The 71470-nt window shown below is 35.1% G+C and overlaps 8 protein-coding genes and 1 pseudogene across 13 annotated transcripts; 4 read left to right on the plus strand and 5 right to left on the minus strand.

The window, feature by feature from the left end:
• Positions 1–6965: 6965 nt before the first annotated feature.
• LOC140980956 (ATP-citrate synthase beta chain protein 2) lies at positions 6966–12985 on the minus strand. Its single transcript, XM_073447097.1, has 17 exons — positions 12780–12985; positions 11028–11135; positions 10800–10902; positions 10538–10603; positions 10336–10459; positions 10047–10181; positions 9668–9728; positions 9495–9571; positions 9217–9372; positions 8994–9122; positions 8763–8895; positions 8550–8677; positions 8248–8353; positions 8037–8113; positions 7808–7878; positions 7434–7718; positions 6966–7332 (listed from the first exon to the last, which is right to left on the minus strand). The coding sequence occupies exons 2-17, from the start codon at positions 11125–11127 to the stop codon at positions 7257–7259; spliced, it is 1827 nt and encodes a 608-aa protein (XP_073303198.1). The 5' UTR covers positions 11128–11135; positions 12780–12985; the 3' UTR covers positions 6966–7256.
• Positions 12986–28374: 15389 nt separating this feature from the next.
• Positions 28375–29441, minus strand: LOC140980317 (protein TAPETUM DETERMINANT 1-like). The gene is made up of 2 exons (XM_073446075.1): positions 28797–29441; positions 28375–28715 (listed from the first exon to the last, which is right to left on the minus strand). The coding sequence occupies exons 1-2, from the start codon at positions 28978–28980 to the stop codon at positions 28402–28404; spliced, it is 498 nt and encodes a 165-aa protein (XP_073302176.1). The 5' UTR covers positions 28981–29441; the 3' UTR covers positions 28375–28401.
• Positions 29442–30850: 1409 nt separating this feature from the next.
• On the plus strand, positions 30851–33784 carry LOC140981000 (protein high chlorophyll fluorescent 107). The gene is made up of 8 exons (XM_073447190.1): positions 30851–31492; positions 31709–31852; positions 31939–32244; positions 32329–32388; positions 32481–32726; positions 32848–32958; positions 33045–33221; positions 33305–33784. Exons 1-8 carry the CDS (start codon positions 30896–30898, stop codon positions 33638–33640), a joined length of 1977 nt encoding a protein of 658 aa, XP_073303291.1. The 5' UTR covers positions 30851–30895; the 3' UTR covers positions 33641–33784.
• Positions 33785–34915: 1131 nt separating this feature from the next.
• Positions 34916–39714, plus strand: LOC140980799 (UPF0481 protein At3g47200-like). 6 transcript variants are annotated; one of them, XM_073446851.1, is made up of 4 exons: positions 34917–34952; positions 35110–35141; positions 36337–38078; positions 38161–39714. In XM_073446851.1, the coding sequence occupies exon 4, from the start codon at positions 38218–38220 to the stop codon at positions 39541–39543; it is 1326 nt and encodes a 441-aa protein (XP_073302952.1). In that variant the 5' UTR covers positions 34917–34952; positions 35110–35141; positions 36337–38078; positions 38161–38217; the 3' UTR covers positions 39544–39714. The 6 variants fall into 6 exon arrangements, with proteins under 6 accessions (XP_073302946.1, XP_073302952.1, XP_073302949.1 ...); XM_073446845.1 differs by having other exon boundaries at positions 34916–34952; positions 35110–38078; XM_073446848.1 differs by lacking the exon at positions 34917–34952 and having other exon boundaries at positions 35032–36949; positions 37055–38078.
• A 142-nt stretch (positions 39715–39856) lies between these two features.
• LOC140980800 (universal stress protein PHOS34) lies at positions 39857–41544 on the plus strand. Its single transcript, XM_073446852.1, has 4 exons — positions 39857–40169; positions 40725–40834; positions 40922–41040; positions 41199–41544. The coding sequence occupies exons 1-4, from the start codon at positions 39992–39994 to the stop codon at positions 41275–41277; spliced, it is 486 nt and encodes a 161-aa protein (XP_073302953.1). The 5' UTR covers positions 39857–39991; the 3' UTR covers positions 41278–41544.
• Positions 41545–50183: 8639 nt separating this feature from the next.
• On the minus strand, positions 50184–52313 carry LOC140981676 (F-box/kelch-repeat protein At3g23880-like). Its single transcript, XM_073448094.1, has 3 exons — positions 52148–52313; positions 50735–50979; positions 50184–50678 (listed from the first exon to the last, which is right to left on the minus strand). Exons 1-3 carry the CDS (start codon positions 52311–52313, stop codon positions 50184–50186), a joined length of 906 nt encoding a protein of 301 aa, XP_073304195.1.
• An 805-nt stretch (positions 52314–53118) lies between these two features.
• LOC140980145 (uncharacterized) lies at positions 53119–54624 on the plus strand. The gene is made up of 2 exons (XM_073445839.1): positions 53119–54212; positions 54311–54624. The coding sequence occupies exons 1-2, from the start codon at positions 53390–53392 to the stop codon at positions 54337–54339; spliced, it is 852 nt and encodes a 283-aa protein (XP_073301940.1). The 5' UTR covers positions 53119–53389; the 3' UTR covers positions 54340–54624.
• A 4277-nt stretch (positions 54625–58901) lies between these two features.
• On the minus strand, positions 58902–61045 carry LOC140980144 (F-box/kelch-repeat protein At3g06240-like). Its single transcript, XM_073445838.1, has one exon. The coding sequence runs from the start codon at positions 60984–60986 to the stop codon at positions 59850–59852; it is 1137 nt and encodes a 378-aa protein (XP_073301939.1). The 5' UTR covers positions 60987–61045; the 3' UTR covers positions 58902–59849.
• A 2789-nt stretch (positions 61046–63834) lies between these two features.
• Positions 63835–70846, minus strand: LOC140981677 (uncharacterized; annotated as a pseudogene).
• Between the last annotated feature and the right edge of the window lie 624 nt (positions 70847–71470).

Raw genomic sequence — 71470 nt, forward strand, 5'->3', positions numbered from 1 at the left:
GCCTAAGAAACAGAAAGCATCATCTAATCTATAAAGTCTCCAGAAGGGAAATGGCAATCCCAATGGAACTTACGGGAAATAGAATGGAGATGCAATTAATTCCTTCTGAAGAAATAAAGGAGGAATTACAAAAACTCAAGATCGAAGTAGCAAGGACTATGTCCTGGATTCATATTGGAGCAATCCAAATTATGATAAAAGCTACTTTCAAAGAAGGTATTGATTCACCCATTGATATTGCTATATGCGATAAAAGAATGGGGAACCTTCAAGATTCAGTACTGGGAACTATCTCAGGAAATCTCTGTGCAGGAAAGATTGTAGGAGTTATCTATCCACGGATAGCTTACAACCTGGCAGATCGAGATTTTAGCCGAGCCTTGACATTACATCAAAATTTCAAGGAGAAAAGGCTAATGAAGGAAGGTAATAGACCATATTCTATTACCTATCAAATCTCATATGCTTTATCTAATACACATCATTCAGAGTTGTTTATTAGAAATGAGTTTATTGAGATACCAGAAATATTTGGAAAAGTTGCTCAGGCAATTTATCCAGAACGAGTTGAGTTTCCGGTAATACAGGAAACAGATATCCAAATACAAGACAAACCGATTCTACAAAGGAATCAAAGTCTTAGATTGGAATCAAGAAGACTATCTTTTCAAGGAGATAGGATTACAAGCTACAGATGGGGAAAAACCCCTGTTCAAGAAATCCAACATGAGCTAAAAAGTTTTTCAACAATAGGAAAGCTTAGATGCCCAGAAGGGTGGAAGGAAGTCGAAATAGTATTTGATATTACGAAACAAAGGAATCAATTTCCTTGTAATACCATCTACTATTTAGAACAACCTATGATAGGAACTTACCAAGGAATGATCCAAGTTGGAGAATTGGAAGTTCATATCACAGGAAGTCCAGGAAAAGAATCAGATCAACTGATTCTTGGACTAGAGTTTCTTGAGGAACATAAACCTTGGAAACGTCTAGAGTATGGAATGGAGTTTATGGCAGAAGATAAGATGTGGAAAATCCAATGACCACAAGTCCATTCTCCATATACGTTCCAGTCGGAATGTTATATGAACAATATAAGGCAGAATATTTTGCTGCTTATATTGATTCAGGTGCTGGTATTTGTACAGCAAAACGAGGAGTTTTTCCAACAAGTTTGGAAGAAGAATTACCAAAGATTGCTGGAAGAGATTTTTCCAGAAGAATCTTAATCTTATGTAAAGGGATTAAGATGACTGAAATAATGATTGGCGGTGCTGGGCAAACACCTTGGTATAAGGTGAAGACACCACCAATTTATTTTCATGATACAGGAGCTGACATTTTACTAGGAAACAATTTCCTACAAATGTTCAAATCCTATACTCAAGAAAATGAGACAAGAAAATTAGTGTTTACAACTCCTTGTAACCACAAAATCATAGTCCAGAGACTAAGAGAGGCATTTTACAGAAAATTGCCAATCCAGTTTCGCAGCAAGCGTGGTGATTCAGGACAACTTCTGAACCCAAAAATGAAAGATTCTAGAAGGTTTGGAGAAACAATGCTCCAGTTAAGAGCAGATAAAGAACTCCAACCAGAAGAGATAGAATGCCTTAAGATAGCTCTACATAAAAATGAAGTAGAGTTTGAATCTAAGGTATCCCTGGAAGATGTCAAGAAGAGGATCAAGGAAAATTATAATGAAGATCCCTTGGCATGGTGGGACAGAAATCAACTCAAAGCTTGCCTTAAAATTAAGGAAGGCAAAGAGTATGAATTTGTCCGCTGCAAGCCTATCCCAATGAATATCATTGACCAAAGGGATATGCAGATTATAATCAAGGAACATTTGGACCTTGGATTAATCAAAGCAGGAATGTCACCATATAGTAGTCCAGGTTTTCTGGTAAGGAATCATGGTGAGATAAAACGAGGAAAACCCAGATTAGTTATTAATTATCAAGAAATTAATAAGATTCTGGAGTTTGATGGGTATTTTATACCTAGTAGAGAACATCTAATAAGTTGCATACGCAACGCCAAGATATTCTCTAAGTTCGACTGTAAGTCTGGATTTTACCAGATTAGGATGCAAGAAGAAAGTAAGAAATTCACAGCTTTCTCTACACCTCAGGGACATTATATTTGGGAAGTATTACCAATGGGATTGGCTAATTCACCCCAGATATTTCAAAGAAAAATGGATAATCTTTTTAAAGATTATTTTAAGTTTATGTTTGTTTATATTGATGATGTTTTAATAGCATCTAAAGATATGAATGAACATGTTAAGCATTTGGAGATTTTCTCCAATGTCTGTAAAAAAGAAGGACTGGTCTTATCTGAAAAGAAAGCAGTCATTGCAACAAGGAAGATTGAATTCCTCGGAATTGAAATCGATGAATCAGGAATTATTCTGCAAGAACACATAGTGGAAAAAGTGCAGAATTTTCCAGAAAGACTCAACGACAAGAAGCAACTTCAAAGTTTTTTAGGAGTTGTTAATTTTGCTGGGATGTTTATTAAAAACCTAGCAAAACACAGGAAAGTCTTTAGTCCATTATTGAAAAAAGATGCTAGATTTATATGGACAGATGAACACACAAAAGGACTATGCCAATTAAAGAAGATTTGTAAGAATCTTCCAAAAATGGCTATTCCTCAAGATGAGGATAATCTGGTATTGTATACCGATGCCAGTGATCATTGGTGGGCAGCAGTTCTTACTAAGCTCACACCAGAGGGAGAACAACCATGCAGATATTGTAGCGGTTTATTCTCAGATGCAGAAGCCATAAGATGGCATATCAACGAAAAGGAATTTTATGCAGTAAAAAGAGCTTTTGAAAAATGGCCATTATTTTTACTTGCAAAGAAATTCACTTTGAAAGTTGATAACACACAGGTGAAAGCGTTCTTAAGGAATAGAATTGAATCTAAACCTGAGAAGGCCAGATTATTAAGATGGCAGGCATTATGTCAAAATTATATTTTTGATATTATGATAATTAAATCTCATGAAAATATTCTTGCAGATTTTTTAACAAGAGATGGACAGCATTGACATTGATGCTATTATCAAGATGCAGAGGCATTTGAGGGAACACCTTGAAATGCTTCAAACCGAGTTCAACAAGTTGGCCGTAAACGCAGAAGTTGCGGGAAGGCTACAACAAGCCGATAAGAGAATTGTCTCTGATCGAATTACAGGATGTTTACAGGCATATACTCAGTTATGGTCTGTAATGCAAAGGCCTATCCTCCAAGGCATTGAGAAACCATTGGTTTCCCAAATGGAGAGTTTTCGAGTACAGGACTCTATACCTGTAGCGGGGGATTCAAATACCCCTTGCACAAGTGTTAAGTCGGGATCATCTATAGATGAGTCGGCTAAAACAAAAATTGAGACTCCAGATCCTTATCTCGAGTCCTCAAGTCAACCCTTCACCTCGGGGATTGAAGAGGGAGAGATCAACCTTAGGCCTCGTACTGACAAAGGCAAAACTAAGGTTGGTACTAATGAAAATGTAATTTCTCCATTTCAGGTTTACCAACAGAATTGGGAGAAATTAAACACAAGAATTGGCATCAACCCAGCTATGGTTCGAGTTGATATTGCAGGAAAATATCCTAGGGTATGGATGAAACAAAATTCATATCCAAAGGAGGTCAAAGCCTGGTATGAATTTGGGGCTCTTGCCTCAGTTTATACTACTTCGCCCAGCTTCCCGGAGATATCAGCATTACCAAAATGGATTCAGGAAGCTGTTCATGAGACTTGGGCAAATAATGATCATTTGTCCAGAGGAGATGTTTTGGAGCTATACTTTTTCAGTGCAGCACCAGAACCAGCAGGAAAAGGCTCACACGAAGCCTTTCATTTTATCAAGCTAAGGAGGCCAGACATGAATTCTCAAAAATTTATAAAGGATCCTCCTACAAATGAAACCCCCTTAGTCTCTTCATTTAATGAAGATGATATGTCTACCAGGAGAGCATGGGGTATCTGGGTCTGTCTCACAGAGATGGACAAAGTCAAGTTTCCATTTAAGTTTTACCAAAATTCTTTAAATGGATCATTCCTGTTAAACACTATGACAGGAAAAACTACAAGCTTTGCAGAAGATCTATTCGAAAAGAAAAGAAATCTTCTATGGAACAGCAAGATGCCGGCAAGTAAAGAGACTCGCCGAAAGTTCTGTAATATGGCACACATAGGAAGATGGTCAGAAAACATCTGCCTTGAATGCCAGAATCAGAAAGAACCGGAATTCGGTAAAGGTTTCAAACCGAGATCTGATCGGAAACATTTTACCGAAGCAAGGACAAGTGGGGAAGGACCACATTCACATTTTCCTCGAGGATACAAAAAGCCGAAGATTCCTCGACAAAATTAAAGGGGAGATGTGACTAAACTCACCCACCAAAAAGAAAATCCACCATGTAAGTGGAAGGACAGGACCACCAATAATCGGTGGAAAAATGACAAAGAACATCGGATACCTTATCTTTAAAGATAAAGGAAATCCAATCAAAACAAGAAACTGGACCCAAAAATTTACAATATAAATACGGGTAATTTGGAACCAGTAATACACACCAGAAAAATCAAAACTCAAAGATGTATCGAGTATATCTTAAAGTTTTGAAAAGAAGGATAAACTACAAGCGGAGTGAAGCTGCTGCTCTCAGATCAATAATTAAGATGTACAAAGAAAAGGGTGATGAGATAACAGCAGATCTATTCCAGACTCATCTCTATTGGTATCTCGGAGAATTAAAAGAAGATGAGAAGTTGATTGCTAGATTAATAATCTAGAAAAAGACAAAGTGGAAGGACCATTCAACCACTACATGGTCCCAAGGCAAGCTGTAAAGGCTTATCAAGATTTGAAGTCCGAGTTTCAAATCCGAAGAAGCCTTCTATAAATAAGGCAGAAAGAAGGAAGTGAAGATCATCGAACATTTTCCTCATTTCTTTCAAAACCAATTGTAATATTTTCTATTTCTAGTTTATGTGTTTTCAAGTTTCGGCTACTATAAGTAGCTAAGCAAGTTCCTCCTCCTCTACAGGAGGTTTCAATGTAATAATAAATGTTTGTGTTTGAATAAAGAGATCTTTGCTCTTAGCCCCTCTCATGTATTATTTTCAAAATTTTATCTTTTACTATACACTCTAAGGTAGGAAACGAATTAGAGTTGTGCTAAGTGCTGCTGAAGGAATCTGCGACGGTATCCATCGGTTGCGATCGCGTGGTTGAACTGTGAGGAGCAGTTCGTAAAATACGGTGGATATAACCCGGTGGTACTCTGGTCAAAGAGGTAAAAGATTTAATTTATTTTACGGAATCATGATTGGCCTTAAAATTAAAGAAAAAATCGATTATTTAAAAGGTTGAAGGGTATTTTGGGTAATTGAAAACAGATGGGGAGTAGAAAAAAAGTTTGAAATGATTGGGTACTGAATAGAAAATCTCCCTAAATTAAAACAAGTCAATTTGGCAAGAACACAGGTGGCAGCGGGAAGTGGGTAACAGGTAAGAGGGTTGAGATTTTTGATCGGAACAATGTGTATGTGTAGAGAAATCATGCCACGTTCAAAATGTAAGATCCACAACTTTTTTTATTTTATTTATTTATTGTACTAATTTATTAAATTCTAACCCAAATTTAAGATTAGACATCAAACGAGATATTTATGGCCTTTTCGGATAACCTTTTTCCATGTCTTACGGACCCAGATATTTTTCATTAAATAATAATAATAATAATAAATTAAAGAGTATTTTTGTCTTGTCACCAACTTGGCAAAAGAAAAACTGTTAGTCCTGTGAATCTAGCCAACATCTGGCTGACAATAATATATTTACTCATGATTAAGTCTCTTGTGAGACGGTCTCACGAATCTTTATCTGTAAGACGGATCAATCCTACCGATATTCACAATAAAAAGTGATACTCTTAGCATAAAAAATGACCCAAATAAGATATACGTCTCACAAAATACGACCCGTGAGACCGTCTCACCCAAGTTTTTACCTTTACTCATTGAATAATGAGAAGGTTTTATCGATTTTTTTCGTGAGACGGATGGAAATGTTTTAGCATTTAAAAATAATATTTTTTTTATGAATCAGATCATGTTGAAAATATGTTTCACAAAATTGACATATGAGACAATTTTACCTGAAATTTTGTGTCATTCATAATATCTTGTTTTTGGACTAATACTTCATCAATAGGGTGAAAAAGTAATAAACCCAACTTAATGCAAAAAACTAAGCAAGAATAATTTTTTGGGTTTTGGTTTAATCAAATATGGATGGACATGGAATGAAGTGGAAACTGGAAAGCACAAGCACGAGGCAAGAGCACTCGGTGGGACAAACATAGGGTGCTATATTCCCTTTCAGACCATAGTCTCCCACGTGAAATTTGTACAACAATTGACCCCCAATCAACTTCTTACGTTATCTCAAATTTGTGCCATGATAATTCACCCTCTCTCTGCGCTTTATGATCTTATCTTATGTGCATCATGTTCCTGATGTGGGCTCGCTTAAAATTTGTACCATAATCATCTCCACTTTTGTAATCTCATCTTAGATACATTCTCTCAAAAAGGTACTAACTTGTGATATGGAATCCTTGAGGAGACCATCCTAATGCTTGTGGTTGAGTGCAAAGATGAGCGACAAACAAAATAATTAGAAATCGAGGACGAGGGTCGATGTTTATGGGCAGCAGATGATCGAAAGGTTCGAACTTCTTTCTTGGGTCAAGTGAAATGATACTGGTTTTAGACCTCAAACAACCATAGCACCAGTTAATGGCATATGCTACAGAATATGTGTAACTTGAATACTTGTAGCAGCATCCGACTACAGTACACACACAACATTAACAAAGTGGGACAAAATGCCCAATTCACCACACGAACAGAAAAAGGAAAAAGAAGCAACAAAAAAAAGCCTACAGCTAGAGATGCCGAATTTCTGCAGATAAGAGAATAGACAAAATACTCTTAACTCAGATTCTTCTGAGCAATACACAAACTCTTCGAGATGGAAAATGACCATTGATTCTACACGGCGCTTGCAAAACAATGTCCTCTTAATGACTATGGCTAAAACTTATTAAATGGTACGGATAGAGAATTAACTCAAAATGGGATTAACAACAGAAAAGTTTGAACAAGAATGAGCATTCTTAAGGATGACGCCGAATCTAGTCTGTTTCTGTGTGTAAAAGTTTCACTTGGTGTAGAGTACATCTTCCCATGGATGGCGGTACAGCGGCTGCTTCAGTCTCTTCTGGTCGAATGTATGCCTGAATTTCAAGGGAAAAAAATGGCATATGAATAGTTGGTAGAGATGGAAATATAAGTATATTTGCGCAGCAGAAAGTATTTTCCTGCACTTTTAACTCACCCAATGAGACCAATAGAGCGAGCCAGCACAAAGAGACCATTGAGATAACCGATCTCAACAATCTCGTCGATTTCTTGCTTAGTGAACATGCCACTTCCGGCTAGGAGATCCAAGAACAGAGACCCAATGGCACCATCAACATTGAGTACTAGGTTGTTGGCCTTTGAGAGGGTGTATGTTTCAACTTCAACAGCGTATTCCATATATTTCACAGACGGAAAATTAGAGCGTGCATACTGTTGCAGCAACTCTACCCTCTTATCTCTGTTGTCGCCTCTCTTGATTCTTTTTTAATACAAAAGAAATATCTCCAGATTATGGTTAGAATTGAAACAACTACTTCAAAGAACTGAACAAGTAGAGAATTTCGATACCTGTGCCCGATACCAGGAACACGAATGCCTTTCTTTTTCATGCTCTCGACAAATTCATATGGCGTCAGACCCTGAGAATACAGAACATCAGAATCCGTCAATATATCACAGAGAAGCTAGAGAAGAGAGAAATCTTATAAAGCCACTTTAAATCAAGAAAAGGGCGAAGGAAAAGCTAATAACTAAGGTTGACATGCTTGAGCCATGATCACGAACAATCATAACTCACCTTTTCATATGCATCCTTGAAGTATCGTGCAGCATCATCAATTGCCCCACCAAATCGGGGACCAATAGTCAACAAACCTGTTTTACAATTAAGATCGTACAACTCATTAATAATTTCACAAACTTAACATTACTGTTCTTTTATCAGTTGTTCCAAAAATTAGATATTCAGTTCATATCGCGTAGAAGACATTCATTAACATTCGACCGACCTGAAACAAGACTAGAAACCAGGTCTTTTCCAGCCCTAGCCGTTACTATGGTGTTGTGAGCACCAGAGACACAGGGACCATGATCAGCACACAACATAACACAAATCTGGCATGTCAATATAGGTATTGAAGAAAAGTAGCGTAAGTCCAAACAGAAATTATAAATGGGATAGAAAATTGAAAAGGAACAAAAGGAAACAGTGAACTTAACCCTTTTCTAGGGTCAATTCAAAACGTTGTTGCACGAAGTAATTACAAGTTGAGGCCTGAGGAACGAACACAAAGATAAGATATAAAATCACCTCAATAAAACGTGTGCAATAGCGAGGAAGACTTCGTTTGAACCACAATAAAGAAAGGACGTCGCCCACACCTAATCCCTGTTCAACAATGGAGGACATTGCGACACCAGCATAGGTTGGTTCTTCACCTGCCAATGAGTAAAAGTTTACGTTCAAGCATTGATCCATTGCAGAGGGTGCCAATAATAGAGAATAAGAATGCAGACTCCGTACCCCTATCATCAGAGATTGTGGAGATGATGTGTGTCGGAGCCCGAACTTTGCCGCTCTTGATGGCTACGTTAAGGTCCTCGGGTATTTGAGGTGGTATCACCTCCTTTACTGGAGCTGTTTTACCCTCTTCAACCTAACCAACAGGAACCAAATATTTAAGCAATCAGCTGTGGAGAAAAAATTTACCACGTGAGAAACATAAGAATGCTATTGAAGACATGTAAAGCTTACCAATTTTTCAAACGCTTCTTTGATTGTACTTTCAAATGCTTCATAAGAAGTGGGAACAACAGCCCCAGCTTCTCTGAGTGCTTCATTCTTTGCCTGAGCAGACTCCATCTCACCACCACTCTTAGCCCCCTGATAATTAAAACAGAGTTGGGATAAAAATTACAATGAGAGATTTTTGTAAATCAGAGAAAATGTTACAATGAGGGCAGATGAATTAGCTTACAGCATGACCAAATTGTACTTCCGACTTGAAGAGCCTCGCACAAGTTCCACTAACCCATGCAACCACGGGCTTGTTGATTTTCCCCTGTTTAAGTGCCTCAACTAAGGAATATTCATCACGTCCACCAAGTTCCCCAAGAACGACCATCATTTTAACCTGGTTTCAATCAAAAAATGAAGATCAAAAACAAAATGTCCGGTTATTCATGTCCTAGTCTTTGGAGGAAAAATTAATAAAAAAACATCCAGAAAACAACAGCTATGGAATATCACATATACCTGAGGGATGTTGTTAAACCGCAGTACATGATCAGAAAGTGTCGACCCAGGAAACACATCCCCTCCAATAGCAATTCCTACATACTCACATTTAAATTGAAAATTATGATCTGATCCCAAAAAGGAGAATATAACAAGACCAGACTGGGGTCCAGTGGTTAAATGCGTCCAACCTTCATAAATTCCGTCTGTGACACGAGCAATTGTGTTGTATAACTCGTTGGACATACCACCCTGAAATTCAAGACCTTATCTTCAGAAATTGAGCCGGTCTGATGATGCATAATTGAATAAACCTTGATAAAATTTAACCACAGCTACAGAGCTTCATCAGACGCAGCAGAAAATAAAGTACGGCAATTAACTTTGCAAAGCAGTTTCTCAATTCCCAACTATGATTAACTAATTGAAATCAACCCATTAATCAATAGGTACAAGGTCCATTTGTTGACTTAAGAATTTAACTTGTCAGCAATATTAAGAATATCAGATCTTTTAGGCTTAATCGCAAGCTACACACATAAGGAAGGAGGCTTTGTAATGATTACGCACAGATTTTGAGACAAAACCAACAGATCCAGGCCTGTACAGTTTGCACTGAATTATATTATCAATTGTTCCAGCAGTATCACCAATCTTGAAAGCTCCAGCTTGAATACCTCCAACTGTAGCTGGGCCAATGACAACCTGGCACACGCATCTTTGTCATTAACATTTTTTCCATAACATTCACAAATCTGAAGCAAACGAAGTAATATGCAAAACAAGCACGTAATAGAGAATACTGCTCTTGCATGTATATTAAAACGATACATCGAAAAGAGTTGACAAAATTAGTTACCTTATTGTTTGCTTTAGCATAAGCAATCAACTGTTTGGTGTCTGACTCAGGGACACCTTCAGCTATTATGGCAACAACTCTAATGGTTGGCTGTTTGAGAGCAGCCATAGATGAAGCAGCAGCACTACAACAATGGAAGTACAGTTATCAGGCCATAAAAGAAGCAACATATCTCACACATTTGTAAGTCTTAAAGAACAACCTTCTGAATGATGCAAAGTTAATAAATACATCAGCAGTGGGATGTGCTGCACAAGCGGCTTCAATACTACAAAGAAAGAATATAATTTACATTAGATTATCTAACGGTAAAAGGTTCAAAAGAAAAATATGAGTGTGATACAGATGTCACAAGGGTGATTGAATTTTGATGTCTAATGTTGATCTTAAAGGTTTTTCCCTAGGAAACTCACATATCAAGTGAATAATGATAAAAAAAAATGAGAAAGTAAAACTAAACGCACGCTGAGTGTACTGGAATTGCAATTTCCTCTTGACCAAAAAATAGTTTCTGAAAACCCTCAGAACCAGGATTTATAATTCCAGCAACAGAAGGTGTTTCTCTGCCTGTATAAGCAAAAATAGCAGATAACTTTATTGATGAGATAACTTGAAATCCATACTTCATTGAATAGGTGATACTTGATAGCTTGTTAAAAATAGACTAGCCAAGATGAATAACTTATACTTACCACAAAGAAAATCAAAATCAAGCATCCGCTGAATTGGGAGTTGCTTGAAGTTGTAAAATAGAGCTTGTGTTGTTTTCGAGAAAAGTTGTCCGGTTGCCATAATGTTACCTGGAAAGCCCATTCATGCAAATAAATCAGCATATAAGCATTCCCATAACAAAACTTACATCCGAATGTAATTAAAGCTGAAGGAACAAGCAAGACAAGAAACAAATTAAGAAAACTATTCATGCTCATAAGACATGAGGAACAGCAAAATTGTTTTATAGGCTTGTGTATACAATAACTAGTTTCCAGTTTCAAGCCTTGAGCTCTATGTGGAAAATCGGGTGATCTAGCAGCCTTATTATTTATTACCATTTTGTTAAAAGTAAAATTATCGTTGACAATGTATTTTGCACGTGATTCTTAATGCTATTACATGATCAGAACATTCAGCTGTCTCTCTCAATTAGCATCATGGAAATTGCTGCAAAACAACCAAATCTGTGGCATACAGGTTCTTCTTTAGGACTTTGATGGAAATGACAGTGAAATTGAGAGACCGATTGTAACAACTAACGTAACCAAAGAACTTATATCCCTTTAACATTTTATTCCATTTTGGTGAAATACATTGGAGAAAAAAGTTAAACTTAAATTGATTATGAACAAACCAAATTTCTTGCAAAAAGGCTCCTACAAATAGGTTGGTCTTAGGATTTTTGTGACAGAAAAAATGGACCATGCCCAATTCAAATTCAAAAATTTTAGGAACCAATTGTACTAATTACTATACGTTGGGGCTTTATCTCATCAAATTTCTAGGAAAAGGATTGAGATTTGGAAGAAGTTGGTAGCAAGGATCATGTGTTCAAATTTGTAAAGTTGAGGAGCCACATCTGAAAATTGTAAACACGAGGGACCAAATTTATTCTTAAGCTAAAGATGAGCCAATTAAAATGCAATTATCCCGAAGAAAAGTAAAAACTAGCAGATCTTTCATCATCGGATGAGGCGCAGGGGTCGATATAAGCCACAAAAAGCATAACTACAGAGCTTTGGTGGACGCTAATTCCAGCAAATCATAAACATTAGATTCTACACTTGAATAAAGTGGAAGAGCTCAGCAACCATTTTTCAAGATCATCTTTAGTTTTCAACAGAGACGATCACTTCCAATAACAGAAAAGACAAGATCTAGTTCAATGCATCGTATATAGTTTTCAATTCCTAGAAAGAAGAAAACGAACGACATCCTCACTCCATGGTTCAAAAAACTAAAATGCAACAGCAAAAGCTATGACAGTGATGAAGTTGAAAAAAAACAACACTTCATGATTATGATTATGTAAATGATCAACTGCATACTCAACTTAACATTTCAATCGAGTAATGGATCTTACTTTACACATCTAAAGGCCGCAAGCACAGGGATCAGTATACCAAAAATCAATTTAAAAAAAGGGCACTTGTTAAGAAAGCAGAAAGATCTGTTTTTGGGTCGAAATTTAAGAGCTTGGAGTCAGACAAAAAGGAAACCAATCAAGGAATGTTCCCTCGAAAACATCGAACAAAACAGTAACAGAGATCTGGCACATCAAATCACTTTCCCTATAACAGACTCTACTGGGAATCAAGGATCAACGCTTAAAATGACTAAAAAACAGATCTTTCAATCCCAAACTTAGAAACAATCCACAATGAAACAAGGGTTGATTAGAAAAGGCAAAACTTGAACAAAGAACACGAAATCCAAGAAAATGCAGATACCTTCCTTGTAAAGAAAACAATTCAGCTCTCTACCAGTGAACGAAACACGAACGATGATTTATGTTGCAGGACAAGAATATGGAGGAATAAAAGCGAATTTGTGTGGGGAGTGGATGTACTATATATAGGAAGAGTTGTTTATTGGTGAGTGTTTGGCATTTGTTGTTAAAGAGAAGGTGTGCTCGCAAGTCGCAATACATTTATTTATTTATTTATTGTTGGGATTGAAAATGGATTCGCTCCAACTGATAATTCATGACGTGGCATGGGGCCATTGGCAGGTAGCTAGTGTACTTAACACACGCAGTGAGGGTGTTTGTGCGTGTTATCATTTATACGTTGTGTGCGGGTAGCTGTCGAGGTTTTTTAATGGACTGATGGAGAAAGAAAGCTTGAAAGAGTGGTAAAGAGTGATGAGTGGGTGGAGTGGTGGGAAAGCCCCATGGGGACCGGTTTGGTGTATTTACATTTCCTCAACTAATTCCTGCTGCCATCCGATTTTGAATAGGATATGTTTATTATACTTTTCTTAATATCAATATTTGCATAAATTTCACGTTTCCCACAGGGGCGGTCTCCTTTGCTCGACCGTATACAATGAACGTCACTGTTAGATATTTTTGCATTTGTTCTTGCTTCATAAAACCTTTTCAAATTCTACTTGTTCTGTGTTAATAAACTAACTCATCAAAGTTGTGGAGACGACTATAGATGGTTTCATTCATGTAGTAACTTTGCCATATGTAACTAGGACTCATATGTTGTGGAGATGACTATGATAGATGGTTTTCATTCATTTGACAATTTCGTCATGTAACTAAGACTTATGATAGATGATTTTCATTCATTTGACAATTTCGTCATGTAACTAAGACTTATATATTATCATGTTATTCACTGAAAAATATTTTTTCATGTAATTGGGAATATATACGATTAATTATGTGACAAATTTCAGATAAATATTATTTCATTCTTTAGAAGTTTTCAAGATTTGTGTTCCTTGAAAAACTCTAACTCAAGAATCAATTGATATGATTCTTTTCTTCAGATTCATTTGATATGAACTTCCAATTCAACGATTTTGATAATTCTTTGGTAAATTCTCATCATAGGTTGTTCAGAATATTATATAGTATTACAAGAAAAACGATTTCTTTTTCTTGTAATATTAAACATTATTTCGATTTCTCTCCAACCTTCTGGAAATCTAAGTTTTCTTGTTGTCGAAAAACTTTTCACTACCTGTTGAGCTTTCTGGACAGGTGTTTTTCCCCACATTTGACTTGTTATTCTATCTCTTTGAAAAGATATTCTTCTTGATTTCAGTCTATGACTTTGATTCTTTTGTAGAATTGATTTGTCTTGGATCTGGATATTTGTTTCTTATATTAAAGGAAACTCGATTCTTTTTGGATAAATTATTTGAGCAATTTTTCCATATATTTCTGGTATTCAATAAACTCGTTTGTAATAAAAAAATTCTAAGTGATGTGTATTAGATAAAATATATGAAATTTGATTGATATCTTTCATCAGCCTATTTTCTTTGAAATTTTGATGTAATGTGTGAAGCTCGGCTGAAATCTCGATCTAACATGTGGTAGGTAATTCTTGGGTAAATTACTCTTACAATTTTTCCCTACATTGATTCCATGAGATTTTTCCAAGTATTGAATCTTGAAGATTATCCATTCGTTTTTCGCATATAGCAATGTCAACGGATGAATCTACTCGTTCTTTAAAAGTAGTTTTCATCATAATCTGGGTTGCTTTTATATGAACCAAGGACATGGTTCGTGCAACTTCTATCTTGAGTTTTTCAATTCCTCTTTAATTTTTTCAGAAAGAATTAATTGCATCTCCATCATGTCTCCCATAAGTTCTATTAGATTTCCATTTCCATTATGAAAACCTTATAGATTAAATGATACTTTCTATTTCTTATGCAAGATTTTCTATGATTTTTTCTATCTATCCTACAGAGAATCCTCAATATCTCTGTAGGCTAGGATTTTTCCTTATGATTTTTCCGATCATGTTATGAGATATTGTTGTCTGGCTAAACAAAACAGGAAATTCTTCATCTATTTCGTGCTGAAACACCTCATCTTCAGTTAGATTCTGATTATGTTATATCATATTCTTCCTGACTCAATATTTCTTCTTCTTCATATATACTCTCATCTGAATGAATATCTTCAAACCGGTATACTTGAATTAGATCTTAGTAATAAACCACTTCTTCAATATCTGGAGTTGGTTCGAAGCGTTTTTTCCCTTTCTGTCATTTTCTGGACAATTAATCGAAATATGACATCTTACTCCATATTTATAGCAATTACAATATTTAAAACTTTCAATAGCTCGGGTTTGATATCTTTTTGAAAGTTTTTTTGTTGGTGTTCATCTGGTGCTTCGAGATGAGTCTGATGCTTGGGATGACATCCTAATTCTTGATGGTCCACTTTTTTGCCCAAACTTGTAAGATTTGGCTTTTTCTCTAAACCATATTGTTCTTGATTTCCAAGAAATACTTCAATTTCTTCCACTTTTGGCATAAAGATGAGATCTGAAGCTCTTCTTTTTCTGTCTTTGTGGCATATTTCCGATGATTGTTGGAATATCATTTTCGTTACAACATAAAGGAGTACGTTTATTAATATCTCTCAATTGTTTGTAATCATTTTGTAATGATACCATTCTTCCAATTTTTATTTGATAAAAGAGGCCCTTCGTGCCGTGGTATCTGGATTGCCAGATATATATTCTCTGACGAACATTTCTCTCCAGGGACTTGACATTTTGGCGAATAAGAGCCGCATTAATAAATATTTTTTCTATCCCTGAATTCCATCTATATTTAGTGAATAATATAATATATTCATCCACTAAACATATGTAGTGTAATTAAAGACTATACAGAGCTTGAGTATATTTTTTTTTCTTCTTTATATCTTGACTGTTAAAACAGTCTACCCGTATAAATTGTGCTTTAAATAGGGTAGTCATTCATCCAGCTATCTCACTAAGAGATTTTCCGACAATGACTGACTCTTTGGTCTCTGCCGAAGTCATGTCCCATGCGATTTTGACCGATCCCATCAGGCTCATTTCTAAAAGTTTAATGAATCATTCTTAATTTGTCGAGATCAAATGTTCCAACTGCGGTTCTCATAGACGATGTCCAGTCATCAATGAGATCTTCTATGTTCTTGAAGTCCTGTACATCGAGGTTAATCACAACCCCATAATGATGTATTGGTTCTAAAACAATCTTCTTATAGGGTGTTTGGTGCAAGTGAATTTGATGTCTCTTTGATCTTGTTCCTGTTGGGGGTGCTTCTCCACCTACTTGAAAATCTGTTTGGAATCCTCTTATATTTGTATTATAAGATCTCACAATTTCGTTTGGTGGTTCATGGGAAGATGACCAAGTTATTGAGGGAGATTCACCCCCTATTATGTTCATCTTCAGATCTACGACTTTGAGATTTACAAAAGACTCTGTAAGGTCTTCAAGATCTTCTAGACCAATCTTTTCTATAATTATCATCAGCTTAATTTCTTTTCTGAGGCAGTTTTAATTAGATTGATCACTTTTCTTCGTATATTAAAGATTTTGGCATTACTTTGATTGTCCCTATTTGGTGTAATAAGGGTTCAGTACCAAAAGATGTTGGTAACCTTCCTTCCGAGATCTTTTTACTAAAACTTGGTTGACTGTCTAGAGTTTTGATTCTTGTTTGAATATATTTTAATCTTGCAAGAATTTCTTCTTGTTTCTCAAGGATTTCCTCAATTTTACGCCTTAAATAGTATAACTGATTGTCAAAGTTATGTATCATCTTTTGGATATCTCTAAGATCTCCGGAAAGTTTAGAAGAATTTGTGACTATTTCTAAAAACAATTTAACTTAGAATTCTTATATGTTTCTCTTTGTTTCAGATGTCTAACCTTGCTTAGATCTTTTTGTAAATATTCCAAAGTATTGAAATAAGTCCTGTAAATAATTAATTTCGAACATATGTTCGAATCCATGATTGACTATGAAGACACATTTTATTGCGTGAAATTCATAATATTATGTATTACAATATTGGAATTGTGGTTCTTGAACATATCACATGAGTTTCTCGACAAGAAGACAAATTATATTGAGTGAAATTCATAATATTGGAATTCAGAATATAAAAGCAGCAATCCATGATTGACTATGAAAATTTAGTTGTTTTTTTTTTTGGGCAAATTTTCAATAACTCCCTACATCCCTTCTCATCTTTATCTTAACTCCCTATCCCTTCAATTCTTTGTTTTAGCTCCCCAATATTTTATAATTTCCAAGAATACCCTTATCCTTTTATTTTAGTAATTGATTTTTCTTTTAAACATAAAGGCCCATCATGTTTTCGTAAAATAAATTAAATCTTTTACCTCTTTGACCGGAGTACCACCGTGTTATATCCACCGTATTTTACGAACTGCTCCTCTCTGTCCAACCACATGATCGCAACCGATGGTTACAGACGCAGATTCCTTCAGCAGTACTTAGCACAACCCTAATTCGTTTCCTACCTTAGGGTGTATAATAAAAGATAAAATTTTGAAAATAATACATGAGAGGGGCTAAAGCCAAAATCTCTTTATTCAAACACAAACATTTATTATTACATTGAAACCTCCTGTAGAGGAGGAGAAACTTGTTTAGCTACTTCTAGTAGCCGAACTTGAAAAATACGTAAACTAGAAAGAGAAAATATTACAATTGATTTTGAAAGAAATGAGGAAAATATTCGATGATCTTCACTTCCTTTTTCCTGCCTTATTTATAGAAGGCTTCTTCGGATTTGAAACTCGGACTTCAAATCTTAATAAGCCTTTACAGCTTGCATATGGACCCTTTAGTGGTTGAGCGGTCCTACTTTCTTGAAATGTCATTTTCTAGATTATTAGTCTAGAAATTAACTTTTCGTCTTCTTTTATCTCTCCCAAGTACCAGTAGAGATGAGTCTGGAGGATATCAGCTGTGATCTCATCTTCTTTTTCTTTGTACATTCTGATGATGGATCTGAGAGCTGCAGCCTCACTTCTCTTATACTTGATTCTTCTTTTTAAAACTTTCAGATATACACGGTACATCTTTAAGTTTTATTCTGATGTGTTTAACTGGTTCCATTTACCCTTCTTTATAGTATTAGGTTTGGGTCCAATTTTCTTGTTTTCTTTATTGGATTCTTTTTTTAGATAAAGTATCCAATGTTCTTTCATCTTTTACCACTCATTATTAGTGGTTCTTGTGTCTTTTTCCACCGATTATTGGTGGTCCTGTTTTCTCCACTCACATGGTGGTCCTCTTTTTGTTAGTGGGTTTGGTCACCTATCCCTTTTAATTTTGTCGAGGAATTTTTGGCTTTTTGTTTCCTCGAGAAAAATGTGATTGTGGTCCTTCCCCCCTTGTCTTTGTCTCGGTAAAATGTTTCCGATCAGATCTCGGTTTGAAACCTTTACTGAACTCCTGTTCTTTCTGATTTTGGCATTCAGGACAGATGTTTTCTGACCATCTTCCTATATGTGCCATATTACAGAATTTTCGGCGAGTCTCTTTACTGGCCGGCAGCTTGCTGTTCCATAGAAGATTTCTTTTCTTCTCGAATAAATCTTCTGCAAAAATTATTGTTTCTCCTGTCATTGTGTTTAACAGGAATGATCCATTTAAAGAATTTTGGTAAAACTTAAATGGAAACTTGACTTTGTCCATCTCCGTGAGACAGACCCAGATACCTCATGCTCTCCTGGTAGATATGTCATCTTCATTGAATGAAGAGACTAAGGGGTTTTCATTTGTAGGAGGATCCTTTATAAATTTTTGAGAATTCATGTCTGGCATCCTTAGCTTGATAAAATGAAAGGCTTCGTGTGAGCCTTTCCCTGCTGGTTCTAGTGCTGCACTAAAAAAATACAGCTCCAAAATATCTCCTCTGGACAAATGATCATTGTTTGTCCAAGTTTCATGTACCGCTTCCTGTATCCATTTTGGTAGTGCTGATATCTCCGGGAAGCTGGGTGAAGTAGTATAAACTGAGGAAAGAGCCCCAAATTCATACAAGGCTTTGACCTCCTTTGGATATGAATTTTGTTTCATCCATACCCTATGATATTTTCCTGCAACATCAACTCGAACCATGGCTGGGTTGATGCCAATTCTTGTGTTTAATTTCTCCCAATTCTGTTGGTAAACCTGAAATGGAGAAATTTTAGTTTCATTAGTACCAACCTTAGTTTTGCCTTTGTCAGTACGAGGCCTAAGGTTGATCTCTCCCTCTTCAATCCCCGAGGTGAAAGGTTGACTTGAGGACTCGAGATAAGGATCTGGAGTCTCAATTTTTTTTCAGTCGACTCATCTGGAGATGATCTCGACTTAACACTTGTGCTAGGGGCACTTGAATCTCCTGCTCCATGTATAGAGTCCTGTACTCGAAAACTTTCTATTTGGGAAACCAATGGTTTCTCAATGCCTTGGAGGATAGGCCCTTGCATTACAGACCATAACTGAGTATATGCCTGTAACATCCTGTGATTCGATCAGAGACAATTCTCTTATCAGCTTGTTGAGGCCTTCCCGCAACTTCTGCGTTCAGTGCTAACTTGTTATACTCGGTTTGCAGCATTTCAAGGTGTTCCCTCAAATGTCTCTGCATCTTGATAATAGCATCAATGTCAATGCTGTCCATCTCTTGTTAAAAAATCTGCAAGAATATTCTCATGAGATTTAATAATCACAATATCAAAAATATAATTTTGACATAATGCTTGTCATCTTAATAATCTGGCCTTCTCAGGTTTAGACTCAATTATATTCTTTAAGAAAGCTTTCACCTATGTATTATCAACTTTCAAAGTGAATTTCTTTGCAAGTAAAAATAATGGTCATTTCTCAAAAGCTTTTTTTACTGCATAAAATTCTTTTTCGTTGATATGTCATCTGATGACTTCTGCATCTGAGAATAAACCACTACAATACCTGCACGGTTTTTCTCCATCTGGTGCCCAGAAATGATCACTGGCATTTGTGTATAATACCAGATCATCCTCATCTTGAGGAATAGCCATTTTTGGAAGATTCTTACAAATCTCCTTTAATTGAACTAATCCCTTTGTGTGTTTGTCTGTCCATATAAATCTAGCATCTTTCTTCAATAATGGACTAAACACTTTCCTATGTTTTGCTAGGTTTTTAATAAACATACCAGCAAAATTAATAACTCCTAAAAAACTTTGAAGTTGCTTCTTGTCTTTGAGACTTTCTGGAAAATTCTGCACTTTTTCCACTATGTGTTCTTGAAGAATAATTCTGACTCATCGATTTCAATTCCGAGTAATTCAATCTTTCTTGTTGCAATGACTGCTTTCTTTTCAGATACAACCAGTCCTTTTTTACAAACATTGGAGAAAATCTCCAAATGGTTAACATGTTCATTCATATCTTTAGATGCTATTAAAACATCGTCAATATAAACAAACATAAATTTAAAATAATCTTTAAAAAGATTATCCATTTTTCTTTGAAATATCTGAGGTGAATTAGCCAATCCCATTGGTAATACTTCTCAAATATAATGTCCTTGTGGTGTAGAGAAAGCTATGAATTTCTTGCTTTCTTCTTGCATCTTAATCTGGTAAAATCCAGACTTACAGTCGAACTTAGAGAATATCTTAGCATTGCGTATGCAACTTATAAGATGTTCTCTACTAGGCATAAAATACCCATCAAACTCCAGAATCTTATTAATTTCTTGATAATTAATAACTAATCTGGGTTTTTCTCGTTTTATCTCACCATGATTTCTTACCAGAAAACTTGGACTACTATATGGTGACATTCCTGCTTTGATTAAACCAAGGTCCAAATGTTCCTTGATTATAATCTGCATATCCCTTTGATCAATGATATTTATTGAGATAGACTTGCAACGGACAAATTCATACTCTTTGCCTTCCTTAATTTTAAGGCAAACTTTGAGTTGATTTCTGTCCACCATGCCAAAGGATCTTCATTGTAATTTTCTTTGATCATTTTCTTGACATCTTCTAAGGATACCTTAGATTCAAACTCTACTTCATTATGATGTAGAGTTATCTTCAGGTATTCCATATCTTCTGGTTGAAGCGTTTTATCTGCTCTCAACTGGAGCATTGTTTCTCCAAACCTTCTAGAATCTTTCATTTTTGGGTTCAGAAGTTGTCCTGAATCACCACGCTTGCTGCGAAACTGGATTGGCAGTTTTCTGTAAAATGCCTCTCTTAGTCTCTGGACTATAATTTTGTGATTACAAGGAGTTGTAAACACTAATCTTCTAGTCTCATTTTCTTTGAGTATATGATTTGAACATTTGTAGGAAATTGTTTCCTAACAAAATATCAGCTCTTGTATCATGAAAATAAATTGGTGGTGTTTTCACCTTATACCAAGGTGTTTGCCCAGCACCGCCAACCATGATTTCAGTCATCTTAATCCCTTTACATAAGATTAAGATTCTTCTGGAAAAAATATCTTCCAGCAATCTTTGGTAATTCTTCTTCCAAATTATTTGGAAAAACTCTTCGTTTCTCTGTACAGATTCCAGCCCTTGAATCAATATAAGCAGCAAAATATTCTGCCTTATATTGTTCATATAACATTCCTACTGGAATGTATATGGATAATGGACTTGTGGTCATTGGATTTTCCACATCCTATCTTCTGCCATAAACTCCATTCCATACTCTAGACGTTTCCAAGGTTTATGTTCATCGAGAAACTCTAGTCTAAGAACCAATTGATCTGGTTCTTTTCCTGGAATCCCTGTGATATGAACTTCTAATTCTCCAACTTGGATCATTCCTTGGTAAGTTCCTATCATAGGTTGTTCTAAATAGTAGATGATATTACAAGGAAATTGATTCTTTTGTTTCGTAATATCAAATACTATTTCGACCTCCTTCCACCCTTCTGAGCATCTAAGCTTTCCTATTATTGGAAAACTTTTTAGCTCTTGTTGGGTTTCTTGGACAGGGGTTTTTCCCCATCTGTAGCTTGTAATTCTATCTCCTTGAAAAGATAGTCTTTTTGATCCAATCTAAGACTCTGATTCCTTTGTAAAATCAGTTTGTCTTGTATTTGGATATCTGTTTCCTGTATTACAGGAAACTCAACTTGTTCTGGATAAATTGTCTGAGCAACTTTTCCGAATATTTCTGGTATCTCAATAAACTTATTTCTGATAAACAATTCTGAATTATGTGTATTAGATAGAGCATATGAAATTTGATAGGTAATAGAATATGGTCTATTACCTTCCTTCATCAGCCTTTTTTCTTTGAAATTTTGATGCAATGTCAAGGCTCGACTAAAATCTCGATCTGCCAGGTTGTAGGCTATCCTTAAATAGATAACTCCTGCAATCTTGCTTGCACAGAGATTTCCTAAGATAGTTCCCAGCACTGAATCTTGAAGGTTCCCCTTTCTTTTATCGCATATAGCAATATCAATGGGTGAATCTATACCTTCTTTGAAAGTAGCTTTTATCATAATTTGGATTGCTCCAATATGAATCCAGGACATAGTCCTTGCTACTTCGATATTGAGTTTTTGTTATTCCTCCTTAATTTCTTCAGAAGGAATTAACTGCATCTCCATTCTATTTCCAGTAAGTTCCATTGGGATTGCCATTTCCCTTCTAGAAACTTTATAGATCAGATGATGCTTTCTGTTTCTTAGGCCAAGATTTCCAAAGAACTTTTCTACCTGTCCTGCGGAGAATCCTTGATATATCTGTAGACTAGGATTTTCTTTCATGATCCTTTGAACCATGTTATGAGATATTGTTGTCTGGCTAAAGAAACCAGACAAATCCTCATGTGTTTCGTGTCGAAACACCTCGCCTTCAGTCAGATTCCGATTCAGCTCTATCTGATTCTCGCTGACTTAGGACTTCTTCTTCTTCATATATACTCTCATCTGAGGCAATGTCCTCAAATCGGTATACTTGAATAAGATCTTGGTAATAAACTGCTTCTTAAATATCCGGAGTTGGATCGAAACGTTTAATACCTCTTTTTTCATTTTCTGGACAGTTAGTCGAGATATGTCATCTTGCTCCACATGTCCATCAATTACAATCCTTAAAACTTTCATTAGCTCGTGTATGAGCTCTTCTGAAAGTTTTCTTTGTAGGTGTTCTTCCTGTGCTTCGAGATGTACTCGATGCTTGGGATGATGTCCTAATCCTCGATGGTCCGCTTCTTTGTCCAGATTTATAAGATCTGGCTTTTTGTCTAGACCATACTGTTCTTGGTTTCCAAGAACTTCTTCCACTTCTAGCATAAGGATGAGTCCTGAAATTTTTCCTTTTATGCTTTTGTGGTTTACTTCCAATAATTGTAGGAAGATCATTTTCCTTACAACACAAAGGAGTACGTTTGTTAATACCCCTTAATCGTTTGTAATTCTTTTGTAATGCTGCCAAATGGTACCATTCCGCCAATTTTCTTTTAAGGAAAGAAGCTCTTCGTGCTAATGTATCTGGATTTCCAGGTACGTATTCCCTTATGAGCATTTCTCTCCAGGGACTTGGCAAAGAATAGTTGCATTGCTATGTCTTCTTCGACCCCTGAATTCCATCTATATTCAGTGAATAACATAATAAATTCATCCACCAAACATATGTCATGTAATTCAAGACTATACAGAGCTTGAGTATATTTCTTCATATTCTCTGTATCTTGACTGTTAAAATAATCTACCCCTATAAATTGAGCTTTAAAAAGGGTAGCCATTCTTCCGGCTATCTCGCTTAGAGATTCTCCGGCTAGGACTGATTCTTTGGTTTCCACCGAAGTCATGTCCCAAGCAATTTTCACTGATCCCATAAGACTCATTTTTAGAAATTTAATGAATCCTTCTCTGTTGAGATCAAGTGTTCCTACTGCAATCCTCATAGCAGATGTCCAATCGTCTATGAGTTCTTCTCTGTTTCTGAAATCTAATACATCAATTAAAATAAAATATGGAATAAGGGGTATTTCTGTCTTTTTTAAACTTTAAGGGAGTTTAAGAAAATATTTTTAGGTGTAGGGAGTTAGAATAAATTTGAGTTGGGTGGTAGGGATTTATTTACAATTTACCCTTTTTTTTTTCTTAATAATATGAGGATTATTTTTTTTTTGCATATTATTTGAAGAGACGGTCTCTTGTGAGACGGTCTCACGAATCTTTATATGTGAGACGGGTCAACCTTATCAATATTCACAATAAAAAGTAATACTTTTATGGTGTGTTTGGTTGATGTGATTAAATAAAGATAGATGAATAATCATATACTTATCTAATGTTTGGTTAAAATTTTAAGATATATTAATATTCATTTTGACCCGATTTAAGACCTAATTTTATGATTAATTATTTGATTATTAATCTAACAAATTAAGTGGGATAAGTTATCAACACACCGCAAATTACATTTTTATCCTCTTATCTCTTATGAAAATAAATATTTATTAAATTCTAATTTATTATGTTTAATGATTACCGTAATATTTCAAATATATTTCTAATAAATATATTTAAATTAATTTTAATAAATGTAAATTATAATTATATATATTTAATTATCTATCCAATTATTTTAAGAATATATATTTAATTAGCATTTGGGGCATTTTGGTCATTACAATAAATTTACAAAATTAATCCATCATTTTAAAATCATACCAAACACCATGTTATTTATCACATCATACTATTAATCTATATATCTCATTTTTTAATCACTCTAATTATTAATCATTTACTTATCATATCACACGTACCAAACGGAGCCTTAGCATAAAAAGTAATACTTTTTCATGGATGACCCAAATAAGATATATGTCTCACAAAATATGATTCGTGAGACCATCTCACACAAATTTTTACCTTATTTGAATCTCTCGTATAAAAATCGGATCATCTCTATACCTATAAAAGTGAGAATAAAAGATAAATATTTTTTAAATCATGAATTGACCAAACCAACCAACATTATATCGATATTTTTGTAAATATATTTCTGTGATAGGAATACGTATGATAAAACATCATTGCCCCTTTAAATGAAATTATGTTTTTTTTTATTTGTTGACCATGTCAAACCTATAAAAGTATGGATAGAAGACAATGTTTTTCAATTGTGAATTGGCTAAACTAGCCCTCCATATGTTTAAAACGTCAGACATTACATTGATATTTTTGTAAATATGTTTATAACGTTGTCATCAATAAATTGGAAGTTTTGATGTTGTAATAAGAATAACCAGTTATGCAATTAATATATACAAATTAAAATTTAAGTGAAAGGGGAAAATAGTTTAAAATTAATTTTCTATATATCTTTTTTTACATTAAAATTCTAAATGTCTATCCTTGTGATACCTTTAAATTTGCATAGAGAGTAAATAAATTTAACTATTTACAATTGTAAAACAATTTAATTATGACAATTATATCACTTAAATTAATATGATATAATAAATTATAAAATACGAAAAAAATTAGACCATTGAAAATATGTCATTACCATCATTCATATGGCATATCTCAAATATTTTCTCATGATCATGAATAACAATTTGACCATCTCGATTAATAATTAATAAGAATTAATAATCCATTGTTATTGCTATCTCATTATTTCTTATTAGCTCATACCTAACCACTTTGTCATATTAAATTTTATTTTTTAATTAGCAACAAAGGAAAAAGTTGAATAAGTTGGGTACAGTATCGATCTAAATTGATAACCTTATAATAATAATTTATTGACTTGAAAAATTTCTTTACACTTCAGTAATTGTTTGAACATTTTTAGTTTTTTTGATTTAATAAAGCTGCTGATCCAACGGATAATTACAGAGCTTAACCTAACTAAATTAAAAAAAATGAATATTCATAAGAAGAAGTTTTTTAAGGAGTCAAACTGAATACAGAGCCTGACTGATAAAGCACAAGAACAATACTGATAGTCAAAACAATTTAAGCCCAACTGACAGTCTATCTAAGTCGACCAGTCAGTCCAAATTCAAACATTCCCCGAAGAATCAGTATAATCAGTTAAAAAGGATTAGAGCCAAGCTGAAATAGCAGATAAATTTTTCTGTATCAACAGTCACTGAACCTTAACAGAATGTCAGGTTCTTGTACACTACCAGGACATGTCAGAAAGGACGATGACATGGCAACAACGACATCTGTATTTGAAAACAGATATATTATTTTGAAAAGATTATCGTTGCAGATTAAGCTATAAATTGATCAGTTGAATTAGCTCCGAAGGTTATACAGTTACAATATCTATCTCTGAATTTTTGAAAATGAACTAATTTTCTCAGAAGAAGCTCTCTACGAGCCAAACTGAAAAGCCAGCACACGTTGATAAGTTATTATTTGATCATTTGAGGATCAAATTCGTGCTTAAATTTTTTGTGTGAAATCTGTGTAGTTGAGAGTAAGAAATATTACTGCTCAAATCATTTTAGATTGAAGTTTATTAAGAGTTTCAGTTAGGCAGTATTAAGTCCCAAATGAAATGGGTGATTTTAAATTGCTTGTAATTATCAAAGTCTTTTAGTGCAATCTTTCCCGAGGAAGAAGAAGTGATGTAGGAGTATTGAAACTCCGAACATCCAAAAACAACTTTGTGTCTATTTACTTTTCAGTTTACCTACCTTAAATACTACTCAGAAGAACCAAACTGATTTCCTTGATAAGCCATCTCTTCAAATAGTCTCAGTCGTCTACTTCCACTAAGTTCAAACTTAAGAAAGCAAAGCCATGTGAGCTGACTCTAAGCTGAATCATCTGAGTCAAACTGATCCACCAGTGAAAGTGATGAAGAGGTGGTATAGTACCTCATGGCTGTTACTTAGCTGGAATCTACCTATGATGAGGTATTTGACTTTACCTCAAATGATTTTATACGAGAAAATCTCATCACTACACTAAAAAACATGGCAATAGAGTAAAAGAAACTTTCTCAATCATTCGAGGAAGTGAAAGTAAAGCAAGCAAGTAAGCAAGCCTAACTAACAATGATGTTGAACCTAACTTTGAACTGTCAAGAGAAGTACTAGGTCTTAAGGAAAAAATTTCGAAGTTGAAAACTGAGAATGAAATACTATTGAATGAGCATCAATTACTTATTTATGAGAATAACAAACTAGTCGAATTAATATTAATTAATTAAAATACATTCATATCATTCTATTTACACTCTTATATTGTTTAATAAATTCAAATTCATTTTCATATCATTCTATTTACACTCTTATATTGTTTAATCAATTCAAATTCATTCATATTATTGTATTTGCATTGTTCTGTTAGTTCAATTTAGTACTTAATCAGATAAATCATTATTTTTAATTCTTATCATTTTTTTGGATCTACCTTTTTCTGAACAAAATGTTGTTTGATAGATTAGATCACGTAATGCAATGAGTAAAAAATATTTTTATTGTTAATTTAATTTATTGATATACAAATGCACTTGCTTTCATGGTAGTACTATAAAAAATGTGAATCAATACCAGAATCTTTATGCCAAGACTTAGTTAAGAAAGACTACACTATTAATAAGCTTCCAAAACAAGAGTACTACCGCTAGAGCTGTTAAAATGGGTTAGAGTTGTCTGGTCGGTTTGTCCCACCATATAAAATAAATGAGTTAGGTTGGAAATATCTTGACCCACCAAAATGCAGACTGACCTTGCAACACCAGCTTAATTCCACATAAAATTGTCTAGGCCCCACTCCACTGACTTATTTTGACATTGATACTAAGTTTTCCTAAAATAATTAGGGGATATCAAAATCAAAACTACTAAAATATTAGGCTCACCTAAGGGAGTGTTTGCAGGGAGGAGTGTTTGCAGGGAGGGACCATTAACAACATTCAATCTGGAAATTATAATTTACCAAAAAAATAGGAGGATTATGAAAATCTGAAATTGAGAAGTCTATTAATATACAATATATTTTCGAGTTCAGTTCGAGTTTCAAATATTAGACTTTCAATCTTTTCGAGTACAAGTCAAGTTCGAGTTTGAAATAGATTATTCGATCAAGTTCGAACTCGAGTAATATGGTATTTGAGCTCGAGTCGGTTCATATGCGTCCTATGTGATCTGCGTATGTTAATTTTTGCTGATTTGAACGAACAAATACTCATTTTACAGTAAGGATTAATTGCAGAGGAATTATATTGGTTGGTCCCCAATCCATCCTTCTCCTCATAATTGATGGACAAATTATTTAGTAATATCTTAGCCACATTGTGTTGTAAACATCAAAACTCACAACTCGAGAGATCAGAAAAATCAACAAAGAGACAAAAAAGAGAATTTCTTCACGTCTCCCAAGTTTCATTCTTTTGTCACTTTCTTTGGGCACTCCGTACCCACTCTGTCCGCATTGCATTGACACCACTTATATACACATTAATGAAAACATATTGAGATTAATAGCAAACACTACATATTTACAACATTGCTATAAGACAGGAAAAGGCAGAAATTAAATCTTCCTCCTTGTCAATTAGGCTCAACTAGCTAGCAAAAGGTGGCATACTTGAGTTCAAGTGGATACATGAATGAGTTAGCATACGTGAATCTGACTATCTGACTATTCTTCAATGGCTTTCCTCCATTAACAACACAGTCATCGAAAGAAACCCTTTTGAAGGTTCTTGGGTTCACTAGTCTTGCGGAGGCGAACCAGCCACAGCTGATGTGGATGTTGGAAGGAACACAGCCGGAAACGCAAGTGTTCACGATCTGAACTGTGAACTGTGGGATCCCACTTGTTGAATATCTGCTCTGTGAAATGCTTATATCTCTATTCCTGCAGGTCCCTTCAGTGTATTCTGTGTACATGCATAAAACACAGAATATTAAAACAAAATTTCATTTTAGTGTGTAGAGAAAGTTCGGAGATAGTAACTTACCATGTAACATGAGCTTTCTGTGTTTATAGTGTACATCTTCTGGTTTCATACTTGAGGTTCTGTTGATATCTTCACTGCCAAAATGCGTAAAATTTGCTAACGAGAATGGAAGCCCGACATCGATTTCGCGCAGTAGCAGAACTAAGAGCACGAAGAAGTAAAAGAAGAGACAAAAAGTATTCATCGATCAAGACTCTTGATTCACCATGCATGGAAGAATATTATCAAGCAAACAAGCTTGGTATCATGCATGAACTACAAGAAAGTTGAGACCAAATTTTGGGTCTTTTCCTTTAGTTTCTCCGTCTGCAGAGATTTATAATTCGTTGGTTTCTTGAAATTTTGCTTCTTTAGAATTATAATACACAAGGTAGCTAGGATATGTTTGTAAGCAACGTTTTTATACGACATCAAACAGGAGGTGGATAGGAAGATGGTCATTAAATGTGCGACTCAAAAGGTTATTTTGCTGTGTCTGTGGGTTTTTCAACTGCTTTTTGCAGCATAAGTCGCTTCATTCAAGGTAGCCTAGGAAGAAGAACAGAAGGAAGGTTAGACATAATGCAGCTAATTGTCTCAATAAAGTTGTCTTGGAAGGAGAAAAGAAGATTAAAAAAACTACTACAAAAACATTAATTAATCAACGAGGCGTTTTGTTTCTATATTCCTTGAATTTATGTAAGACCTTTGGAATAGCTTCTCAAGTAAGTCGCTTTGCTGGTTCAACTTTTAAGTAGGGGTCTGAAATTTCATATTGTTCTTTCCTTGAGTACTTAGGTTATAGCTAGGGACCTTAAATGTCAATTTCACGTGGACGCTGTATTGTAACATCAAATCTTATGTTTGTACTTGCTGTATCTATTATAAATCCAAAAGGGTCTTCTGCAATTTGTACCCAAAGGCCAAAGCAAGTGAAATATAGCAATTCTGCAAATGGTTTTAACTTTTAACAATGAAAAAAGTAGATCTTAGTGTCCCCATAAATCCCTCCAAGAAAAAGTGGTATCTTCCGAGAGGACAGAGTGTAGGTGGGACTTTTTCATCGGAAGTAACAAGATCGAGGACCCTTCGGGGCCTTTTTTTTGGCTTCGATAAGCATACCATAAATTGCAATAAAAAAGAGTAACATCATCACATCAAAAGCATGCTTCTTTATATAGAAATGGCTCACCAAAATCAAAATGGGTAAACATTTCCAAAAATGGAAAAACCGAAATTAACTTAATTATAGATTCTATCTTGCATAACAAATAAGAAAATCATCGATGATATGTTGCTTTTAAAATAATTTATATGAATAAAACAAATCAGCATTCACAAATGACATTTTTACATCACAATATTATATCCAAGCTTTTCAAACTTAAACGAGATTAGAACAGACTTAAACATGAAAAAAGTTTTTTTATCTTTAGTGTAATTGTAATTATCTCAAAACAATAAATAGATAAAATAATACATAAATATGATAAATTTAAGTCCGATGGATTAATTCTCATATTCATTTAAAGCATAAAAATCTCAAAATTACAATCTTTATTTGTTTTTGCAACCCCATGACGATTGAACTTGATTCCTCTTGATTATATCAAACAACTGTAAATTAAATTTCTATCCGATTAATGGAACTCATCCAATATGATCTTATATTCACAAGTTAAAATGTCATTAGCATATGCATGAATCTAATTGAAGTGAATGTTTATCATTTTAGCAAAAGTTATAGTCGGTTATAACGTGAATTTTTTTCAAGATTTTGATCACATTTTTCCAGCATAAATATGGAGATGAGTTGCATTGGGCTGCTTTGCCAAGTGGGCAGATAATTTTCAAAATTTACATTCCCTGCCAATAAAATGGCTCCACCTGGCTAAAGAAATCTTATTTTTTGGATAGGATGTGAGCCTCGCGCGGCCTGGACAATTCTTGTCCATTTGTTTAAGTACACGAAACTACCGTTTTGCCCACGTCTTATCACAATTCCACAATACGTTACGTTTTACCGCCTGAAGTAGTCGAGGATATATCGGTCATTCAGCGCAGAACTTCGTCTAAAGACAGATTATCACCGTTGTATCTACAGTTTAGTCGTTAGGAAGATGACACTGTTCTCTTCTCCCTCCTCGACCTCTAAATTTACTCTCCTTTCACCTTCTCAGATTCCAAATTCTTCGAAATTTAGTTTCCCAGTACCCTTAAGAACTCTTCAATCTTCCTCTGCATACCCCTTTTCAAATCATGTACACGCGCAGGAATCATCATCATCATCAGCATCATCGCCGATTCTTCAAGAAAAGCCACAAAAATCTGCGATACGAACCGACAGTGAAATGGAAGATAAAGATGATTTCGATATAGAGATCATGAATGCCAAGAAGTCCCTTGAGGAGTTGCTTGTCTTTCGCAGGCCTGTTGTGGAGTTTTCCGATGAAGAAGAAGATGAAGAAGAAGAAGGGAAGTTTACTGGAGATGGAGAAAGTTCTGCAATTGTTATTAAGCTGCAGAAACTTAGAACGTCTTCGGCTATTGATGCAGGGCTCTCGAGATTCGCGAAGAAGATGCCGATCTTTGAGCCTGAGAGGGTTGTTTCAAGTTCTGAGAGACCCCTTTTGGTGAATTTGGATTTGGCTTTGTACAGAGCAAAGATTTTGGTGCGGAATTATCGGTATGAAGAAGCAGAGGAGATTCTCAAGAAGGTAGAATATGGATACTTGTAAATAGTTGTAATAATTTCTCTGATCTGGAGTAATTGGTACCTTTTTTTCCTTCCTTAATTGTTTTTATTCATTGACTTTGTGGTTATGATGTTTGAGTTGTGCTAAACCAAAGTTGGGATTGAATTATGTTGTTTACTGAATTTTTGGAGTCTTTCTCATTTGTTTAATCTTTTGTAATCATGCAATGGCTTCAAGTGTATAAGTTACTGGTCGGAAGATGGGAGGCCTTATGTTGCCTTAGGGAAGGCTTTGAGTAATCAATCAAGAATGAATGAAGCAAGAGCTGTGTATGAAAAGGGTTGTCAGGCTACACAAGGGGAAAATTCTTACATTTGGCAGGTTGGGTTTGAGTCTATATCTCTTAGAGAAATTTGCATGTAGACGAGTTGAAAATGTATTCTATGTTTCTTTTTTTTTTTTGCCAGTGTTGGGCTGTTCTGGAAAATAAGATGGGTAATATAAGGAGGGCTAGAGACTTATTTGATGCTGCCACAGTTGCTGATAAGAGGCACATTGCAGCCTGGCATGGATGGGCTGTTTTGGAGATGCAACAAGGAAATATTAAAAAAGCGAGAAATCTTCTGGGAAAGGGTCTCAAGTTTTGTGGTGGGAATGAGTATATATACCAGACACTTGCACTGCTTGAAGTTAGAGCAAAGCGATATGAACAGGCTCAGTATTTATTCAGGCAAGCAACCAAATGCAATCCGAAGAGCTGTGCTAGTTGGCTAGTAAGTTGTGAAAAGAAAATTACTGCCATTTGAACATGCTGGTGATGGATATGGAACTAATGTTTGAGTTTTCTTATTTTGAAGGCGTGGGCTCAGCTTGAGGCACAACAGGAGAACCACCCTACTGCCAGAAGACTTTTTGAGGTCTGTTTCTTCGAGACATTGATTCCGGATTGCTTTGAGGTTCTTTATTTTTGCACCTGAAGTCTCAACTTCCCTTGGGTTTTTGGGTCCAGAAAGCTGTGCAGGCTAGTCCAAAGAATAGGTTTGCATGGCATGTGTGGGGAGTCTTCGAAGCTAATCTAGGAAATGTTGATCTAGCAAGGAAACTTCTGAAAGTAGGGCATGCGGTGAATCCTAGAGATCCAGTTCTTTTGCAATCACTTGCATTGTTGGAATACAGGTACTCCACAGCAAATTTAGCACGAGTGCTGTTCAGAAGGGCATCTGAGTTGGATCCAAGGCATCAACCAGTATGGATTGTGAGTACTTATGAAATGTCCCAAACTCTAGTTTCTAGTGTACGCGAGAATCTTGGCCTACGTTTATACCCTCAACACGAAACTGCTACTGACAATTGATAATATTTCCACTGATTTTTAGGCTTGGGGTTGGATGGAATGGAAAGAAGGAAATTTAGGCACAGCTCGGGAGTTATACCAAAAGGCTTTATCGATTGATTGTAATAGTGAAAGTGCTGCACGTTGCCTGCAGGCGAGTGAACAGATTCAAGTTTTGGCTATTATTTTCACTTGTTTTCTTTTTCAACTCTTATCTTCACTTCTTCAGTACATTTGTAGGCCTGGGGTGTTTTGGAGCAAAGGGTTGGCAATCTATCAGCAGCTCGAAGACTATTTAGATCTTCGCTGAATATAAATTCTCAAAGCTATGTAACATGGATGACTTGGGCATCTTTGGAAGAAGATCAAGGAAATTCTGTACGAGCTGAAGAAATCCGCAACCTCTACTTCCAACAGGTATTTCTCGTATGCTAGCTGATTTGGATTTTCGACTTTGTGATGATTTTTTGAGCTGAAACCTGATTGTTGGTTTACTACAGCGCACGGAAGTTGTGGATGATGCATCATGGATCATGGGATTCTTGGACATCATCGATCCAGCTATTGATAGTATAAAGAGACTGTTGAATTTAAACAAAGTTGATGGATATTCAGTAAGCGTTCAAGATGACAAATATATCAGAGGTTTTTCAACTGATATGGAGAGTGGAAGTGGTTTCAATTTGGATAGGTTCATTAGAGACAAACTATTCTTGGACCCTTCAAAACTCGACGTTGATTTGGAGCCATCTCGAATCGCTCTTGCGAAAGGTAGTAAATCTTGGACAAATATTAGGGGATCGGAGAGAAAAGACACCGCAGCATCACCAGATTAATTAAATTCGCCACAGATTTTATCTTCATAGTTTTGTAATAAACATATAATCCGGACATGCAATGTATCAGAATTTTTGTATGCCACGCAAAACAAGATATTGTTTAATTTTTGACAATGGAAAGCTGCAAGAAAATAATGTTCACGCGAGAAAAGACGATAGCAGAAAACGTAATTACATAGAAATCTATTGAAAAGAAACAAATTTGGTTAGAACCATGTCCTAACTGAAATTGAATTCCAGCATTTCCATTTTTTTCATGCCAAATAAAAATCTGAACATTGTCTGTGCGACTCTTCTCATCCCAAGGAGAAACAGTCGTGGTCTTCCATGTCCTAAGTTCACTCTGAATCAAACCTGCTTTGATGAAATCAGCGTTGGTCATTTAATAAAAGAAGCATAAGCAAACACAACTGACTTTCGCTCGTTCATTCACGCATATATATACTATTGTTGACAGGACGATTCAAATTTTGCATTTAATACGTCAATTTAAAATAACTTGGTCGATCAAGAGTATTCTTCAATATTTTTTTTTGAAAAAAGTTAAAGAGTTATGCGAATATTAATTATGTATTAGTAGTTGCTTGAATAAAGGCGAACAAATTAGTTCTTCTTATTGTCATTACTGTAAAACATGTACTTTTGTTTTAGATTTTAGACTTAAATCAGACGGTTCTACAAGAACTGCTAACGTTATATTATTATTCTTTAGACATTACTATAGAAACGATTTCATCTGCCTCATTGATTTGTTTAATATTAAGACTCATTTATATGATATTTATAATGAATATAACATTAAATATGATAGACAAATTGTTCAATATGAAACATAGTCTACTTCCACTAGTAGTATCACTTCTAAATTTACAAAACACAAAATTTATTAAGTGAATGGACGAAACGTTCACGAGAATTCTCAAGTTCTAGTCCGGAACTTGAGAATTATTTTATTACTATTTTTTATTTTAGTGATGCAGATGAGGACACTTCCGACATATTGTAATGATGGTCGCGAAAAACACAAGTATGTACAAATTTGTCTATAATGACAAAAGAAATTCTAACTTATCATGTTTCAACTGTTACAGTGGAGTAAGTTTTTAATATGAGAGAAAATATATTAGATGAGAGACGTTCTATCTTAAATATGAAAATTTTGGAAGTCTAATGTTTGCTCAATGGTTGACCGAAAGTCAATACCCGAACACAGGATATTAAATGTGACGAAGAAGACCAAAACAAAAGGACTGAACGCCTGGAGTTCCTCGGCGCTTGACCGCTTATCGAAGTTACACGCTCTGAAGGGGTAATTGAGTTTCACCTGTCACCAAAAATCATTTACTTGATTTTAATCTTGTGATGATCTAAAAACTTGTTCCTTATATATATTAGTCGCCAAAAAAGTAATGAAACCATTCATCTATTTGGAGTTATAAAAATTGGTTCTGTCCGGTCTTTCCCAGGTGACAAAGAAAGCTTTTGGAACTATTTCGCGGTACCATTTTTCTTTCTTTCAAGAAGTTCAGTAGAATACAAGCTCTGTTCAAATTATTATTTTCTAAAGAATACCATTTGACACCATTGGTCCTTAACATTTAACTAGAGATGATTAAGCAAGCTCTATATTGCATCTTTCGTGGTTCTGTTGTATATTATCTATGGTATGTCTGTCACCTTCTTTATTTTGAAGAGAATTGAACATACAGGATCGCTGGAAAGTGGAAACTCGGGGGAAATATGGTAAGTTTGAAGGGGAAACAAACAACTCTTTTGGATAAGATAATATTGGAATGAGATTAAATTCCTAGTTTTTGGTGATTGGCCTGCCGCTGCCAATCCTCGAAGTTATCATCACATTACAAATTGGCCTCTCACTTTTTACTTTTCTTTGTGTTTATACTACTATTTTTTTTTGAACATTCATATACTTGCATTTATTGTTTGCTTGATGGTTGCAATGAAATTTTCCTGGAATGTGGCAGTGCACCTCAGCTATATTTGGTGCCTGTTATTCAGCATAAAGAAGAAGTAATTGAAGCATAATTTATCAGTGAGTTTAATTAAGATTCTGTCAGAGTGTTGTAACAAATCCACTCCACTCTTTCTCAGTTATGTGTTCCATTGACACATAGCCGTTGTCAAGGATCACGATTGTCGAGTGGATCAAATCTGACTCACGGACCTATTGTTTCTCAAATGACATTACCTCGTGATTCTCAAGGGTCCATTGACTTCAGAAATTATCCCTTTCAAGAGACCATGTCCCCTCACTTAACCATCAAGTACATGATATACCCTTTTGCTGAAACATATAAAACTAAAGCTAAAAATCAGCTATGCATCTCTTTCTGGAACTTGTTAATCTTATTTAAAGATCTGTGGCTTGAATAATTTGCATGGCTAATCCATTAATGGCGTAGATAATGAAAACGACATTGGATTTCCCATATACCTGAAATCCTGAATAACTGCATGGGTTATCACTTTGCCAACATTACTATACATGCAATCCCATTAATTAATTGCTCTTTCTATTATAATGGCTCAAGATTTCCCATAATCTTATCCATCAGTTATCAGTATCTTTAAACTTCTGACTAACTTCCTGCATTTTCCAAGCCTTTCAATCATATGTTGTGGATCTAGGTGACAAGATGAATGACATAAGCCTCTCTATGATATTGTCACAGACATAAGTAGAAAACCGGAGTCCAGGTTTTTTCTGAAGACAGAATATGCAACTGGAGCAACAAGGGCAAGGCTACATTTCACTAGATCTTGCTTTCTAAAATGTTTGAACTCATGTGCGCATGATGTGTTAAATGTTACCCTTAAAATGTACAATATACAAGATGTATTAAGATTTCTGCTATGTGGTATTTAGCACCGAAACAATCTGAAAGATGAAGCCCCTATGTAATAAAACACAGTCCATATTGTAGCAAAAGCATTGCGCAGAATCGCAAAATTTAGCCATCAACAGAGAGACACATTTTTTTCAAGCATTTAGTGGCAGCGTGGTGTACGAAAAGAAGAATGGACTTTATTAATGTGAAAAGTGAATTGATAAAAGAAAGAGATTTAGTTCTTACAACTGCGTACATATATCAATGATTTTACAGTCAACCTGTTCACTTAAGAAGCCAAGAAAAATTAATGAACTTTTTTTTCACTTAAATTGTTTTAGGTCACTGAGGAGATTAAAGGTCGGTCATACAGTACATACAGATTTGAGCTCTTCAGTGACACCTCAAAAAATGTAACTGTGTACTAACTTCATTTCGGGTCATGGGAGTACCGGAGGTATTCAATGATGTCTTCATTTTCTGGATTTTGTATTTTCGTTGTTTTTCCATTTCAGAAGTTCATATTGATAAAAAAATTTGTTTCGATTATCTTTTTGGTCAGCCTTGAATTATCATGGCACGAGAAAGACACCCCGAAGCCTCAGTCATCAATACAAGTTGCTTGCCAGCTTTTCTTAATACATCTTGTCTCCACAAATTATCGGGTCTTTCTGATTTATCTATCCACATGTGTTGTGCACATGTTTGTTACATTCATTTGCATTTAGCAGTTAATAATAATCAGCCTCCTTGTACATTGAAAAGTTCCCATCTTTATCTTCAACAGGAAAACTTTATTTCAATTGCAGCCATCACTTTTCCAGATAGTTTTCTCCCACGAAGCATAAGGCTGATCAACAAGTTTGCTCAGTAAAGATTGGTTTTGGTGGTGCTAGTTTATATTTCTTGGCTATTTCTGAAAGGCTTAAACTATACTGGTGATACTTTGTTTAGGCATTCTCTTTTTCATGCATGACATAGATTTGGTTTAGTAAATTTACCCTTTTAATTTCAGTAGTTGTATCAGATCTTGGTACGTAATGGGATGATAAGTAAGCATCTTCGATCCGAAAAAATGACGTTTTAAATGTATAAAACATTTTGAATTTAATCTTTAATCTCCTTTTTTACTTTGTGTCTCAAATAATGAAATTCTGGCCTTCCAGTGTCTGGTAGACAGAGAGTTGAGAGATTTCTTGAATTTCTTTGATTCCACAAGTGTGTTATGGTTGTTCTGGAACTTGATGCTTATGATTATCATTAAACAATTGCAAACGCTTTCTAATTGAACAATAGTACTTTTGTTTGTGCTTGGATTTTTAATGAAGCAACTGCAAATCTCTTAACTTTTGTAAATAATCCTTTACTTTCCGTTGAGAGGAATAAATTCCTTTTCAATCTCTAAAGAACAAGAAGTATTACAATTGGCTAAAAAATATTTAGAAAGCGTCTCAAGTAACCTTTGATTCCCAATTGTCTCACGACTTTAAATTTGGCACAGAAGACAATTCCATGCAAACAATTCCTAAGAGATCAAGATCCAATATAGGCCAAAGGGCGATGTTGATTTGTTCATGATTTGAGCTGTAAGTCATTCTAAAATTCAGTCATCAATTCTAAGTATTTATTATTCCCATGTTAATTTTGGTATTCTTGGTGTAATTTCAGGAGCTTTAGCGGGACAATTTCTTTTCTTTTCTTCAAATTTTATTTCATTTATCTGAGATGGAAGTGGGCTCCAGTTCTCTTGAAATATCGGGTCCCAAAAAGAATCATGTGTCGATTGACATTATGAATGAGGAGAATCTTGCATCCGTGATCAAAGAAAAGATTGAGGCCATTTCTCCCTCGCATTGTGTCTGCAGAGTCCCTGAACAACTTTCCAAGGAATTCAGAGAATATTACGTCCCTTCCACGGTTACAATTGGCCCATTCCATCGCCACACAGTCGAAGCCACGGAGGAGACAAAATGGAGCTATCTCGACACGTTACTGAGTCGAAACCGGAAGGCAGAAGAAACTTTATACAGTTGCATCAAGGCAGTAAGGCATGTCGAACAACAGGCAAGAAAGTTCTACGGCGAAACAGTTTACATGGGAAGTGATGAGTTTGTTGAGATGCTACTGGTTGATGGTTGTTTCATAATCGAGCTTCTTCTTGAGTACGCGATCAAGAGTTTGAGACGAAGAGACGATCCAATATTTGGCACCAACGACATGATCTTCAGGATAAGAAGGGACTTGATCTTACTCGAAAATCAAGTGCCCTTTTTCATTCTTGAGAGGCTATTCCACTTGGTTTCGATCCCCACTCTATGCCACTCATCACTCATTGAACTTGCCTTGTGTTTCTTCAAAAACTTACTTCCAGTGCACACAACACACATCCCTCACAAGAAATTTGATCCCAAAATCCATCATTTACTAGACCTCATCAGGCAGCATTACCTGCCTACATCACCTGAAGTCCTGTCAAACGTGGAACACAAGCACAAAAATCTACCCCACCCAGCAACCCATCTTGTCGATTTCGGAGTAAGCCTCAAACCGGTTATATCTGAAGAAAGTCCTCTGAACATAAACTTTCTCGATGGAAAGCTCGAAATCCCACGTCTAAAAGTCGATGGTTACACCGAAATCTTGTTCAGAAACCTCATAGCGATGGAGCTATGCCACCATGAACGTCCTAAACACGTTGCATCCTATGTGGTATTCATGAAACGACTGCTTCAGTCCAAAATGGACGTGCGATTGTGTCGAGTGAAGAAAATTCTGATTGATGGTGGTGGGGAAGGACATATTGTTGGCCTTTTCAGGAGGTTGCCTGTGGATACAGGGAAGTATTTTTCCTACAACGAGATTTGTGAAAGGATGAACGAGTACGAAACAAACTCAAAGCAAATGTGGTGGGAGAGATTAAGACGTACTTATCATAGGACTCATGCGGGAGTTGCAAGCCTCAGTTTGGTTCTGTTGCTGTTGGTTTTCCTTTTTACAGGGGCATTGTTCTTGGCTGTTAATTTTCTATTTCACCATTTTCAGGGAAATTAGTGGTCAAATAATCAATAATTTCATTGTTATTATCATGAGATTTGACTCATTTCTTAATGAAAATTGAGAAACTAATTGTACATTCACAAGAAATTAAAGTAAATTCATCTTTCAATTAATCAATCATATGGATTATTATTGCACAAAAAAATAAGACAATTTCATTTGGTTACCTTATTTTAAAGGACCAACCAGATATAATATTAACCAAAATTTAACTTGATATTATTTCATTCCGATGGTGGAAAGAAACAAAAGAAGTGCATCCACTCTTGATGACGATGATGACGAGTTGACCAAAGAAAAGATTGCCCCGATTCTTTGGTTCAACGCACCTCACTATTTCTGCATCTGGGTCCCTTCTTTTTGTTGAATCCGACTCGTGAAAAAGTCAGAAAAGAACATATAATTGTAGAGAGAGAAGCCCGAAATCTGTAGAGAGAGAGAGATGGCGTCTACCAGGAGAGTCGGTGTGGCCGTGGATTTCTCGCCGTGCAGCAGAAAAGCTCTGCAGTGGGCTGTGGATAACATTGCTCGAAACGGTGACCATCTGATTCTCGTCACTGTACGCCCCGAGGGCAATTATGAAGAAGGCGAGATGCAGCTCTGGGAGACCACCGGTTCTCGTATGCTATCATCATCCTTATTCTTTCTTTATATATATGAACGAATATTTGGTGGGTTTTATGAGAAGCAGTGACCAAATAAGTAGTCTGATATTGGACCATTGTTTTCTTTTTCTTGATCTGATTAGAACATCAAAGTTCGTTTTTTTATGAGTTGTTCTTTTCTTGATGCTCCAGGAAAAATTCTTCTAAATTAATTATGTTGGTAGTCACTAGATTCTTGATTATTATTCTTCGTTTTTATGTTAAGTTAATTCTCCCAGGAGTTAGTTTCTGAATTTGATTCTCGATTTTGATGGACGAGGGATTCTCTCGTTTTGGGTGTTATCATGATTCATGACAGATGAAGGAGAATTGTTTGCAGTCTTGTTCACCAAAATTACAAGCTTATCCACTTTGTCAATTGTCAAAATTAGGTGTTATTAATGCAGCTTTTTATCATCAAATCTCATATTCTATAGCTCAAAACTTGTATCCTTTGTTATTCACTTGTAAAATGGAAGAAGGGTCTATTTTGTCTGTGAACCTACTGATCTACTTTCATAATTTTGTTAGCTTTGATTCCTTTGTGTGACTTCTCGAACCCTACTCTCATGAAGAAATATGGGGTTAATCCTGACCCCGAATCATTGGATATTCTCTCCACCGCGTCAAGGCAGAAAGAGGTGAATTTCAAGTTGTCTTCACAGCTTTGAATCTTTTTATTTCTGTATTGCAGTATTTTAACCATTTTTATCTCCACTTGAGTTCAGATCACCGTGCTCTTGAAAATCTTCTGGGGAGATGCTCGAGAGAAGATATGTGAATCCATCGATCACATTCCCCTTGATTGTCTGGTTGTTGGGAATCGAGGGCTTGGCAAAATCAAAAGGTTTCATTCATGCTAGTATATCATTCTAGTTGTTCCAAGAATCCCATTTTTTTCATTTCTCGAGCTGTAGACTACCCCCATGGAGGGCCCTTTTCGTTATATGTTCCACATGCCTAACTAGTAGTTTATAACGGTTTGATCTCAACATTAATCTGCAGGGTTATAATGGGAAGTGTGAGCAACTTTTTGGTGAACAATGCCCCTTGTCCTATCACAGTAGTGAAGAGCCAAGACTAAACGCTGCTCATTTTCTGGTGCAGCTTACTCGTGTTGCTCTCTGAATTCCAAAATGTTTTCTGTATTCCATTTTCTATAAGTTATTTTGAGAGGAGGAGGTTTGTTTATTCAGTTTACTCTTTGGTGTGTTGTTTCCTGTAATAAGAAGGATATCATAATCATTTCTCTTGTCACTGTCTTGTCTGCATAAGAACATGAAGGCCTTTGAGCCTGTATGTTTTGTGTGTTTCTCCAAATAAAACTAACTGTATTTCAGCAGTTGTGATTTGTCAAGCGAGATATGATATTGACATTGGACCCTAAAAGAGCGTAAATGGAACAACACAAATTTTCTCTCTCTCACAAATATATTACGTGTTATGTTCCTCAAAAAGCATTTACAGTGAAAGATGCACCAGGAATAGTTGGTTCTTGATTTCATGCTATCGTTATTAAACATCAGTGACAGAACAGAAAATTGCAGGTGAAGTTGATGCCAAACATGGTTGAAGATGAAATCTTGTAGGAGCAGCTAATTCCTAAGCATATTTTACTGTCACAAATGCAAGAGGAGCATACAAACAAATGAAAGGATGAAGAGGAGAGTTTCTCAAATATTAATCTTAATGAAAATGATCCGAAGAAAATGACAGGAAAATCATGAACAGGTCCAATGAAATACACCCCAAAAGAGCACTTACTGATTTTCAATTTTATTATAAAGTTCTCTTAGATGTTGTCAACACATTCTTCATTTGACAGAAGGTTAAACTAAGGTTTCAACGTGGATATGCTCCCCACCGAAACTTCTTGCCTCAAGAGAATGAACAACATGTTGGGTTGCAAAGGACGAGACTTCTTCCAACGATCAATAAAATCCCACCATTCGGTAGCATGTACAATGGTTTCAAGAACACAAATCTCCCACCACAACCAATGCAAGGAAAGCGACAACTTAGTCCAAGACCCCTTCACACCATACTCCTTCAATACCCACACATCAACATGAGTGTTTGCCTCATAGAAAAGAACGCCAAGGCATCCTCCAAGCACCTCCAGTGTGCGATTGATATCATTCCGCCATAATCGGGTTGATCCAATTTTTTGCATGCCTCACACTCTGAATCCAGACAAATAATCTCCCACCTAAAATCCGAAGAAATCTCAGGTGACCATGACCAATTAAGCTTACCACTTGCAAAAATGATTGGATATGATAATGGTATTAGAATGCCAGTATCCTCAAAATCACCACCCTCTTCCAACAATCAGTTCTCAAACCATAAACCATACCGACGAACTCTTCAAACAAACGGAGAATTACCACAACTTTATAATCATCCTTGTGCTCATCAAAACCAAACCCTCATGCTATTATGTAATTATATATCTTCGGCTTCGTACCGCTAGGAGGTAACTTCTTTGATTTCCTAGTAGATGGGTTCCGCAAGACGGGATTTTTGCATCCACGAAGATGAATATCAACCCATTACAAGAGCCTACTACCCAAGCACGGTCAGGTGTATATTTCATTGGATAATCGGTATCAATTGCAAAAGTAAAGGATTCTTCGCACAAAAATGAGCATTGCTTGAGGCCGTAGTGTCCGGAAATTGCAAATAATAAAACTATGACCGCTCAACTTTGAATTTCCCATTGAAACTCTAGTGTGGGTTGAATTCCGGACGAGAGATCATGGAAAGCCATGATTTGGAGACACACCTGAATGTCAGGAGAGATTTTAACCGGAAGTCTTGAAAGGATTTCTTAGGAAGGTTGAACTTTCTTCGGGAGGTAGAGTTAGTTCAGGCCACGGGCCGGGGCCGAGACGGCACAACCCTGACCCTTAACCCAATAGTGGCCGATTATGGTCTGGGTGGGTCGCGGAACTGGTTGTCTGGGTCCAGTTAACCGCCGCTTCAGAGTCCAGTTCTACCCATTTATTTTTTAACTTTTTTTAAAATGTATTTTTTTAAAAAAAATTAAAGAACAAAAAAAATAAATTAAAAAAACTTGCATAATTTAACTTATAAAAACTCGATTAAATATTTCATCATCTTGATAAAAAATTTTATTACATTTCTTTAATAAAGAATATATTATATTTTTCAATAAAAATTCCATTACATTTCAACTTTCAACGTCTTATATAAAAAATATATCATATTTCATTATATTTAATCACAATCACTCGCATTTCCTCCCCTCGTTCCGGATGTTCTCTCGATTTCGTCTTGGTCTTCTTTATCATTTTTAATATGTTGTGTTTTGTTATCGACTTTTGACTAATCATTGAGTAAACTATGAGCTTCCAATTTTTTTCGATATTAAGCTAGAACGTCTTTCATTCAATGTATTACCCCTAACACTAAAATCTTGCTTCATTGAAACCGCTGAAACGAGGCAAGCTATAATTTCTTTTGTCATTATAGACAAAATTGCATATATTTATGTTTTTTGCTACCACCATTGGAAAATGTCGAAAGTTTTCTCATGTGTATCATTAAAATGAAAAGTATAATTATCAAGTTTCTGACTGAAACTTGAGTATCTTCATGGGTTTCGTCCGTTCCTTAAATAAAAATTGTGCTTTAGTAAGTTTATATATAATATTACTAGTAGTAGTGGATTCATGTGTTTCATGTAGAACGATTTTTCCACCATATTTGGTGTTATATTCATTATAAATATCATATAAATGAGTTTTAATATTACACAAAATCAATGAGATATTATGAACATCTATATGCAAGCAATCATTTTTAAATGTTCCAAAATTATTAATCCAATGACATATAATACTCATTGGCATAGTTTGGTACACATGATATGATAAGTATGAGATACATAATATAAGGACAAATCAAAGATAAATATGATGGTAAGATAATATATTGAATGTTTGGTATGATTTTAACAAGAGTGATTAAATTTATATATTAGATTGTCACAACAAAACTAACATTACCATAAAAATTTTATTTTTCATTGTTATCGAGACCATTACTAATAAATTATTTATCAAATAATCTTATATATTTAAAATTTTTAATTTAATTTGATGTGTGCAATACATTAGTTCGTTTTTCACCTTTTTATATATTTATTTTATTTATATTTTACGTTTTAATATTTTTTTTATTGTTTCATGAGTTTATAATTTGATTATGGATATTTTAAAATAAATTATTGACGAAGTTTTGAAATATCTCAAGTTTAATAAATACTATAGATTAATTTTAATACTAACAATTTATTTTTAAATTTTAATAACAAAATTATATTTTTAAATTTTAATAAATTATGTATGCCCTAACACAATATCAATAGCAATTTTTTATCGAATGAATATATAAAACTAATTTAAATCCCAATGCTTGAGAAATGGAGGCAATAATGTCATTTCACAGAATTTATTATTTATCATGCAGATATCCCTATACATTAGAGGGATGTCTTCTCCATAGTGAACCAATATTATCACAGGCTCATCCAATTTTTATGGGTTGTTAAAAAATGAACCAAACATGGGCTAAATGATGATAACTTATTAATAATTTAGTTATCAAGTGTACCAAACTATGTCATTATGAATAAATTTACCAATGATCACTCCAAATATCGGATCACAAAGAAACTTTATTATTTATACTAGCAAATTTTTTAATTAATTCTTTTTTATCAACGACTAAATTTTTACGTATGTTTTTTAGTATATTTCGTGGTATACGTCTAATAGAAGAATTTTTACTTGTATAAAGCCAATTTTCAAAAATATAATTTATCACTAAAACTAAAATAAAGTTGTTGAACCACATAAAATTTAACAGTTTCTTCTCTAATTTAGCTTCGTCAAATTTAAAAAATTGACTATCATTACTCGTTGAGAAGAGAATGTTGGAATTTGAGTTTGAGAATGATCAATACCAATTTTCACTGGATGATTTTTTCCAACTATCACGTCAAAGTTCTATAACCATCTTCTTGTTGAAATTTGTAATTTTGCGAACAATATTTGCATTTGACTTGCATTTCATCGAAGGAAAGCGTCACTTTTTCGAAATTTTGGGTGAATATATCGGATGTCAGGCGAGGCACCACTTGAATTTTAATTTTAGGCACCATCGAATTGCTAATAATTTTTGACTTTGATGATGACGTGTTTGTTGAGCCTCTTATTCACGTTCTTGATGTTCTTCATCGGAAAAATCAAGATCATAACAATCGACATTGAATGAAGAAAAATCGTGATGCTCGAACTCGATGGCATGATGCCCTTTTCTTTTCTTTTGCCACCCCTACGACTTGATCTCGCTCTGACCATTTGTATAAATATGAAATTGAATTAATTATGAAAATAAATCAATAATTGAAAATAAATAAATAACTGAGACTTGATATTTTGATAATCAAAAAACAATTGAGAATTAGAGAGAGAAAATTGTGTGAAAAAATGAATGGGGTATTTATAGAAAAAATTTCAGACAAAAATATTGGAACGACAAACCTGTCGGCCCAGGTTAAGGTCGACTCAACGAGTTAACAATTGCACAACCCGGCTGGTTGACGGGTTTTACACATGTAAACTGTAACCATACTATCTTAGGGTGGTTTCGATCATATATAGTTCCAGATCAAACCCGTTGACCAGTTAACCGACACATGGTCAACAGGCCGGCTCCGGCTGGGGTCCGAGTTTGACCCGGCCCTTGGCCCAGTCTAGGTAGAGTATGAAGTTTTCTGGATTTTCTTCGGTTTGGAGATTTTCTGCCATTCTTGTTGTGGTGCTCTTAACTCCTAATCATTATTACAATACAATTTGATTAGAGTTAATTAATTACAGCGGAAAACGAGTAAAAATTTTCTTTACAATGAGCCCAAAATGTGTCAACTATAATTATAATACTAAAAGTATTATATAATATAATCTCGTCTAAACACATCACATCATAAAATAAGCCCACACATGACCGAAATAAACTACATACAAACAACTCATATCTCCAGGACATGTCCCAGTATATAGATACATATATACACTAGGATAGACTACTAAACATCAACTCAACTGTGAATCTCTCCAAAAGTACCCTATCCGGTCTCCTAATAACCTAGAGTACCTGCCATTGTCCACACATAAAGACAACAACAGCCCCCTTGGGGGTGAGCAAACGCTCCGTATGAAACAACCATAATATATACAACATATATCTACACAATGATATATGATATGCAATGCATGCATGTCGTGGAGATATCAGGTCAAGTGCCCATCCACTGAGCAAGTATCGGAACCAATCGAATCGCTATCAAATCAATGCTCGAGCTGGCACACCGGCTTCAGTCAAGTATAAGGGATGATCCATATGATAGTGTCGGTAAAGCACCATATCAACCAATCAATCAGAGAGACCACGAATGATTATGTTTTTAAGAGCCACATAATGCCAAACATAGTATCGTGCTCAAAACCCCCGAATCAAAATCTAATGAGATAAAGGTATCCAAAGATCATAGCTCAACTTACATGTCATGTATCGATGTATGTATAAAATGATGTTTGTTAACAAAAAATATATTTTATACATCGATCTACCAATCTTAAATGTCGTGTATGCCACATCAACTCAACAAAATAAGACATATAGACATATATTTCCATTCAAATCAATCAAGCAGATATCATTGACACAGATACATGTCTTATGTTACTCGGTGCAACATATTTCGATTCTTCGTTTCCAGTTCAATGTACCTTTAGGAATTCAGTACAGAAAATCTATCTCAAAAGAACGCTCTCAACACGAGGATTTCGAATATATACTTTGTTTCGAGGTAAATCATGTGCAACTAAGGCAGTGCACGCAGGGGCATGAGAACAGGCACAGCCGCGCGCCCAGTTATGTCCGGAAGGTGTTTTACATAGCTTCGCGCAAAGGTACGCGCGATATTCTGTCCGAAACGCTATTTTCGCTTTCGAATTAGCAATAGTGGTCAACATGAAAGTTGTAGATCTGTGTCATGGTTTTCATTTTGACCAATCTCACTCAATTTGGATATCGAAAGCAAGAGTTATACTCATTCTCCAAAAATATGTCAGTACAAGAACTTCAATGCACACGATACATTTCGGGATGATTTTGCCCCTATTTCCAAATGGATTTGGACAAAACTTGAAACATAAAAGTTTTAGTACTATGTATTAGCTTTCTAATGAAATTTGTTTCATTTCATTTGAACTAATACTCTGATAATTATGCTAAAAACCGTAACATGTGTCACTTCTCTATTGCAGTTCAGCAATCCATTCAAATACAAATCAATTACTACTACTATCTTTTATTATCACAACATATTTTCTCACTTTCATTGTCAATTATATACTTCATACACTTGAAACATGACAATTTCATGAATTATCGAGAATCAAAATATGATTTACGATAATACGATGCGAGGTCTTTACACTTGCTCTTCATTGCAAGGGCATGCCTGATACATGGAATTACCACCTCATTGTCGTTCCCTATTTGGTTCTCTCCTTGGAATGGTAATATCCATTCCAATGGGAATGGTTATTGAAACTGCAAATTGACTTAAAATCTCTTTGTTCAAGTTTTATTTAGGTATCAGTCCTTAGTAAGACGTTTTTTGTTTAACTTCATATTTGACTTATGTGTCAGTCCCCTAGTAATTATGAAGAAATTAGTAGAAAATATAAGAATGTAAAAAAAAAAAACCACCGATAATCTATGCAAAGCTGATGATATCCAAACCATAAATCGATATTCAAGTACACTGAAGTCCCTTGCAGTTGATCAAACAATCCATCGATCCGTGATAATGGATATTTACTCTTGACTGTATCTCGGTTAAACTACTGATAATCTATGCAAAGCCGCACAGACTCATCCTTCTTCTTAATGAAAAATGCTGATGCTCCCCAAGGAAACACATCGGGTCTAAGTACCCTTTGTCAAGAAGATCTTATAACTGTTGCATCAACTCTTTCATCTCTGATGATGCCAATCTATAAGGCGTTCTAGAGATAGGTGCCGTTTCGGGTACTAATTCTATCTCAAATTCCACTTCCCTCTCATGAGGAAATCCAGTAATTTCATCGGAAAAACATCAGAAAATTCATCGACAACTGGAATCTTCTTCACGTAGATTAAATCTTTTGATATGTCTACAGCATAAATTATGTATCTCTTCCTGCCTTTTGCTAAAGTCCGATGTGACTTTCCAACAGATACTACTGGAATTGGGGTCGAGCTCCTTCATAGTAGAAAAACCAATTCTCGTCTTCTTCCGAACGAAATTGATCGAGACGTTGTTGATAATCTACGGTAGTTCTATACTTAGTCAATAGGTCCATTCCCATAATACAATCAAAATCTTCCATGACCAATATCATCAAATTGGCAAACACGTATTTTCATTCAAAATCTACCAAGCAGTCTACGAATAGTCACTTAGTTAAAACCTTTTGTCCCATAGGTGTAGACACCGACATTAAGTATGTTAGTTTATAATTCTTAAAAACATTGATGTTATGAACGAATGCAATGCCTCGACGTCAATCAATACATATACATGAATACCTCATAAAAGAAAATTACCTGCAATGACTCTCTCGTTTTCATCATCAGTTTGCTCTCGGTTTAGGGAAAACATTTTCCCTTGGATTCATGGGCGTTATTGAGATCCTTGTGATGCCCTCCCCAGACGGGAACCTTGAGCAGGAAAAATAATTTTCTGCTGCATAGTGGTCTCAGACTGTTTTCCGCTGTAAAACCCTACCATAGAGCCTCTACCCCCACTTTGATCCTCCAAGTTAGGGTAATCCCTTTTCATGTGACTAAAACCAGTCTCGATCTGCGTGTCCCGGTTCATCAACTCCTCATGGAATCGACACTAAAATGCCTTAGAAACCGGCTAAAAACTTAATATATATGGTTAGAAGTTGAGAGAAAGCAGTGAATGAAACAAATGAAATCAGCTTATATTGAGGATGTATTCGGACCAGTTCAAAAGATCTGAACTCAATTATCTGCCACGTGTCATAATGTCATTCGTGTAGTTGGATTTATCGAGATAATGTAATCTGAAATAGATTAAATGTTCCATTTTAAATTCGGTGAATCTCATCATATTGATCTTCAATTAATCAATTCATTAATAATATTTAATTAAAAACTCTTTAGTTATATCTTAATTAATACTTAATTCAAATAAGGATTCAAGTCATTACAAATAACAATTATTATTATTTGATGATAGAAAATAAATATTAATAAATTAATAGCAATATAATAATACATAAATAAAAGTAATTATTATTTGACAACAACAACATTAAATAATAATAATAAATATTAAAGATAAATAATAGTAACTATTATTTTAATTTTTTTAATTAAGATATGATTGGTTGTGACAAAGAATTTCATTCAATTCTTTTCTATTTTAGTCGGTATCAATCACATCCACGTTCCATTTCGAAATTGATTTAATTCTTTCTTAATTTCATTCCAACGTCACGACCTAAATCTTTTTTTATTATTGGTTTGTTACCTTCGGAAAGATAACGGTCTGAGTTTAAATCCAACCATGTATTAAACCCATCTTGTTTTGTGATGGGTCTAAACCCGGATAGTGGATCTAGAAGGGATACGGGGTGAGTAACGGGATTCAATGGAATCAAATAACAGAAAATTGCAGGTGAAGTTGATGCCTAACATGGTTCAAGATGAAATCTTGTAGAAGCAACAAATTCGTAAGCATATGGAACTACCACAAATTCAAGAGAAGAGCATACAAACAATCGCGAGGATGGATATGATTTTGTCTATCTTCATGAAAATTATCCCAAGAAACTAACAGGAAAATGAACAAGTGCAGTGAAATACACCCCTAAAAAGCACTTATATATTTTCAAGTTTATCACAAAGTTCTCTTTCGATACTGATGTCAATACATTCTTCATTTAACACAGCAGGTGAAACTAAGGTTTCAACATAGATTTCCACCCTGTCAAAATTTGTTGCCTCACGAACCCTGAATGAACCATATGCTGGGTTGCAAAGGACGAGACTTCTTCCAAAGATCAACAAAATCTCACCATTCGGTAGCATGCACAATGGTTTCAGGAACACAAATCTCCCACCACGATGAATGCAAGGAAAACGAAACAACTTAGTCCAGGACCCTTTCACACCATAGTCCTTCAAAACCCACACATCAACACGAGTGTCTATTTCATAGCAAAGAATACAAAGGCATCCTCCAAGCATCCCAAGTGTGAGAGCAATATCACTTCCGCCATAATCTGGTTGATCCAATCTTCCGCATACCCCACTCTCCAAATCCAGACAAATAATCTCCCAAATAAAACCCGAAGAAGTCCCAGGTGACGTTGACTTGCAAAATTGATTGAATTTGATAATGTAATGCCAGTATCATCTAAATCCCCAACCCTCTTCCAAGAATCAGTTCTCAAACTGTACTTATAACCACGCTCCTCTTCAAACAAACGGACAATTAACACAACGTTGTAATCATCCTTATACTCATCAAAACCAAACCCATATGCTACTATGTGACGATATATCTTCAGGTTCGTGCCAATAGGGGGTAACTTCTTTGATTTCCTAGTAGATGGGTTCCACAAGATGAGATCTTTTACACCCAATAAGATGCATATCAACCCATTAGAAGAGCCTATCCAAGCATGGTTCGGTGCATATTTAATAGGATAATCAATATGAAATGCATCAGTCAAGGATTGTTCGCGCAACAATGAGTGAACAGAACTTTGCTTGAGGCCGTATTTGTTGGGTCGATAAATCAGAGGATATTATTATTGATTTTGTGCTTCAGTAATATCAATTAATTTGAGAGTGCAATCTTATTTTTTTAGTGGAGTAGAATAAGATTAATAAATTATTTTGATTATTCATGAGTTGATTGGATCAAATTAATTTATTGGGGCTTAATTTAATTGAATCCGACCAGTTCCCTCTGGTGGCTCTAATATAAACTCGGATAAATTATATGAGTTATAATTTATGGTATATGTGGGTTAAATTTATCTGGACTATTATATTACATGGAAGTTTATCATCTAAATCTTCTAGATATGATATAATATATTCTGTGCATTTAAATTTATATTTTAAAAGATATCATCATTATCTTTTACGTTACAAGATATCACAAATATATTATATATATGTGATATTGTAACAAGTGACCACACACAATCCTACGTATAGAGTTTGAGAGAACACCGGAGAAGGCTTGGAGGTTTGGAGCGTAGATCTAGTGCAGAGAAAGATCGAAAACATGCTTCAAAGGTAATCTCTAATTTCTGTGTGTTGTAATTAATTAATTCGTGTTAAATACGTAGAACAATCGATCCTGTGAAAGTAGAGATGATTGATATCACAAGAAATTAATTTTTGTGATCCGATCTTCTCGATCTTGGCTAACATATGGTATCAGAGCCACGGGTTTTGATATTGTTTTGCGTATTACGAATTAATTAATTATTTATGCATGTTTTAGTTTAAAGCGGTGTTAGATTTATGTGATTGTGGTTTGAATGGATTGATTTATTTAATTTTTGAACAGTTTATGGCCTTAGTTTTTGGTGAAATTGTATTTCGTATTTTCGAGTCTGTAACCAAGGGGGTGGATTACGACTCCATGTTTCCCCTTGTTATTTTTCGTGCAATTTTGTTGTATTTTTTCGGATTTGGGCTTTTTTGTTTCTGATTGAAGAACTAGAGGGCTGGATGCAATTCAATTAAAAATACAAGGACTAGTCGGAAATTTCGTCCAAAAGATTCCAGGGACCAGAGTGCATCTTCTTCAAATCGTCAGGGACCTGTTCTGCAAATTCCGAAAACTTCCATGAAAAAGCAAATCTGGATCGGAAAATCGGAATCACGCGGCCGGGAGGATGAGGAGTGTATGCGAATGTGGTTTACGGTCCATCTCATGCGTCGTTCTTCACGGTGGAGCGGGCACGATTGAGATGCGAAAATCGCCATTTTCTTTGCGCTGGATCTGGAAGATCGGGCATCTATTTTCGGTTTCGAAATGGATATGGTGTCTCGGTGATTTCCCAGTGATCGGCGCGGTGGAGATCTTCAATTTCGCACGTTTCCGGCGACTCCGGCGGCGGCGCGACGGCGGAAATTTTTTTAGGGTTGCAGAAGACGGGTCACGGGTTCGGGTCAGATCTGGAAAATTATTCATGGGCCGGACCAGGGTACTGGATTGATTACTTGGCCTGGAAATTTTTTTTAAAAAAAAAATTGAAGTATTGGGCCAAATTGGGTTCAATTAGATCTTTAATTTTTTTGTGTCTAGGTTGGGCCATAAATTTGTTCTTGCTTAATTATTGCTTATATTTGTCATTCATGTATCATGCCATTTAGATTGCATAAACACCGCTTTAGGTACCATATTGTCATGCATAAAATTTTATTTATTCTATTTTAGAGAATAAATATTTTGATTAATAATTGAACTATTTTAAGAGTTAAAATAGTCATGATTTTATTGATCGGATAAAACCCAAAATTAAATTTAAATATTAAGTGTGAGAGGGTATATTTTAAATAAGCCCACGGTCTCCTTTATTAGTCCATTAGTAAGAATATATGTATGCTTTGTGCCAATTTTATTGGTCTCCCTATAGGAGGGCTACATTGTTTTGGTTACTTGATTGGACCTATTATTTTATAGTAAAATTAATTGTGACCACCCTATAGGTGACATAATTAATTTGGTACTTGATAAATAATTAATTTAAGGGTATACACTTAAGTCAATGATATTGTGATCATTTCCGATAGAATATTTTTACAATATCTTTTGATGGCCAAAATCAAGCAATACTAAATTAATATTGCATGAGTTGCTAGATATATTGAATTTAGTGGGAGGGTCCCAGCCTAGCTATAAATAACATGTTTTTTCCTAAAGAAAAAATTATGTATTTTGGAGTTTTAGGTAAATTGCAGTGTTGTAGTAGTTTTTGGGATCTACAAATGCATTTCATGCATAACACATAATTTTATTTATTGCATTGCTCATTTAAATTTATTTTAATTTCAGAAAAATGACTGGAAATTCACTGTCTATGATATTAACCAACAACCAACTAGTTGGAGAAAATTACATTGATTGGAAACGTAATTTGTTGATTGTCTTAACTGCGGAGAAACACAAGTTTGTGCTCAATGAACCCTGTCCATCGGTGCCTACGACGGAGTCCACACTAGCTCAGAAGCAGGCTTATGATAAGTGGATCAGTTCTGATGAGATGGCCCGTTGCTACATTTTGGGATCCATCTCAAATGTGCTGCAACAGAAACATCAGAACATGGACACTGCTACAAAAATCATGGATAGCCTCCAAGAGATGTTTGAGCATCAAGGACGTCAGGCACGACAAGCAGCCATTAGAACCATTATGAACATGCGCATGAAACCTGGGACGCCCGTGAGAGATCATATGCTTGCATTGATCGCTCAGTTTAACGTGGCTGAGGTGTTAGGGGCTGAAATCAAATCAGAGACTCAGGTTGACATGGCACTTGAGACTCTCCCTGAGATGTTCTCACAGTTTAAAGTTAGCTATAACATGAATAAGCTAAATATGTCCCTGACTGAGCTGATGAAGGAACTCCAAAATGCTGAAAGTGTTCTTAAGACTAAAACTGGTGATGCATTTGTTGTTGCTTCTGCTGGGCCATCTTATTCCAAGCCGAAAGGTAAAAATGGGAATAAAAGGAAGAAGCCCAACAAGAAGGGTCCACAACAAAATGAAAAGAAGGTCAAGGTAGATGGCAAGCCTAAGGGAAAATGTTTCCACTGTGGAGAAAAGGGTCATTGGAAAAGAAACTGCCAAGGATACCTAGCTTCAAAGAAGCAAACTAGTGGTGAGTTATCTTTTATTGAGTCTTGTTTAGTGGTTGATTCTACTGATACTTGGATTGTAGATTCTGGAGCCACTAATCATATATGCAATACTTTGCAGGGGTTCCAAGTAACCAGAAGTCTCAATGAAGGGGAACATACTCTAAGAGTTGGCACAGGGGATGTGGTGTCTGCAAAAGCTGTTGGAATTGTTTATCTTTATTTTTCGAATAATAAACATTTGGTTTTAAGACATTGTTATTATGTTCCGGAGATTACTAGAAATTTGATTTCTGTTGCTTTATTGTTTAGACAAGGATATTATGTCCATTTTTCACAAATGGTGGTTGATATTACCTTGAATAAAGCCCTTATTTGCAAGGGACATTTGAATAACGATTTGTATGTCTTAAAACATGATAACAACTCTTTGCATCACATTGAATCCAACAAGCGAATTAAATTGTCTCCCACTAATGAAACTTATTTGTGGCACTTGAGACTTGGTCATATCAACCTTAATAGAATTCAACGGTTGGAAAAAGATGGTCCTTTAAGTAATTTAAAGGTGGAATCCTTGCCTGTATGTGAATCCTGTTTGGAAGGTAAGACTAAGAGATCTTTTAAATCTAAAGGACATAGAGCCAATGAAGTTTTGAAATTAGTGCACACTGATGTATGTGGACCAATTAATGTACAAGCTAGAGGAGGATTTGAGTATTTCATCACCTTCACTGATGATTACTCTAGATACGGTTATGTTTACCTAATGTCCTACAAATCTGAATCTTTTGAAAAGTTCAAGGAATTATGAAATGAAGTGGAAAAACAATTAGGTAAGAGCATCAAAACACTTCGATCAGACAGAGGTGGCGAGTATCTATCCAATGACTTTAGAACATACTTATCAGATAATGGGATAATATCCCAATTGAGTGCACCAGCTACACCTCAGCAGAATGGTGTCTCTGAAAGGAGAAATAGGACTTTGTTGGACATGGTTAGGTCCATACTAAGTTTCTCTAAGCTCAGTACATATTTTTGGGGATATGCTATCCAAACTGCAATATACTTATTGAACATGGTTCCTTCTAAATATGTCTTTAAGACACCTCTTGAATTATGGAATGGGCGCGTGCCTAATCTAAGACATATTCGGATATGGGGATGTCATGCGTATGTGCTAAAGAGAAAGATGGATAAAATGGAACCTAGATCAGAATTATGCATGTTTGTCGGATATCCTAAGGGAACAAGAGGATATTACTTCTATAGTCCTCAAGACAAGAAGATATTTGTAAGTACAAATGCAACCTTCTTAGAGGACAATCACATAGAAGAAAGTGAATCAAAGAGTAATGTTCTTTTGGAAGAGATTGCTAAATCATCTGCTCCAGAGATCCGCACTGAACCTACTCAGTTTGAATTCACATTTGTACCACCATTAACCACTAGTTTCCAAACAAATGAAGTGGTAGAAGACATTGGTTCAAATGATCGGTCACCCCATCATATCCAAATGGAGAATGAAGAAAATGGTCAAGAAGAGAACTTAAGACAACGACAATTAATTCCAATCAACCAAGAACCTCCACAACTTAGACGTAGTGGGAGGGTCATTCGACCACCTTCTAGATACTTGCTCTATGGAGAATCGTTTGATGCGGTTTCCATTGAACAAGAGGAAGATCCCATCACGTACAAAGAAGCTATGGAGGATGTTGACGCTGACCAATGGAGGAGTGCCATGGAATGAGAAATGAGATCCATGTACACTAACTCCGTCTGGGTTCTTGTAGACAGTCCTGAAGGTGTGAGACCTATAGGGTGTAAGTGGGTCTACAAGAGAAAGAGAGGAATAGACGGAAAAATAGAGCCCTTTAAGGCTAGATTGGTAGCCAAAGGTTTTAGCCAAAGAGAAGGAATCGATTACGATGAAACCTTCTCACCTGTGGCTATGATAAAGTCTATTCGGATCCTCTTATCCATTGCAGCTCATTTTGATTATCAGGTGTGGCAAATGGATGTCAAGACAGCATTTCTTAATGGAAATCTTGACGAAACCATTTATATGGTACAACCAGACGGTTTTATTCACAATGGTCAAGACCATAAAGTATGCAAACTGAAAAAGTCTATTTATGGACTTAAGCATGTGTCTAGGTCTTGGAACATCAAATTTGATCAATCTGTGAAAGATTATGGTTTAGATCAAAATCTTGATGAGCCTTGTGTCTATAAGAAAATTTTGGATGACAAGGTGATTTTTCTTGTGCTATATGTGGATGACATCCTACTTATTGGGAATAATGTAGGGGTGATGAAATTTGCCAAAAATTGGTTGTCTCAACAGTTTGACATGAAAGACTTGGGAGAAGCAATTTATGTTCTAGGTTTCCAAATCCTTCGAGATAGGAAGAACAAACGGATTGCTTTATCTCAATCTTCATATATTGATAAAATATTGGTGGGGTATGCAATGCAAAATTCCAAGAAAGGTCAAACACCTTTTAGACATGGAATTCACTTGTCAAAGGATCACAATCCCAAGAATCCAAGTGAAGTGGAATACATGAAAAGAGTTCCCTATGCTTCGGCTGTAGGAAGTCTTATGTATGCTATGCTATGCACTCGACCAGATATTTGTTATGCTGTTGGGATTGTTAGTAGATATCAGTCAAACCCAGGACCAGAGCACTGGATTGCTGTAAAGCATGTTCTCAAGTATCTTCGCAGAACTAGAGGGTATATGTTGGTTTATTCGGCTTCAGAGTTGGCACCTGTGGGTTATACTGATTCTGATTTTCAAGCTGATAGAGATTCTCGAAAATCCACATCAGGATCTGTGTTCACATTGGGTGGTGGTGCCGTTGTTTGGAGGAGTATCAAGCAATCATGTATTGCTGATTCCACAATGGAAGCGTAGTATGTAGCGGCTTGTGAAGCAGCAAAAGAAACCGTTTGGCGGAAAAAGTTTTTGCTAAGCCTTGAGGTTGTTCCTGCTGCATCAAATGCCGTTACTTTATATTGTGATAACAGTGGTGCAGTGGCAAATGCAAAAGAACCAAGAAACCATCAGCGTGGAAAACACATTGAACGTAAATATCACCTAGTGAGGGATATTGTTCAACGAGGAGACGTGACAGTGTGCAAGATAGCATCTGCTGAAAATCTTGCTGATCCTTTCACCAAAAGCTTAACTGCTAGAGCTTTTGAGGAACATATTCAAAATATGGGTATACTAGACATGACTCATTTACTCTAGGGCAAGTGGGAGGATAATGAAATAATGTTCGATAGTATGATGCCCATCGAGTACTTTTGTTATATGTTAATGACATTTTGAAATTAAAATAATATTCATTTATTTGTTTAAATAAATTTATTTTGAGCAATGCATATGTCCATTGGATTATTGTATTATTATAAATTGAGTGTTTAAGTCGTTAAACACAGAAAGATTCAATTTGTAATTCAATCCAAAGTTTTATTGTCCACGATCGGTAAATAAATAAGGACAAATTATTTTGATAAGATCGTCTCAATTTTATTGAAGCCTATCTTTGGTTTGGTAATAAAATTGGGGATACATTTTGTTGTATTGGACTGGACCACGTGGGATTTGAATTTGATTTGACCATACTAATTCAAAATCACCAGATTGTCGTACATAACACCTTAATCTTGAGCGGATAATGAACTTTGATTACTAACTTGAAGTTCTTTGATACATCAATGAGTGAAACCAAACTATTGGTCAATATCTCGATGTTTTGGGAATCAAAGTGAAATAACAAAAAACATATGTTCGTAATATGGAATCTGTCATCTAGTCAATAGGTATGATCATAAACTCACAAGTTCTTCTAGAAGATAGTAAAATCTGAGCTCAGTAATTCAACATTCTTGTTTAATTAATTATGTGATGTGATCACATGGGCCTGTCAAAGAGAAGATGAGGGTTGAGAAGCTATGAATATCTGATATGGGTTATATGGTCATGATACCCTGTTTTAGATGTTCTAATTGATCGACAGGGGTGATATGTTGGGTCGATAAATCAGATGATATTATTATTGATTTTGTGCTTCAGTAATATCAATTAATTTGAGAGTACAATCTTATTCTTTTAGTGGAGTAGAATAAGATTAATAAATTATTTTGATTAATCATGAGTTGATTGGATCAAATTAATGTATTGGAGCTTAATTTAATTGAATCCGACCAGGTCTCTCTGGTGACTCTAATATAAACTCGGATGAATTATATGAGTTATAATTTATGGTATATGTGGGATAAATTTATCTGGACTATTATATTGCATGGAAGTTTATCATCTAAATCTTCTAGATATGGTATAATATATTCTGTCCATTTAAATTTATATTTTAAAAGATATCATCATTATCTTTTACGTTACAAGATATCACAAATATATTATATATATGTGATATTGTAACAAGTGACCACACACAATCCTACGTTTAGAGTTTGAGAGAACACCGGAAAAGGCTTGGAGGTTTGGAGCGTAGATCTAGTGCAGAGAAAGATCGAAAACACGCTTCAAAGTTAATCTCTAATTTCTGTGTGTTGTAATTAATTAATTCGTGTTAAATACGTAGAACAATCGATCATGTGAAAGTAGAGATGATTGAAATTACAAGAAATTAATTTTTGTGATCCGATCTTCTCGAACTTGGCTAACAGTATTGAGGGTAAGAACAGGCGAAAATGACTCTGTGACCGCTCAACTTTGAATTTTCCATTGAAACTCTGGTGTGGGTCTTAATGAATTGCGGACAAGAGATTAAGCAAAGCCATGATTTGGAAACACACCTGAATTTCAAGAGAGATTTAACCGGAAGTCTCGAAAGGATTTCTACAAGGATATCTCCAGGAATGTTGAAGCTTTCTTCGTGAGGTAGAGTTCGAAGTTCTCTGGATTTTCTTCGTCTTGGTGATTTTCTGCGACTCTTGCTCTTCATTGTAAAGCTTTTCCTATGGGTTTGGAGGCGTGAAAGCTGTCCAAACAACATTGTCGCAGGACTAAAAGCTCAATCAAATTGTTGGCATTAAACGAAAGAATCCATCGAATCCAAGAAGAAGGAATCTTATGTGTTCCCTTCATTTTCCTCGCCTTGAGCCAAGCAGCCTCTTGATCGACGAGCATCCGAAGATTTTATAGGAGTTCGACTTGTTCAAAATCTAAACTAAACAAGCTTTTGATGCAATCTGTTGCTGGAATCTTGATTAATGAGGTTTCTTGTTCCCTTCTCAGCTGTTGTTTAACATTAATGCACATTCACATGCTACTCTACATTTTGATTTTATAATCTGTCTTTTCCCATCAAAGACGATTCTTTAGTTGCGAGAGAATATTTGGTTAAAAAATATAGAACCAAACAAATATAATAAATTTAACATTAACTTGTTCTCTTGTATGTCCCCCAAAAACAACTATGAACCGAAGGAAATTGCTGCTAATTAAGTCGGAGAATCTACGATGATCAAACCTGGGAAGAAGGGATTTTATATGTTCATTTAACAGTCACATATGAAAACAAAAGGTAAATAAACAGATTACTTGATGAATGTTGCAGTTTTTCAAATCTCGATTTCAATGAAAATGAAGTGAGGTAAACTGATGTTGTCCTCTCCATTCATCGTTCGGCACCAGGTGAAACTAAACTTTCAACAAAGATATCCACATCAAAGAATCTACCCTGCAACTTCATTGACTTCAGAACCGTGAAGGAACTATATCTTGGGTTGCAAACAATAAAACTGCTTCCATTGACCAATAAAATTTCTCCATTCGGTAGCAAGCATAGCGGTTTCAACAACAAGGAAAATGACTGGATGCAAGGAAAATGGGAAACTTTACTCCAAGACCCTCTCACACCATACTCCTTCAAAATCCACAAATCAATGTTATCGTCTGAATCGTCACCAAGAACACAAATGCATCCTCCTAGCACGCCCAATGTGCGATTCACGTAATCTTTCTCATAATCCGGTTGCTCCACTTTTCCATATATCCCACTCTTTAAAGCCAAACAAACAATATCCCTCTTAGAATGTGTGTCTATGTCAGGTGCCGCCCACCAATGAAGCTTACCACTGGCAAACTTAATGGAGTTTGGTAATGGAATGCCACCCTCTAACTCCCCGACTCTCTTCCAAGAATCGCTTCTCAGACCATAAACCATCATGATATACTTGTAACGCCTCTCTTCAGACACAGAGAAAATTCCCACGATTTTGTAATCGTCGTCATCAAAACCAAATCCATATGCTACGTAATTATATATGTTCTGGTCCAGATCCATAGAGGGTACCCTCTTTGTTTTCCTAATAGATGGGTTCCACAAGAACAAATCTTTTATATTCTCGGCTATGCATATCAACCCATTACAAGAGCCTACCATCCAAACATGCATGGGTGGATGTTTCATAGGATAATCAATATTTAATGCATCAGTCAAGGGTTGTTCGCACAACAATGAGCGTACTGAACATTGCATCTGGTCGGAATCAGATGTAGAATAAGGAACGGTAAATATTAATTTGTGGCCGTTCAACTTTGAGTTCTCCGTCGAAACTCTGACATGGGTTTCAATAAACAGTTGGCTAGAAATTAAAGACAGCCATGATTTGGAAACGCACCTGAACTTCAAGATAGATTTAACTGGGAGTCTCAAAAGGATGTCTATAATGATTTCTTCAGGAAGATCAAAGTTTTCTTCGCCGGATTCATTATGAGTTGGAGATTTTATGTGAGTACTCATGCTCTGCATCGTAATTTTTTGAGTGTGAAAGCAGCATCAAATCTGAATATATCCGGGAGTAAAGTGATTTCAAAATTTTTGAGCTAATCTACAAGTGAGGAGGTTCTATGCAAACAAATAACTAAATAAAAAATTTTATGGATTATTTTTATAAGATATTTTTTGAAAAGTAATCAGAATAATTATTTAAACAACATGATTTAATTATTTTTTATGTTTATGATAAGAAGAAACAAATTTAAATTTGTGGATAATATAGATCTTTTTGAATTTACCACCATAGAATTTTTGTTATAAAACTAATAAGAGGAGAGAGAAAAGTGAGTTACAAAAATGACTTGATGCGATGATAGAATGCAAATCTATGTAGACAGAAAAATTGAGATATCTATCTTAATAGAAAATCTATCTATGTAATCATCTAAAGTCATATCATAACACTCTCCATTAGGGCATCTCCAGTCATAAACCTCATCACCAGGTTTATTCTGTGTCACATCACTGAAGTTAAAAACCTCATTATTTTTAAACCTTTCCACCCAAATCATAAACCCAAAAACACAATTTTTGTAGACCCCACTATCAAATCACACATTCATCAACTCATTTTAATTTACTACCTTTATTTTTTACTTTCACAGTCAAATATATTTATACTAATCAATTTAATTTTCAAAATTATTTAATTAATCATACATTTTTTTTTATAATTTAGCAAATTTGAAAAATTTATAAAAAAAAAATAAAATAAAAACATCATCGAAATTTTATTGAGAACTTCAATAAAAATAAGTACAAAAAATTCACAAAATAAAATATAAAAGACAATTAATTGTTGACGTAACTTGCCCATATGTGTTCAACCAAGTCAGCTCGAAGTTGATGATGTATTTCCCTATCACGTAGATTGCAATTTCTCTTGATGTATTCATTAAATTCTCCAATCGCACCATGGATTATCTCTGGAGACGTATCATCGACGTGCTCATCCGACCAATTGGGTGATGTATCTCCCTCATCCTCATTTATCATGTTATGCAAAATAATACATGTATACATGATATCTTTCAAGTTATTCTTATACCAAAATCTCCCTGGACATCTGATTATTGCCCAACGAGATTGTAGAACCCCGAATGCCCGCTCGACATCCTATCGTGCAGCCTCCTGCATTTCTTTAAACTTCTTTCTTTTAGGGTCCTGAGGGCACGCGAAGCTCTTGACAAAAGCTGCCCACTCCGGATAGATTCCATCTGTTAAGTAGTATCCTTGTGTATATATATTGTGTGCCATTTACCGTGAAATTTATCTCGGGTGCATTTCCTTGCAGCACATCGTTGAACAAAGGTGATTGGTTAAGTACGTTGATATCATTATTTGATCCTGCAACACCAATAAAAGCATGCCAAATCCACAAGTCTGCAGACGCGACCGCCTCAAGCATGATTGTAGGGACTCCATGGTCACCTCATGTAAACTGACCTTTCCAAGCGACCGGGCAGTTTTTCCACTCCCAATGCACGCAATCAAGGCTACCCATCACCGGGGAATCCGTGTCTCTGCAGGTGCATTTCAACCAAATGTTTTTTATCATCAGCACTGGGCCTTCAAAGGTATCGCTCACCAAATATTTCAATCACACATCGACAAAAGTTTAACAAGCAATCGATGGCCGTTGTTTTAGCAACCCGTAAGTACTCATCATATGATCTGCAGGGCCTCCGTATGCCAGTTGACGAATAGCAACTGTGCATTTTTGAAGTGGTGAAAAACCTTTTGTTGACGTTGCATCGACTCTCCAGTGAAAGTATTCATCATGACTTTCCAATTCATTGACTATGCGCAAGAATAACTCTCGTTGCATCCGAAAACGTCGACGAAATACTTTGTTGCTCCATACCGGTTGTTCTGTGAAGTAATCATTCACAAGACGGGCGTGTGTAGCTGCGCGGTCCCGTTCCACATATTTTCTCCTCTTCGATCCACCAAAAGAACTTTGTGCTGCCCCGAGAAGCATGTGTTGTTGCTGGAGTATCATTTTCATCATTTGTTCATCTTTGTCATCATTCATCGCCACTTCAAAGAAGTCATCATCCCTATCGGTGGTAGAGAATGAGTTGTGATCTGTGGACATATTTTCCATATACGAATGTATCAATGTTTTGTAGTATAAGGATGTGAAGTATGCCCTTGATTATATAGACTATTCTTTAATGTCTATATATTGTTGTCCTCAACATCAATAAATAATATATTTCAGCATCAGATGCTTTTTTTTTATGATAAAGTAAAGTATATAGCCTATTCTTTAATATCTACCTATTGTAGTCCTCAACATCAATAAATATTATATTTTCAGCATCGGATGCCTTTTTATATGAAAAAGTAAAGTATTGTGTGGCAAATCAATGTCAGATTCGGATTTATTTCTCTGAACAAAAAACATCTGTAACCAACTAGGAGATTGTAATCCGATAAAAAAGCTATGGGATTTTAATTATTATATTATATTAATTTCATCATCGGATGCTTTTTTTTACGCAAAGTAAAGTATTGTGTGACAAATCAATGTCAGATTCGAATTGCTTTCTTTGAACAAACAACAGCTATAACCAACTCGGAGATTGTAATCCGATAAAAGCACAAACAACAAATAAAAAGCAAAGACAATAATTTAGAACATAACATTACATTATTTAAAAATAAAAAGTACAAACAACAAGAAGGCACGAGCAAATTTAAAGCACAAACAACAAATAAAAAGCACAAACAACAACACAATACAACCACATAAAAAAAACAAAAAAATACAAGAAGATAAGAAGTAAAAAACAAGGTAACAAAAATTAAACAACTACTAAATGCCCAATTTATTTTTAATTTCGTCACACATATGAACGTGAATACGAAGTTGCTCTTGTGTCATTGCAGTAGTAGCTTTCATAAGGATTTGATATTCACGTGTTCGGTTGTGAGATCTGATTTCCTCCAATTTTTGTTGCGTGCAGGCAGTAAATTCCTCCATATTTTTGTCAATGCTTTCTTTCAACTCTTCGTATGCTGCTAATTTGTTTTTTCCCTTTCTTTTTGCCGCTTTTTTCCCAATTGGTCGACTGCAACTTCGCTCTTCATCTTCGTCAACACTCATCTCTGGATTTGAAGAGGACGTGTATTCCCCTGAAGCAGAAGTTTTTTTCTTCTTCATTCCGCGATGATCGATTGATTGTGGAGCAAACTTCTGTTTGTTTTTGTTCTTTGGCTCAGTCATCCACTCTTCATGCGCCTTTACAAGTATATCATCGTCGTTGCAACCACTTCCCCATTGACTATGTACTTTATTGTATATTCCATTAAACAACGACGTCATTTTTTGCATATAGTAGAAATGTGATTTCAGTGGTTGCCATCGTGTCTCAATAGTTTTGGCAGGTCGATTTTTGTTGTACTCCACTGCGATCCTAGCCCACATTTGTTCCATCTTCTTAGAATTACCAATTTTAGGATCAGTGCTGATGCAGACCCATGACATTGCTAGGACCTTCTTTTCTCCAAGGGACCAAGAAACCTTTTTTGGTTGTGGTGCATGGTCCTCATTGCCTGAATCTGTGTCCTTATCAAGGATAATATTCTCGAGTCCAACTGGCAATGAATGTGGTGGCAAATGAGATCTGGGTACAGAAGTAAGCGTCATGGATTCTTTTTCTCTGTGCCAGTTCTCTCTGTACTAGTCCTTCTTGATTCGTCTGAACCAAAACCCGCCGCTATAGGAGGAGGAATTCCATAAGGAGGTGGTGGCATGAAAGGATATTGAAAAAATTCCGGTGGGTACATTAAAACCGGAGCTCCCTGGCTATTATTCAGATTCATTGGTGAATTTGGGGAATATTGAAAATTATGAGGGCGAATATTTGGATTGTCCGAAGATGAATTATCTTGTGAATTGGAAGAACCCAACAAATTCATCCAATGTTGATGGTAATTTTTATCCATCTATGGATAGCAAGAAAAAAAATGTAATGGTGTAAATTGAAAGAAAAATGATAGTGTTGGGTAGAGAATGAGACTATGCCTATTTATAGCCAAAAATGGAATAATTATTATTTTTAAATGAAATAAAAAAATTTATGCAAAAAAAAAAAGAATCGAAATGCATGCAAAAAGGAATGAACAATTATATGAGTTTGTGTGGGCCATATATCAAACTAAAGAAATAATAAAAAAACAAAATTTTGGCACAACTTTTTATATTGTGGTGGGACCCACACAATAAACATGGTTTAAAACCATGGAGCCTGTTTATCCTATAAACTTTGAACCTACAATTCTCAATGCAAGATTTTTTGTTTGGTATGGTTTATTTTATAAACCTTATGCCATGAACCTTCCATTGGAGGTGCTCTTAAATATTTTTATCTACACAACAATCACTTCGTTGAATATTTCATTTGGCAATATAGTTGCTTCAAAACTTCATACAAAGTCAGGTGTTGCCTCATTAAAAATTTAACAATAAAATCCAGTAGGAAAAGCTTGAGCAAAAGAAAAAAAGTACAACAATATGTATTTCTCATTTATCTTCTCTTCACGATGGATGCGCTTCGTTAAAATTTTACTAAGAAAAACCCAATAAGACAAAAACACAATAAAAGGAAAAGAGTACAAAAACCCAATAAAAGAAAAAGAGTACGACATCCTTAATTCTTACTAATCGCCTCATTAAAACCAGCTTGTTATGAAAAACCGCTTGGAAAAATTCATAAACAAGTAATAAAGAGTAAAATATGAACTACTCTCCCCCGTTGCAAGCATCGCTCGAAATCTTTAAGTAGTTGTTCAATCTTGCATGCTACTTTCTCAAAATTTGATATAGGTAATACCCTTATGAAAAGATATGTTACATTATCTTCAATTGAATATTATATATCATGCTTTAGGAGCAAAAATCTTTGGAGCATCATTAAACAACCATTAACGGATGTAATATATCCATATAGAAATATTTTCTTTGTTGTGTATTATGACCAATTAATATATATTCTTTCTGGAAAATATCAAATTCATATATCAAAATAAAATTTCATATTTTTCATCTTATATTTGTATTTAAATTACTTGACATTTTTATTAAAATTCTTCAAGAGTGTCTATTAATGTGAATTAATCACAGGTGGCCAAATTATCTTAATCCTCATAATGACTTTTGTTATTGTATTGAAAAGATAATCTTGAGATAAAATCTAATTCCATTTGATACTTCAAATTCTTCGTGGATTTTTCTTTGTATATAATTGTTTGTCCATACATCTATGACAAATGAAAATATTTTCTCGTAATCTGACTTTTAACCTTTTCGAAAAGTTTTGGGTTAAGGTTAGCTCATATTGTCATATGTCAATTTACTATCATTTTGTTAACAATATCTACAAGATGTAGCTTTATAGGCTAATTATTTTTCATATTAACAAAATATACTTCGAGATCAAAATCATTATGAAGTCCAACAAAAAATTATTGATCAACCAAACAACTTAAAGAGATCTACTAGAATAAGATCAACTATATCTAGTGATTATGTTGTATATTTACAAGAATCGGACTTTAACCTTAGAGCCGAAAATGATCTTGAAATTTTTTTACAAGCCATGAGTTGTAACGAGTCAAAAATATGGTTTAATGTTGTGAAAAAAGAGATGAATTCTATAGCATTTAATGGAGTCCGGAATCTTGTTCAGTTGCCTAATGGTATAAAAGTCATTTGATGTAAATGAGTTTTCAAAATAAAGAAAGACTCACCAAACAACATTGAAAGATATAAAGCAAGACTCGTAGCTAAAGGCACTACAAGAAATTCTGCATACAACAACGCACATACGACAACGGTTTTTCACAAAAACCGTTGTCGTATGTTTTTTAACAACGGTTTTATCGAAAACCGTTGTCTTTTGGCGGGCATCAAAGACAACGGTTTTTAAAAACTGTTGTCTTTGACCCCCCAAAGACAACGGTTTTTGGGATCAAAGACAACGGTTCTATAGAACCGTTGCCTTTGAGCGCTTTTTTTGGGTTAACGACAACGGTTCTATGAACTGTTGTCGATTAGCGTGTTTTTTGGACAAACAACAACGGTTTTGGAAAACGTTGCAATATTTAGCGATGGTTAATTCATAAACCGTCGCTCCGTTTAAATTCGCGACGGTTTTAAAATAACCGTCGCTAATTTTAGCGTGTTTTTTGGACAAACAACAACGGTTTTGGAAAACGTTGCAATAATTAGCGATGGTTTCAAAAACCGTCGCTACGTTAAATTAGCGACGGTTTTGAAATAATCGTCGCTAATTTTAGCGTGGTTTTTTTGATAAACAACAACGGTTTTGGCAAACGTTGCAATATTTAGCGACGGTTTTAACATAACCGTCGCTAATTTTAGCGTGGTGTTTTTGACAAACAACAACGGTTTTGGAAAACGTTGCGATATATAGCGACGGTTATTTAAATTAACCGTCGCTAATTTAGTGACAGGTTTGTCAAAACTGTCGCTACTTTTAAATTAGCGACGGTTTTGAATTAACCGTCGCTAAATTTAGCGACATTGTTTTAAAACCGTCGCTACTTTTAGCGACAGTTTAAATCCAAACCGTTTCCAAATAAAAATAGGCAACGATTTATCATTTACCGTCGCTAATAGCGACGGTTTAACCAAAACCCGTCGCAAACTGTCTATAAATATCTCCATTTTCGTCCACAAAACTTAAAATTTTTCTCTTTTACACCATTTTATCATTTCACACAACACTTAAAATTTTTTTCACCACTTCATAACACTTAAAATTTTTCTCTCTTACACCATTTCATCACTTCACACAACGCTTAAAATTTTTTTATCTTACACAATTTTATCACTTTCACACAACACGTAAAATTTTTCTAACCACTTTATAACACTTAAAATTTTTCTCTTTTACACGATTTTACTACTTCACAACACTTAAAATTTTTTTCTTTTACACGATTTTAGTTTGGATTATTAGTTTCTTTTAGATTTATTAAATTATTAAAAGTATTTTTTTTATTTTTCGAAACAAATTAGCGACGGAACTCTTGAAAGATGACCGTCGCTAAAAATAGCGACGGTCGTGATTGCTACCTTCGCTAATTTTAAATTAGCGACGGTTTATATAACTGTCGCTGATTTAACTAGCGACATTTAATATAACCGTCGTTAATTTAAAATTAGCGACGGGTAGAAATAACGACCGTCGCTATGTTTATTTGTGACGGTTTTAAAAATCGTCGCAAATTTGATCTTCCACAACGGATAAAAATCGTTGTCGTTGAACGGACTTTCAACAACACCCTCAGTTACAACAGTTTTTAAATGGCTACGACAACGGATTTTTGCCTTTTTTTTATTAGTGAGGATTCACTCAGCATGAAGGAATCGACTATAAGGAGACTTTTTCTCCTGTATCTGAGAATTATTTTTCCCATATCATTAGTTGCACATTTTGACTTAGATTTACAACAAATGGATGTGAAAATGTCTTTTCTCAACGAAGAATTAGAGGAAGATGTTTATATGAAACAACTTGAAGGATTCTTCTCTAGTAATTGTGAGCACTTGGTATGTAAGCTTAAGAAATCTATATATGGGATGAAACAAGCTTCCCATCAATGTTTCTTGAAATTTCATGATGTTATCTCTTCATTCGGATTTGTAGAGAACATCATGGATTGATATATATACCAGAATGTCAGCGAGAGTAAGATTTGTTTCTTTATTCTATATGTGGATGATATATTATTTGCAACCAATGAAAATTGTTTGTTATATGTGATGAAACAATTTCTCTCTAAAAACTTTGATATGAAAGATATGGATGATGCAACTTATGTCATCGGCATTAAGATACATAGAGACCGAATTCGAGGTATTCTAGGTCTATCTGAAGAAAAACTATATCAACAAGTTTTAGAGAGATATCGGATGAAAAATTGTTCATCATGTCTAGCTCTCGTTGTGAAAGGATATAAGTTCAATTTAAGACAATGCCCAAAGAATGATCAAGAGCGAGAACAAATGAGAAACATTCTATATGCTTATGATGTTTGAAGCTTGATGTATACTCAAATTTGTACTAGATCCGACATTGCATTTATTGTTGGGAAGATATCAGAGTAATATAGGTTTAGACCATTGGAAAACTAGTTTTATTAATTTAATAAATCTAAAAAAGACTTACAATCTGACTATGTTAACAATATTCATGATCTTAACTAAAAATTTACAAAAAATTGAAGCGAAAAAAATACCCAAAATCGAAACTAAAATTGTGTATGAGAGAAAATTTTAAGTGTTGTGAAGTGGTGTGGAGGAAAATGGACTGCCGATATTTTTAGTCAATTTGCGACGATTTTTGGTAAACCGATAATATTTTAAACCATCGCTATTTGCGACGGTTAGTCAATAGCGACAATTATTATTAAATTGTCGCTAATTTAAAAATTACGACGGTTATTTATAGCGACAGTTTAATCAAAACCGTCGCTAATTTTAAAATTGCGACTGTTTTGTTGAAAACTGTCGCTATATATTTCAATATTGCGACAATTTTGCTTAAAATCGTCGCTAATTTGAAAACCGTCGCTAAATATAGCAACAGTTTAAATTGACAACGAGTTTCTAAAACAGTGGTCGATTGTCCAAAAAAACACGTTAATGAACCGTTGTCTTTGACCCTAAAAACCGTTGTCTTTGAGCCCAAAAAAACGCTAAAAGACAACAGTTTTTAGAAAACCGTTGTCGTATGTGTGTTGTTGATTAGGAAATTTCTTGTAGTGTCTGTATTTGAGTATGACTCAGAGGACTCCGGCGAGGAGCTATACCTCGTATGCCTTCTCTTTCGTTGTTTCTTCTTCTTGTTCTTCCGCCTTCTCATCCTCTCTTCCTCTCAGTTGATGAGCTATAACTTGACTCATTATCCCCTGCAGAATCATCTGACCCAGTAACTAATGATGATTCACTATCATATTCGAACACCGAATCCTTCTGTCATTATTAGACTTATGCTTCCTCTTGCTCTTTTTCACACGTTTCTCAGTCTTTTCCTAATTTGGGATATCAAGGTTATCCAAACCATATGAAACTGAAACCTTCATTCTAAGTTTTGGGTTCTTCAGTTGCCTAGTTCTCGATGGTCTTGATACATAAACCCTCTCATCTAGCGCTCATAAGTCCAATCTCACTTGCTTCTCAGTACTCATCAAATACATTTGCCTCTTGGCTTCTTCCTCTCTTGCCATCTAATAGGTCCTTCTTTCTGCCCATATGCATTCACATTCCGAACAATGGCTACAACTGCACGCTTGTGGCCCTCATATTTGGTAAATTACTTTAAAGGCCCAGTACTTTTCTTCTTTTGTGTTTTCTTAAACGTAGTACTACCAAATTATCAATAAAGTTGTGTTCAGAGAAATTTAAGGAAATAACCTTGGTCAAAATTCTATTTTGAAAAATAATCATCTTCAGATATATTTGAATTTTTTCAAATACATTTGGGAATGTCATTTTTTTAAAAAAATGTTTGATCAATGTCATTTTGTTCACTACCCCGTCAAGTTTATATACAGACCAAATATCATCGAGTCATGTAGCAAAAATTTTCCAGTTTTTTATACTTTTTTGAGGTATGATTTGAAGATGATCTTAAAAAATTTACGAGGGCATTTCCTAATGCCAGACTCTAGGATGACAAAACACAACCCCTATTATTGCTTTTTTTTGTTGGCGAAGATAATTGTTGCGGTTGAGACTCGAATCCAAAATCTGAACCTAAACTTAGGACTTTAGTGAAATATGTACTAGGAGTCATCGACCCTATTGTTATATAACTCAGCTGGAATAAAATAAAGGCATCAAATGTTGAAGCTCCTCAAACTCGACGAGCAAAGATCTACTCATTCATTGTCAATAAAGCAAAAACTGTTCAAGAAATCTTATAGCAAAAGAATATAGATTATTTATACATATATTTCTCATCTATAATTTAATTTTTTTCCTCAAAGGGTGTCGTGTTTCTTCCGTCTCTTAAATCGATTAATTCCATTAGTATAAGATATTAAAAAAAGATCTGAAAATTTAGTACACTTCATTGAAATTTAAGATCAACATATCAACTTAATTAAAGTCCTCTTTGAGACATATCTAAGTGTTACCACATATTACATTTATGAATGAATTGCACAACAAATCATAGATATATTACAATTTCAATACATAGTGTCGTTGACAAAAACAATATACATCAAAAGTGGTAATTCAATTCACTAAATAGTAGTGATAAACTTGGAAACCCTAAAAATTAATGAAGTTTGAAAACCGTAAAATTAACCCTTGATCAATCGAAAACCGTAGAATTCAAAAATTCAATATTTTGAAGTAGTCTTCTCCGTAAGATGCATCCATCTTAGGGAAATTATAATCAGTAGGATCAATG

The sequence above is a fragment of the Primulina huaijiensis genome, chromosome 7 (assembly GCF_012295235.1).
Source record: "Primulina huaijiensis isolate GDHJ02 chromosome 7, ASM1229523v2, whole genome shotgun sequence".
Classification (NCBI taxonomy): Eukaryota; Viridiplantae; Streptophyta; class Magnoliopsida; order Lamiales; family Gesneriaceae; genus Primulina; species Primulina huaijiensis.

Coding starts and splice junctions, on each gene's coding strand:
- LOC140980317 (XM_073446075.1), bottom strand. CDS start 28,980: ATGAATACTTTTTGTCTCTTCTTTTACTTCTTCGTGCTCTTAGTTCTG. Junction 28,716..28,796: donor CAGAAAGCTCATGTTACATG/GTAAGTTACTAT, acceptor GCATGTACACAG/AATACACTGAAGGGACCTGC.
- LOC140980144 (XM_073445838.1), bottom strand. CDS start 60,986: ATGCAGAGCATGAGTACTCACATAAAATCTCCAACTCATAATGAATCC.
- LOC140980956 (XM_073447097.1), bottom strand. CDS start 11,127: ATGGCAACCGGACAACTTTTCTCGAAAACAACACAAGCTCTATTTTAC. Junction 10,460..10,537: donor AACTTTGCATCATTCAGAAG/GTTGTTCTTTAA, acceptor CCATTGTTGTAG/TGCTGCTGCTTCATCTATGG. Junction 7,879..8,036: donor TCAAGGATGCATATGAAAAG/GTGAGTTATGAT, acceptor CTGTATTCTCAG/GGTCTGACGCCATATGAATT.
- LOC140981000 (XM_073447190.1), top strand. CDS start 30,896: ATGACACTGTTCTCTTCTCCCTCCTCGACCTCTAAATTTACTCTCCTT. Junction 32,389..32,480: donor CTGCCAGAAGACTTTTTGAG/GTCTGTTTCTTC, acceptor TTTTGGGTCCAG/AAAGCTGTGCAGGCTAGTCC. Junction 32,727..32,847: donor GGCATCAACCAGTATGGATT/GTGAGTACTTAT, acceptor ACTGATTTTTAG/GCTTGGGGTTGGATGGAATG.
- LOC140981676 (XM_073448094.1), bottom strand. CDS start 52,313: ATGGCGATTTTCGCATCTCAATCGTGCCCGCTCCACCGTGAAGAACGA. Junction 50,980..52,147: donor TTTCGGAATTTGCAGAACAG/GTCCCTGACGAT, acceptor ATGCTTGGATAG/GCTCTTCTAATGGGTTGATA. Junction 50,679..50,734: donor GAACTGATTCTTGGAAGAGG/GTTGGGGATTTA, acceptor CAATTTTGCAAG/TCAACGTCACCTGGGACTTC.
- LOC140980145 (XM_073445839.1), top strand. CDS start 53,390: ATGACTGGAAATTCACTGTCTATGATATTAACCAACAACCAACTAGTT. Junction 54,213..54,310: donor TTCAAAGAAGCAAACTAGTG/GTGAGTTATCTT, acceptor AATACTTTGCAG/GGGTTCCAAGTAACCAGAAG.
- LOC140980799 (XM_073446845.1), top strand. CDS start 38,218: ATGGAAGTGGGCTCCAGTTCTCTTGAAATATCGGGTCCCAAAAAGAAT.
- LOC140980800 (XM_073446852.1), top strand. CDS start 39,992: ATGGCGTCTACCAGGAGAGTCGGTGTGGCCGTGGATTTCTCGCCGTGC. Junction 40,170..40,724: donor CTGGGAGACCACCGGTTCTC/GTATGCTATCAT, acceptor TAATTTTGTTAG/CTTTGATTCCTTTGTGTGAC. Junction 41,041..41,198: donor GGGCTTGGCAAAATCAAAAG/GTTTCATTCATG, acceptor ATTAATCTGCAG/GGTTATAATGGGAAGTGTGA.